Raw genomic sequence first — 63,522 nt, forward strand, 5'->3', positions numbered from 1 at the left:
AAGATACTTATTTAAATTGCATTTTCGGTACATAGGGTATTTTCACAAATCAGGAATAATGTTATAAATACAATTTATATTAAGAGTGTATTTTTACCTTTCTAATGACATAACTCTCAATGTACAAAAAACTAGTTTTCATTTACAATTTCCAGGTTTGAAAACGAGCACATACAAATTGACCCGCAGTTGGCGTCACATCATTTTGGGTCATGCCCGCCGAATGCGCTTTTAACAACTATTGCACACAAGTATAGTGCATTAACGTAATATGTACTGTTTTTCCCATAGGGCGCAAAATGTCTCTTTTCCTTGTCATTCAAAATGTGCATAAACCTTTTTAGAAAATTTATCCGAATCGCATGGAAAAATTGTACCTTTCCCATCGTAATTCTTTGCTCCTTTAATAATAACTATTTTCAAAAACGTAAAAAGACTTATTGCATTGTAATTTTTTAAAACAAACCTTGTATTTTGAAGTGTCCAGCCGGGTGAAGGATACAGTTTTGTATTTGAAATAGAACCTTCAGGATTCTTCCTGGATGAGCGTTTTCCACTTGAAGACTACTCAGATAAAAATCCTAAAAAAGAAAATCCAGTAGGGATAAGTCGGCCTTGTAGTGTAATGGCTGGCGCATCCGCTTACCATTCTTGAGGTCCCGGATTTGATTCCAGGCAAATTCGACGTCAAATATATGTTAATTGTGGTTTTACACTGCAATATAGAGAGGAGTTAAGGACTGGATTTTCCTTAGTGGGAGGGATCTGAGAGGGAAACTTATTGATGATTTTCCGAATGTTTGAGTTTACTATTTACCAAATTTATGACCCATATATTTGTTTTTTTATTGTTGTTATTATTGTTGTATTTCTCTGATCCCAACTCAAAACAGGACTTTTAGTTCTATGGAGTTGGGAATTATCTCTCAAGTAATGTGTAATAAACTGTCTTTAAGTAAATAAATAAATATTTCACTGTCCTTGGACTGGAACCTGATGTTTAGGACTGATCACCTTACCTTCTGTGTAACAAAAAAGATCTATTGAAGACTTGAATAAGTTTTCGCTGTTTTTTTCATCAAAATTAAAGCTTTTTAAAAAAAAAATAATAAAGAACATGTCATTGAAAGTATTGTCCATCGCTAGCGACTACATTCTCCCGTATTTCCGACAGCATACAAATACCATCTCGAAAGAGCAACTCATCTCTCAAAATTATCCATGAATCGTGTCATTCTTTTGCCATCTTCATAATAATGGAAGTGCTGACTAGCCAGGCCATGAGTCATTGATCGGAACAAGTTGTGATCGGAAGGAGCAATGTCCGGTGAATGCGGCGGGTGGGGTAGAACTATCCATTAAAACGTTTCCAAGTATGTTTTGACTGGCCTAGCAACATGTGGCTGAGCGTTGTCATGATGCAAAATTACTTTGTCATCTCTCCTCGTATTGTGGCAATTTTTCCTTCAATGCTCGGCTTAATCATGATAGCAATCTCCCGTGATGTTTTTTATTGGGTTTGAAGAACTCATAATACAATACATCCAGCTGATCATGGTGCAGAGCAGAGATGATGATGATGATGATGTTCGGTGATATTCCGAGCATGGTCACCGTAAGTCTCCACGATGATTCTATATGCTTCAGCTGCAGATTTTTAAAAAAAGTCATGCAGCAAAATTCCCCACAAATACTCTTTTTGACATGAAATTGGACATGTTAACGGTATGAAAAAATATGTTGCTCACACTTTGGCGGAATAACGTATAATGTCATTTCAAGTCATGGTGGAACTTCGTGGTGAAGTTGGCTGTAGTATTGCCCGGCGTAAAAAGGCTAAGATAACACCATCTCTTGGGAAACAGCTTATCTGATACGCTGCAATTGATAATTGTTTTAAAATTAATGAATTATTTACTCTGCTTCTCAATTTCATATCTGTAATAATGAGAAGGTAATATTATTACAATATGATTTTATTAATTGTTTGATTTTGAGGTTCATCACCTGTTAGAAACACAGCTATATAAACAGTGTGTGTATGTTGAATTAGGTCAGGTATACTCGTATATAATATTATGTATAGAAAATCTTGTCATATATTTTGATGGAAGAGTTTAATATGACTGCCATTCTGAATCAATCATGAAATATGGTAAAGAATTTTGTTTCGATTTTACAAAAAACTAAGCCAAGACATTTCAAGAGTTACAAAAATTTCAGAAACGCAAATTATACGGTGTTCTCTAAATGGTGTTCTCGGATTATTGACAACACTGAAATTATGGGAAGCATTAGCTTTTATGTTCTGGATAATTACCTTAGACAGCGTCAGCAGACTGTTTCACATTCCAATATACAGGACCAATCTGCCAATGGTTATGTCTGTTTGAACGGCTATCTCTATGTTAAACAATATTATTTTGGGCATTGATATTTTTCACGTCTCAGAGTTTTTCGTTACAAGATTCTATTACTTTCTGGATATTCTCTGGATATTTTTTGAACCTGTGTTTTTTTTTTATAAATACCTAATTTTACCCTTTTAATTTCATTATTTCTATATGTATGAATTAAGATATTCCATTTTGTAATGTACATATATGTATGAATAAATGGAATTAAAAAGAAAAATATTCCCTGCAAGTAAAATGGCGCCTGCATTTATTTATTACATCGCATGAAGTAGAAACAATATTTAAAATAAATTATTTATAAGTTCAAAGTATACTGTTCTTTTTATAGATGGATCTAAAATCTGTTTTTTTAATATTTTTATATTTAATTGGGCAGCGGGAAAAGTAGACATTCTTAAAAATATTATGATTATTTTTTATTCTTTTTGCAACAGTTTTATTTCAAAGGCACTACCCCAGCCGATTATATTGTACGGTATCATAGATTGAGCATTAGAGCACTGCTTGGAGGGAATGCAGAGATGAAATCCGAGATGCTTATAACAGTTGGTCTGAAGTAGGTGTGGGTGAACAATCAATAAAAGACTGACATACTTGGTGTAATGAACATTGTATTCAATAATTTAATGACGAAGCTTATTTATGGTTAGAAGCAAAACAATTTTCATACAATGGGCCTTCAATTTAGCGGACATATTACATATGTATAACCTCATAATACTCAGCGGTACTGACACATAATTTTATGAAAGGAGACTGTGATCCACATTGACGGCCAAACTATTAACAAAACCGACATCTAAAAGATGAATAGCACACTTAAAGTGAGGTTAGGAAGTGACGTCTCCGATACTAAAGTCAAGCGCTCGCAGAGTGAGCTAGTCCACTTCAGGACGGCAGTTAATCTGTTTTCGTACAAAGTGTATCTATGGACATTCATACTCTCAGATCCTATAAGAGAGATAAACATGCAAATATAATACAATGAAAATGAGAAATCAATAATCACAGATTCTAGAAGGTTCGCCGATGTATTCTAAACGTTCTCTCACACAAAATGAAAAATTACTTTTGTTAATATTTACTTAAAATAATCCTACGATCCTCTCGATATAAATGTTTGTGCTTATTCAAATGTATTTCGTATTTCCGACTTTATTACATAACCATAATCCACCTGCTTACTGCTCGCTGCGATCAAAATCATTACAAATTGGAAAACTCCCTTTTGCATGGTGGCCGATTATATCTTCCGATGTAAATAAATTTACTCTTAAACATCATCTATATTAAAACTAAAAAAACAACCATTTTTAAATCCTTCACCATGCTGATACCAATACAACGTTGAATTAATTTTATTTTCTCTCAAGCTCATTGAAGAATTTGAAATCAATTTTTAGCACCAATCTTTGGTTGAACTGCTACGCAAAATATTCACAATTCATTATTTTTTACATGTTTTGTTGCGTCTTCGAAACAATTCATAAAAACAAAATAGTACTCATATTTTGGCACCTATCCCGCGATATACATTTATATAAAACTGTTCGCGTAGGATTACTTATTTTTTTAAAAATAAAAAACATTTTATTTAAATATAATTACACACCATCAGTAAAAATGATCATTTTCTTAATTTGATTAACTTCTGAAAAATATTGATATCAGCATAGTCAAAATTTACCGAATATATATATTTATTAAAATGTTATAACAAAGCTGGTTTTCAGGAGACTAGGAAATAAAAATATATCTATACACGTCTACATAAAAAAATCATACATTTTTCTTAGCTGTAAATGAGTAATAAATTGGAATAAGACAACTAAATCAGATGTATATATTACTTATAACAAATAGGATAAAAATATTCCAGTTAACATATACTCTTTTGTCAATTTTACATATTTAAATAAGTTTAAAAGACGGCTTTAAAAAAAACTGCCACACACCGTCGAGAGTTGCCGTATATATAAAAATATTTTTGTGTACTTATTGCAACATTAGAAAAAATGATGGAATACTGTTTGAAATACAGCGTGGTCAAAATCTTAGTCAATCATAAATGGAAGATATTTGTTTATTAATTCATTTTTATTCATAAAATAAAGACTACACCAAGTTGAAATGACACAGAGCAATTTAATTACGCGTGTGTAACTTAGTCAAGAAAAACATTTGAATACATAAAATAAAAACTTGAAAATAAATACATTTTTAAAAAAATATAATATAAAATAAACAGTCCTTATTATTTTGTGCTTTCGACAAGAAGTGTTGTTTTTTGTGATGATTGCAAAATATGAACATTTATCAATAATAAAAACATTTTTGTACATAACAAATAAATTATTGGATGTAAGTAGGTACTTTTCAATTTAATTAATCCGCATACTGGCATCCCTAAAATTATACAATTCTATTAAGAAATCCTAAAACAAACAAACTGGAATAATTGATTCTATGAAGTGCAATTATGAATTAAATTTTATTTAATAAATAAAAGTAATTGGTTTTATCAATTGTATTTTTAAGGATCTAAATTGAAAAGAACTACAATCCGGGGAGGTAAATATATTATTTGTTCAATCACATTAAATAAAATGTAGCAATACTGTTCCAATAAACAATCATTAAAAGATAACGAGTGATGAATATTTATTATCAAAATGGCAGCATTAATAATAAATTGACAATGTATAAATATATTTTTTAATTGACTAAAATGTGAAAGCAGTAATCAAACTTGGCTACGACAGGTACAAAAAAACATTTTAATAGCTTTAACGATGTCTAAAATGAAAAATTTCATGGTATCATTTATGAAATGAAAATTTGTCTCGAAAAGAGCATATGCGATAAATTAGTTCAGATTTAATAATACACCGGAACCTCATTTCACACAGGGGATACGTTCCACGCAGTACCATTAAAAAAAGTATAATAAAAAAAGAACAGCGGTGAATAAAAATTTACTTGTAAAAAAATCAATTTGAAATTTCGAAAAAATTTAATTGTTTACTATTTATTGTACCTTAATTTTACTGACAGGTATTTTTGTATCTAGTGAAGCTGCTAGGAATATTTTCTTGCAATTGTCAAGCAATTTTTCTTTTTTTTTATTGTTTAATATTGTAAGTACAGTAGAACTCATTTTATCCGAACACAAGTCATCCAGAATGCCAAATCTCCGTATCATTATCGGGAAATAAAAAATAAAGAAGATGTTAAAATAACAAATAAATAAAGGATGCTGGTGGCCGGCAATTAAAGCAAATAGCTTTGCTGGGGTGCTATTCTGATCCACTCTCCCGGCACGACAAAACAGTTTTACATACAAAATACACGAGATAATACGGCCGCGACAGCGTTTGGAATATCAGCCCTGGACATGTTTAAGCGAGTTTTTAAGTGCTTCCAATTTGCCAAATCATTTCAAAGGCCATAAAAAGGGATCTTGGAATAAGTTTTGTGTTTTCTTTCAAAACGTTGCCTTATTTTAATGGTTAATATAGATTTTTGCATATCTGGATCAAGCCTGGAGTTTTACTGTACGTACTATTATTGATGTAGTGGTCAGTTTGCCTACCATACAAGAGGTCTCGGGTTCGATTACTGACATGGTTGAGATGAAATATTTATTTAAAAAGGTGTTTTTACACTAGACTATTTCATAGTCCCTGGACTGGTGCCTGAAGCGTAAGACCGATCATCTTGCATTCATGTAAGAAAAATGATCAAGATACGCTGCAATTGGTGTACCAATGCAGTGCCCTATGCACCATTAGGTGCGGAAAGGGAATAACTATTATTTTTTACCAATAAAGGCCGTATTTCGGCACCGAAACTTGGCAAATTACTTTAAAAAAAACTGTAACAAAAGTTAATCACTATCAGGCAGTAGACGTCCCTGTTTACGTACATTTGATACAATATCACTTTCATAATTTGAGATATCAAGAGCCTGTGTAATATATTTGTATTCAAACTTCCTGAGTCCTAGAATTTGAACGAAAAATTGAAAAAAATATCTAAAATTTTGTACTGCGTAAAAAAAACCTGTAAAAAAAGATTCCCGTGTGATTCAGACACAAACACAAAGATATTTTATTACCAAAATATTTTTATGTGATTTATAGCACCTTTTCTTTTTGAATGTGGTTATGTACATGTCATAAACAAGATTGAATAACGATAAAATGATTTAAGTAGATATAAATAATACTTAAATTATATATTTCATACACACATAATAAGTAAGAACAATGAAGATCTTAATACAAATTATTATACTCTGTTTATACACTAGAAAGTAAGGTTAGGAACGAGATAATCAATTAAAACTGCGCAAACTGTTTTTAAAATGCATCCATAACTGTAACATCTCTCTAATTTAGCATGGTGTCTCCAAAATGTAGATTAATTGTAATTTATTTAAATATAAAGATTAAATAGTATTCCTACAAGAAAAATAAAATTTGCTCAAAATAAAAACAAGTGACATTCTAACAAAAAGGTTCTTCTTTCAAAATTCGTGTCATGCAGACGTAAAGGACTTATGCTGATGGTGTTGTCATACAACAGAGTTTGAAATTAGAATGCATTGACCGTGAAAAAACTACTTACATTGAGATGATGAATTATTTTTTAAAAACATTCAACACACATGCCTCAATTCGTTGCAAATTATATATTTTGTGAGTTTTTCATATTGATTGCAATGAATTATCAAATAAAATATTCGTTTTGTAATTTGTTAAAAATATTTTCAAATTATTAAGGTTCTTATATGAATAAATGCATTGAAAATTCAATATTATTACCAAGGTGACATTATTTAAAAATAAAATTGGCGGAAAAATGGATTCTAATCGAAAGGTACACGGAAAAAACGGGTTAATTAACAAATAATTAATTTTACAGTAAGGCAAAAAGCAGAACTAAAATGTCATTTGTGGGACATTGGCTTCATATATTTATTGAAATATTTTTTCAAAGTAAAATATATTTTTTTGTACAATCACAAAAAAACAAAAATGTCTACTTTAAATTTTTAAAAAAACTCTTTCCTTGAAAAAACATAAATGAGCTTAATGCAGCAGCCGTCCCATTATTGACTGTTTTTTTTCGCCAGTCTTGACCCCATATTTTTTCCTATAGTTTATCTAATATCCGAAGAGCCACATTTTCATAGTGTTTAATATTTCATTGTATTGAACATGCCTGTGCGAAGCGCGGATTTCGATTTTAAAATGCGCAGTAGTTTACTCGCAGCAATGTAACTCATGGCTTTAGGTGCGAACACGCAGGTAAAAAATCATAGCGGGTAAAAATCGTAACCGGCTACATTTTTGACACAAAACAAAATAGTAATGTATATTAGCATACGCGCGCTTGCGGGTAAACTCTCGGAGCTGGAGAGCGTTATTCTCGCTCTCCAAGCTTAAACACATGTCACACAGCATGTCCGCCCCAGAATCCCCAAGTGACTAGGATTTGGTACCTTGGAGTTGGAGTTGGACACACCCAAGCTGTTTCCACAACATCCAGTGGGGGTTTTTTATCCGTGAGCATTCATTACTCCGTGGTGTAGTGGTCAAGAAGCTTGACTCACTCACGGAAGGTTCCGGGTTCGATCCCCGGTAAGAACACAAATTTAATGTGATTTTTCTCAGGCCTGGGTATTTTGTGATGTAATTTGCCTGTTGTGGTGCAAAAATTAAATAAATAAAAGCAATTTACTCTTGCGGAAGTGGGAGTTAACCTACGCGTTCATACTTCCGCGTGTGCCTAGGCAGCCCTAGGAGAAAAAATGGCATTGCTATCTCACAAAACTTCAATGAGCCCATTTTTGGCATGTACCCTTTCCATTGTAAAAAATATAGATAACTAAAAACATTCTGATTTCAAACTCTGCATAGCAACTGACACAACCAATGAATAATGTCGTATGCAGATCGAACAGTACTCGTTGGACGTGGAATCCTAAACATGTAAAGAAATATTTTTTGTACCCTATATGCACACCGAAATCTAATATATGAAATATTTATAATATATTTTAATTGTTAATATAGTTTTCAGAATGCTTTGCACGTATGAAAATAATTTAGTTGTGAAGCATTCATATTGGGATTAGGGACAAGGAGTAGAGTGGATGAATAAAAATAATATGTTTTTACTTTTCCATCCCCCGCCCAATACAAGATAGTGATAAATATATTTCTTCCTCGATTTAGAATAATTAATTTAATATTGTAAATTCTACACGAGACAGTGGCCTCTATAATTTAAAATAAATATTTAATTTGCATTTTTTTCTTATCTTTAGTGGCTTGGTAACCTTAACAATACAAAATAAAACAGACGAAATAAGATGACTTAAGAAATGCAGTCTTCGCGAATTTTTTGAAAATATTTTTGCCTTTAACCTGTGTATTTCTTGACAAATCATATCCCAACAAACAACTTTTTTAAACGAAAAGTTTTTTTTTTAAATTTCCACATTCTGGTAAATGAAAATTTAAAATAAAATAATGTTCATGTGTGAAATAGAATCAGAATTCTGCATGGTGTTTTTGACTCGATGGCTACTGTGATAGATAATGTAAAAATAAAAATCAAGTGGAGGTAAGTCGGGCTTGTAGTTTAGCATTTGGGGTGTTTGTCTACCATGGTTGTACTTTCGGGTCCAATTCCTGGCAAGGTCAATATGATATATTGGTTTTACACTGCAATATTTCACTGCCTCTGGACTACTGGGCGTGTGAAGCATAAGACTGATCACCTCATGAAACAGATGATCAAAATACGCTGCTACACTTGGTGTGCCTATATCACCAGGTGTGGAAAAATTATGGTAAAAATTTTAGGTACGTAAGATTGTTACAACAGAGTCAATGTAACAAATGTTTCATTCAATTAATGTTTAATGCTATCAATTTTTAATTCAATGATTTACATGCGTTTTTAGCACAAGTTGGTAACTACATTTTAGTTGTGACATATTGCACTTTTAAAGTTAAAGGCTCATCCCAAATCCACAATTCAAATAAAATTGCAAGTTGAATAATATAAAATACTATTTTTGTATTTATAAAATACAAAATATTTTTATTTACTTTTTAAACAAAGATTATTTTGTGCCATTTATGAAGACATTTCAATTTTCGAAAATTTGTACAAAATACAAAAATACAGGAAACGTTTCAATTTAGCCTATTTTTCTCACATGTTTACAATTAATTAGTCAATTTTCGTCCACTTTAGACCCATAGTTGATTTTTGACAAACAAACTAGTAAGACGCGTTTAGGTGTAATAGACAAATGAAAATGATGGACGCCCGCTCACGCCTTGCGACTTGTTCGTGACTTTTTGACGTAAAAACCAGACTGCATTGATGCCCAAGCCACAGTATTCACCGGACTTGGCCCCCTTTTTGCCTGTTCCCAAAGACGAAGAGACCTATGAAAGGATAACATTTCGTAACCACAGAGGAGATAAAGACCGAAGGCCTTACCAAAAAGCACATTCCAGAAATGTTTCGAGGGTTGGAAAAAACGCTAGCATTAAGGGGACAATATTAATTGATATTTAAGAATAGATGAATATATTTTTTGAATATAACAAATTCTGTGTATTTTGTTATCAAACGTTGGATACCATAACTTGCAATGAATCATCAAAATTTTTAGAAAAAAAAATTCCTACAAATAAATTATTACAAAGGAAAAACAGTGTTTTCGTTATAGGCAAATGAATTCCCATGGTAGAAACCTCACCTAACATTAAGTTATATCTGCGTATCCAATCAATGTGGTGAGTCGCAAATAAAGTCCGCCTCATAATGTAGTGATTGGCTTATTTGCCTCTAATGCACGAGCCAACCTTGCATCCAATCCGTCCCGGATTCAATTCCCGTAAGGTTCACTTGAAGTATTTATTTTTAAATTTTACACTGCAATAATTCGTAGTCCCTGGACTGGCTTCAGGAGCGTGCTGCTGACCATCTCGCCACGAAAATTATCAAGATACACTGCGATTGGAGAACAAATGCAATGCCCTATGCACCATTAGGTGTGAATAAGAAAATAATTATGATGATATACTATTCTAAGTACAAAAAATACAATACCTACCTCTTTGATATTTAATTTGTCAAGAAATACAACAGAAAAATATTTATTTAAAATAAGTTTCACTCAAACAATCATTTGCATATGAAAAATTTGTTCACCTAAATGCATCCATGCAATAAATTCAAATAATTTTCCAACTGATGAAAATGCATTTTAAAATTCTAATTGAATCAGAATTCTAATTCCTTTTATAAAAAAAGCTTTCTCGTAAATATGATTGCCTTAGTAAATTCGAGTAGGTACCTGTTTGCTAAAGCCACATTAAAAAAATTACATTAAAAAGAACTGAAAAATGGTAAAAAGGACAGATTTTTCATATATTTTTACAAAAAACAAATTGATCTTTACAAAAATCATTTTTTAAAAATGTTAATACTCTTATTTCATAAAATCGGCATTACAAATAAATATGTTTAAAAAAGAAATCTGTATTATTGTTTTTAAATTGAGATTCCAACAAAATGCACTAGTAAATTGTAGTCACAGTGGACCGATAATTAAAAATATTATTGATTAAAAATAAATAAATATAATTGTTCTAAAACACGTCTTAAATTCGTCTAATACACTGCTGGTTGGGTTTGGATAAATTGTTTTACACAATAATTTTAACGCAAGTGATTTTTCCATCGAAATCATTATGACTTGTGTATTTTTTAACACGTTCGCAATTGTGCCGGCTATAGCTGTCAAAATCGTGTCTCTGGTTTAGAAAATGACGCTACAGCCCGCAGTCCAAAAGATATTGGTAGAGACAAGACGACTATTGCCTATGTGAAACTGCAGACAGTGCAAAGGAAAAGTTACTATTCGACATGTGGCAACTTTACAGAAGAGTCAAAGTTTTTTTGTAATTTTTTTTAATCAATAAAAAAAATCTTATACACACCCATTATTTTGGCGTAATTACTACATAATTTAAATAAAAAAATCTTAATATGAGATTATTTATTAATTAAAAAAAATATATATTGGCTCTTCTGTAAAGTTGTTACATGTCGAATAGTAACTGTTTTTCCACCATCAATTTGGTAAGATATACAGTAAAACCTCAATTTTACGTTCCTCAAATTTACGTTTTCCCGTTTTTTACACAGAAAGGTTTAGGTCCTATTTCACATTCTCATTAAAATATTCCCTCAATTAACATTTTCAAAATTTTTCGTAACCCCGGTTTTACATTGAAAAATTTTCAAAACTCATTTGATCTGTCAAAAAATGCCGAGCCGTGTGCAGCCGCGTTTGCCCAAAATGGTGAATAAAATCAAGGTTAATAAAAAATGTGTAAATTGTTGTTCAAACTAAATTCAAAGTAGGTTCAGTGTAATTGACCATTTTGTTTAAGTGTCTAATTTGGACATTTTACTAAATTGCGACATGCAGTTGACGCATGTTTAGGAAGAATAAAGTCTTTACATCAATGAATTACGATGCAGAAATTTTTAAAATTTGGCAATAGAAATAATATTTGAAGTTATAAACATAATTTGGAAAGAAGATTGTTTAAACAGTTATCATAAAAGTGTGAAACAGTTTTGCCGCGATGTAAGTGACAGTTGAAATTCTGTGGTGCCATACTAAAAAAAGCGATGCCATATAAACAAAATTGCCCAATATTTAGGGAAAAAATCATTGTATGCATTTTATGCAAATGAAAATTTTTATTTTCATGTTTTTAAGGTTAAGTACCTACATAAAATTATTTAAACATGTTTTTTTTTAATTAAAAAAAAACACATTGTGGTATTGATTGAAAAAATACAAAATATTTTTAATAAAATCATAGGTAAATATGAATAATCCCCAATTATGACCGTTTTTTACAATTTTTCTGCAGTTTTCATTTCTTCAGTTTAACACTTTTTTTCGCCGCTGCCTTAAAAAATGTAAAACAGGGGTTTCACTGTATCGCATCCCTATAAAAAACAGCTTGCAACAAAGGTGTTCCATAGGCAAATAAGATTTTCTTCGAACCATCAAGTCTATCGGAAGGCAAATATTTAAAAAAATTAAATGTTTTGATATGTGTCCCTATGAATGGATCTTATGAGAAAAGTGTCCGCAAACGTGTTTAATAAAAAACGGGACCTATAAAAGTTAAATTTCAGCGTATCATCGCTGCGCCAGTTAAGTGAACTTTCCTTTTTAAAAGTGTTTTTAATTTCTCTTCAAGTTTACACAATTTTGCTTCAACAATATGAACATTGATTTTTTAATTAAATTAGGTAATTTTCCTTAATGCTATGAATAAAAAAAATGTTAAAAAAAAAACATCTAACATCAGAAGGTATATTGTTTTATTAATCTCCTGAACAATTTTTAAAATGTTACACAACACATTGCCGACGCAACGATGATATGTTTTAAAAAAAACGTGTTTGTTTTATAAGTAAAAAAGATATTGTATTCAATTTCATAAGCCATTTTTAAAATTATCTTTTTAAGAACGTGAATACATAGCTCAATTCGTAAGAGTTAAAATTAAAGTTGTAATTATTTACTCCTTCCAACAGCGTAGTAACACCAAAATACTAATGTATCATTGGACTTTTGAATAGCCACAATATGCTTGCAGAATCACTTAAAAACTCATTCAGCACTAATCACTTTTTTGGTATCTAAATATTGCAGTTTTTTCTCAAATTTATACACACCATTTTATTTACCAAGAACTAAAAAAAAACTATTTTAATAAGTAATTATGCGCAGTATTCGTCGTACTCGGGTGAATTGGTTTTGTTTTAAATATACACATGTTAAAAAGCGGATGCTATCAAAGCATAGTCTCAAACTGCACCGGGGTTATAGTAATTTTGAATTGAATGAGACGTGAAATAAGAGGCAAATGGAACTGTCCAAGGACTTAACCATAGACCAATAATTATATGCATTGGAATTATTTTCAAACTGAGAATCAATCTTGAAGACGCGTATTTTAAGAAGAGTACCCGAGTAAAATTTTGCGTAGTGCACTAGGTAGGTACTTACAGTTTGATATTACTATAACCTCTGGACAGTTTCTAGTAAGTCCGCAACTATAGCGTTGATTGAATGTTTACATTGTTGTCCCCACTTATATTGCCTAAAAGCAAACGCTTCAAAAATCAATTAATTCGTATTCTTTATTTTCCCTTCAACATAATTCGTCACAAAGATATGGTTAACTAATATTTATCATGCAAATTTTGGCAAGTACGCATATCTTTGTTAAAAATATTAACATCAAAAGAAATGGAGACAAACACATCGGGAAATACAATTTCACTAGCCACAAATGTGGTGAAATAATGCATTTTAAAAATCTTATATTTCCGTAACATTGAGAAATAAAAGGAATTCACAGAGGATAAATTAAAAATAGAATAAAGATACACTAGCCGTAACAACAATATTTAACCCACAATAAAAACTAAAAACGACAAAAATGTAACACAACTCAAATAAATTGTTAATCTTTTGACAATAATGATAAGAATAGAACATGAATGAATAAAGGGGATATTTATCAGAAAACAAACGATAAAATGGTAACATCAATCTGCGTGGCATCGCACGCAACATTTTAGTTTCTAGAAATCCTTAATCTACAATTTACATTATATAAATTCACAATATAATTGTTAATATTATGTACGCGTAATCTGTACGCATACATATAAATAATTACCAAGTCAGTATTGTGTGTATGTGTGTGCAAAACAAGTTTCCCGTAACTAAATGGTTCCCTTAAATTATGTACGGAGCGGCTTGTCATTAGTTAGTATATTATATTGCTCAAGGGTAAGACATCTTCGTAGGATATACATTGGTGTCATACTCATTATGTTTTTATCAAATATACTTATGGTGTGATGATGCGAGCACCGGAACGCGCGGACAACTAGCCCGCTGTACTCGGCACACGATGTGATGATGAGAATGATGAAACACGATGAAGACAACTGAAAACAAACACAGACAGACAATCAACATTTATTTCTTAATAAGTTTATTAAGGTATCTTTTTAGATATTAAAAACATCACTTCGCATCATTCCAACAGAAGCAATATTACTGATGATTGAACTGTTCATTCTAAACGGATCACAGTGATTGAAATAAAAAATCAACATTTTAAAAATCCTATGGGAAATAAATTCAGGAACTTGGTGTCCATGCTCTGTGCGCCTGCTATAGACATTTTGTTAAAAAATCATTTTTTTAATTCCAGATAAAATAAATTAAAAATACTCTTTATGCATTAAAACCACTTCAAAGTTCTGTTTTGAGTAAGTCCAAATTTTTGTAAACAGGCTAGATTTCCTCTCTAGGGAGTTATTAGAATCCAAATTTGTTGCAACAAAGAGGGAAAACATGTTTAAGAAGGGAATACTGACGTCTAGACATTTACAGGGCTTGTGACCTGTCATTGGCTGGTTTAAATAGCCACTTTACCATATCGCTATAAGTCTAGACTTTCGTACTCTCAAAAATATTTTCCCTCTCTGTTGCAACAAATTGAATCGGGCAAAAATTGCAAAATGAATCGGGTTGTGGTCCCATGGCTAGTGTTGTGGACTCATGGATCAAAGATACGAGAATTTCACCCCACTCTACCACATCTTGATTTTCATTTTCTAATAGTCAATTATTTACGACTTGTTGAAAATGGCCACCTAAATTGAAATATTTAGGTAAATAATAAGAACGCAAAGACTTCTTTTAAAAAAAAAAAAAATTAGTTGAATTTTCACTTTAATTTATTCAAACTTTGGGAAAGTTCATAGAAATTTATATAGCAAGTCATCGCAAGTTTTGACTCACTGCTGGCGGCAGCGTACAGTATACAATATAATTTGTCTGTTCGGAGAAATACTTTGAGCTAGACGAATGTTGATTTGAATGGATATATTTTATTTTTTTTAAATACGGGATGTGGGACTGTGTCAGTACATAAAATACTGAGCGCCAGCGGCCCGATATTTCATGTCTCGGGCCTTAAGTATTTTAAATTGCAATGAAGCATTAAGACATCTTTCATTAGTCCGAGTCCAGGGCGTCGGTAAAGTAGAAGCACTCGAGCTGACCTGTAAATAGAGTATGGTGTGGGGTTTTCTTTACCTCGGGGGCGTGGCTCCGGTTTATAGCAGCTCGTATTGGCGCAGGTGCATCCTCTGGATGATGTCCCGACAGTCGTTAAACACTCGCTTAATGTTCTCCGTGTCCACAGCACATGTGAAGTGGGGGTAGCAGTAATGCTTGCCGTCACCCGACGCCGTACTGATGCGCTGAAATCAAACACAAGATTGAAGAGATTTACTTACTAAATTGTATATACAGTGAAGCCCCAAAATTATGCCCCTAATTCAAATTATTACTATTATTAGTTTTGTATTTCTGAAATTAATCCGCATGAGATGTCTCAAGTTCTCTTCCGTTTCTTCTCGGTCAGCTCTGCCGACTGGTCCATCGATGGTAAGTAAATCGGAAATCTTCCATAACTCTTTTATCATTGGTTGATTAATATGAACTAGTGACGTCGTTCAAAGTAGTTAGCTTTGATTAAAATATTTTTTTGATACATTTTCAAGAAACTTTGCGTTATATTTAATGCTCTAATTTTCACCGCGTCTAAGAAAGCATTTTTGTATTCAATTTCCCGTAGGGCTGAAGTTCTTCATTCAGAGCACCCAGTGGTACAAAGGGAAATTATCGGGATGAAGATATATAATACACATATATATATTACCTCCAGGCGCAGAAAATCCAGCATTAACATTTTTATATTATTAATATTTAAAGCATTAACTTTGTGGTCAAACATTTTACTAAATGTTATTAAATATTTGTATATAACCACTTACCGACTTTTCTTTGTCTACCGGTTTCGAGACGTACCCGTCTCTTCGTCAGGACACCAATTAAACCAACATGCAAACATTAGGAAAGCTTTAAAAACTAATGTTCCTTTGATCAATGATCAAACTTTCAATATAGTCCTTTATACGATGTTCCACTGTAATGGTCACCCTATTAAACCTATTAAGCTTACCCCCTCCCTCCATCCCCTCTACTTTTTTCATCAATTCTCAAACAACAGAATATTTGCATAATTTAATCAGTGCATGTTTGTCCTAATCAGTGCATGTGCTCATTAAAATGCATGTTGTGTTGGTTTTATATTTTTGTGCAACAACTATGGTGAAGGTGTATAGTGGGTTTTGCATGTTGGTTTAATTGGTGTCCTGACGAAGAGACGGGTACGTCTCGAAACCGGTAGACATAGAAAAGTCGGTATGTGATTATATACAAATATTTAATAACATTTAGTAAGATTTTTATGTCCGTTTTGTAAATAAAATATTATCTAACAACACTCCATGAAGTTCTATTCTTGCATCACCCAGCACATAGTGAGCAGGGACATAGTACCATTATGCGCTTCTTAGTAAATGTTTAAATTAATATTTCTCTGGGCGGTGTTGTGATACAATGTTATATAAGGTCTGGTTAAAATTGTCCTTTTGAATATCATCTATCTGCCATAGCATTCATATTCTTGAAAGGTTTTAACAATCGTAATTCACGTTCGAGAAATCGTATACAGTCTTGTATGCACTAGAGGCTGAAGAAAACCACAGTCACACAATGAGTCCATCATACTGCAGGGTAAACAGATGTTCTTATTCTTACAAGGTAGTTTCACATTCTGTTCGCCTCATGGAAACTGCACAAAGAATTAAATTAGTGGTTGGATCTTATATGTATATCTTCAAATTCAAATTAACTTCTATCGGACCAAAATCATTACAAATGTGACGCTAAAAAACAAACGTAGCTATCTCCATTTTAAGTAAAACTGAGTAAATCCACTTTTTGACTTTGATCGATCCATATAACCATAATATGAGTTTCATTACTTTAAAACAGTTTTCTTAGCAGAAATAAAGGAAATAGCGATATATTATTTTTATTATTTTAAAGGCTATTTTCAACGAGTTGTAAATAACTCACTATTAGAAACCGGGAATCAAGTTGGGGTCGAGTGGGATTCGAAGCACGAACCTTTGAGCCATGAGTCCGAGACACCAGCCACGGGACCACAACCCGATCCAAATTATGTAAAACGTCATAAGCCGTCGCGTCATATTAACCAAAAATCTCAAAAATGGCGGTGATGGGAGAGAGCCATGTTTGATTTTTAGCGTCACAAATAAATGAAAATACAGTAAAATAACTGTTTTAGGTTTTTCAAGGGAGCAACAAAAAAAGTGTAAAACTGAGGAAAACTTTAAAGTGAGGAAATGAAAAATGTATGGAAAAAAAAACATTTCAGTAAAATATAATTATTGTACAAGACTGTACTAAATTTACTGCAGAAAAGTTCTAAGAACTGTCCTGATTGGGGATTATTTATATTTACCAATGATATAATTAAAAATATTTTGTATTTTTTCTATAAATGCCACAATGTGTTTAAATAATTTTATGTAGGTACTTAACCTTAAAAACACGAAAATAAAAATTTTAATTTGCATAAAATGCATATAAAGATTTTTCCCTAAATATTGGGATATTTCATTTATATGGTATCACTTTTTTTAGTATAGCACCACAATATTTCAACTCTCATCGCGGACTGTTTCACACATTTATAATAACTGTTTAAACTATCTCCTTTTCACATTATGTGTGTATAACATCAAATAATATTTATATTGCCATTTTTTTTAACTTTCTGCACCGTAATTTATTGATGTAAAGACTTTATTCTTCCTAAACATGCGTCAACTGCATGTCACTTGTTAGTAAAATGTCAAAATTAGACACTTAAACACTGCACCTACTTTGAATTTAGTTTGAGACAATAATTTACACTTTTTTTATTTACTTTGAATGGAGAATAAAAATTCTCCATTCACGCGGCGGCGCGCGGCTCGTCTTTTGACAGATGAATGAGTTATAAAAAAAAATTCGACGTAAAACCGGGGTTATGAAAAACGTTGATTGGGGGTAAATCGAATGATGTATGATGTATGGAAAAAAACGGGACCTAAATATTTCGGTGTAAAAAGCGGGAAAACGTAAAAACGAGGAACGTAAAAACCAGGTTTCACTGTAGTTAAGGTGTTAAAATGGGACAACATATCAGGCCAGCAACCCTTGAGCAATGGCACGATATTATAAAGGCATAATATTCTCCAATAGCAAGAGTATTCGTCTCTTAAACATACAAAATGTCAATCTCCCAAGTGATTATGTTCAGCTGCTTTTCTTATCGGCGTGACAAGAGGCAAGTTGGTTCTGACGCTGTTGGATATATTCATCCGGAACACGAAAATTGACAAAATCACAGAGTTCTCGATCGCAAGTATTCCATCAGTAGGCACTCACCAGGAACTCGTCCCTTATAAAGTACTTGGCGCGGGCGACGTCCGGGTGCTCGCGGGAGTCGGGGCAGGCGTCGGGGGGAGTGGCGTAGCGGGAGAACTCCCCGAAGTACTCCTCCAGCCGGGACTTGCCCGCCAGGATCTTCTCCGCCAGCAGGTCCTGCTTGTTCAGGAATAGGATCACAGATATTGTGCGCAGCCACCTGGGAACAGGAGAAAGGATGGCTTAGACTGTATTCTGTCTGCATAATTTATAAATGTGGAAGCACTAATAATCATTATAAGACCCAAGACTAGCAGGCAGCCGACGCACAGTGATTCAGAATATGATATTACGAGCTACTTAAGGTAAAAAACTTGAAAACTTTTACAAAATGTTTGATGATTTTTCGATGCTGAGTTTATTTTTTTTTCATTTAAATAAATAACGTTTGTCAAAAAAAAATTAAAATATCTTACCTGTAGAAGTAGAAGCTTTTGGATGAACCAAAAATAGGGATGAATATAACACAAATGCACTCAAAGGAACAGCGTAAAGAAGTGTGGCGATTAGCGCCGAAACGATGCAAATGAACTGATTTTGTTATCGCATGGGATTAGGTAGGTAAATAACGGTCAAAATTTCAATGAATCGACTTAAAATTTACTGCGAGAGCTCGATGACTAATCCATTTCTAAGTTATTGGGTTTTTTACCCTAAGTAGCTCATAATATCGTATTCTGAATCACTGTGCGACGCTAGTATTTTATGTACTTACAGCCTCACATCCCACTTTATATTTGTCAAATATTTTACATTTCAAACTGAAGTGCATCTAGCTCAAAATTTGTCTTCGAACTTACAAACAAATTAATATATTGTTAGAATTATTTTAAAACACCGCAACTCGCTGTGAGTCAAAAGTTCCAATATAAATTTATAAAATATAAGAGACAAGCGACAGGTGAAAATCTAATGACTTCAAAGCGGTTTTAATGCATTTAGGATATTATTTAACTTATTTATTTATTGCACATGACCGCATTGTTGTCGAAAATTTATTTCTAGGCAAACGTTCCTTGGGTTTTGGGAACAGCCAGTAGTCACCGGGGGCAAGAGCAGCTGAATATGGGAAGTGTTTAACCAATTCAAAACCGGCTTTGTGAATAGCAGCCATTGACAATAACGCCTTAGGCGCTGCAGACGTCTTACTTAAGTACTGGATGATCGATGTATATAATATATGAAAGAAAATTTTTATTAAATGTGTAAACCTGTTATTCCAGATACTCTTAAAGAGTTCCAGGGACTCCCTGAGGCGGTTCTGCGTGGGATCCTCCCGGAGTACCATGTTGTATGAGGAGCACGCCGTCACGAAGATGATCGCCGTCACGTCGTTGAAGCATTGAATCCACTTGCGCCTCTCGTCTCTCTGCCCTCCGACGTCAAACATGCTGAAAACGGAAAAAAAATTAACCTTCAAGAGCTGATAAAAACCGGGCCACCGGAGAACAACAAGGGTAGTTAAAAAAAAACAAAATGATAACTAAAAATTATATTTTTAACAAAATCAATAACTACTATGTTAACACACTATGCGGGAAAGGTAGTTCTACACGAGCGCCGGACTGATGTTTATCGGCGGGAAGAGTAGAAATACTCGCTTTGCAGGCTCCACTTTAAAGGAGAGAAAGGTAGATCTACTCGATTATTTTATCTGAGTATTTTATGTCAATGCTTGAAGATGATCCAAATTACACACACGCCTATATCAGACCTACTCTCAAATACGAGTTTCAGATATGGAATCCCTATTTTGTCAAGGATATCAACTTGTTGGAAAGAGTCCAAAGACGAGCTACAAAGTTGCCGCCGAGCATAAAACGGCTTTCATATGCGGAGAGACTGGAAACTCTCGGTCTCACAACGCTGCGGGAACGGCGAGAAAGGGGTGACCTGATAGACATACAAGATACTCAACAGTCACTATAGCTGCCCAAATTTGGATCACATGTTCGAGCTTAAACAAGATGCTCGTCTTCGAGGCCACAGTCTCAGGTTGGAGAAAACGAGATTCAATCTAAATCCACGGAAGCATTTCCTGAGCGATAGGGTTGTTGATGTTTGGAATGAGCTGCCACAAGAGCTTATCTCAATGTGTAGTCTCAATGGGTTCAAAAATGGAAAAGTTGAAGTGCGCCAACAGCTAAATTTTGTTTAAATAGATTTAAGCATATCAGCTTTAAGCTGCTCGCTAACAATAACTATAATAATAATAAGCTGTCGTTTCATTTACATACACACATACTCTTTCACAGCTCTTATGAGAAACATGAGAGCTTGTGCGTAAGATGATTTTAGTCAATCAGTTGAAAAATTATATCCGTCTTCTTTTCACACATTTTTATTGTATGATTGGTGACCGCAATGGTGACAATTCCAGATTGTATTTTTTATAATATGGATTATTGTCTGTTATTCATTCTCCAAATGATAATATTTATACATTTTATTGTCATGTTACAAATACATTCGACTTCTACTTTTATCTCATTAAATTATCACAAACAGTGAGTGCATTAAAAATTTCATTAAAAAATAACTGATATTTTAGGAGATAGTGTTTTTTATGAAAGTAGTAATTAATTTATTTTTTGCTGATTTTTGCCCTCTGTGTAAACCTGTTACATTGTAGCGAAGCTTTCATAAAATATGTTGATTGATTGAATAAACAACTTAATAAAGATTTAAAAGATATGTTACTAATGATATAGGTTTATCTACTAAAATACGTTCTAACAATGTTATTCCTTTTAAAAAATCTCATTATTAAATGCAAAAAAATTGCATAACTGGACGCACTCATGGATTTTTAACAGAAACAATTACCATTAAAAATCAGCCAAAAGAATGCTATGTTCTGCTTTCAGGGCTAAAGAATACACTAGAGAGTTGTTTAAAAGTATTGAGTGTGTAAAAAAAAAATGGAAATCAGAAGTCAACATAATATGTGTGCCCAGGGACGCTATAGGATAAAATTTTAGACAAAGCTATAGATAAAGTTTAGTATCACGGGTGGGTAACCACAAAAATTCTTATTGCGAGGTAAACCTCAAGAATCGTAGACGAACCCGTCAACCACCACGCAACAAGGCGAGCTTGATCATATCTCCTTATTCAGGATTTAAATCTGCTACCACGATTTACGTAGCGCAAAAGAAGTCAAAAAACATATTAAGTCATTAGCATGCAGCCATCCTTTTGAAAATACTCATACATGGTTCTGGTTATATTTCCACAGAACTGTATTCTTCATCCGCCTGGACACAGAAAATTTATTTCCTTTCATTTCTTTCGAAAAGTATACAACATTATTTAGCGAGCCGAAACATTTATATACGATTTGTCGAGTAAAATATTTTGATGAAATTAAAATATTTTTATTGTTGTAAATTGAATAGGCATTCACTTCGTAACACTTCATTATAAATTATTATGAAAATAAAACTTTGTTATTAGTGTCACACAATTTTTATTGATGATATTCTTTTACAAGAACACTACAGTTTCGGGAGAGCACTCCTCCCATCGACGGGTAATATAAAACTCTTTATACTAAAAAAATATATATCACCCGTCGATGCGAGGAGTGCTCTCCCGAAACTGTAATAGTGCTCTTGTAAAAGAATAAAAATTGTGTAACACTAATAATTAAGTTTTATTTTTATAATTATTTTTTTTTGTTATTTGCCAAAGAAAATATTTAATAAAATATAATTTTGGATAGAGCAAGAAACTTATATACATAATTATTTATTTACTTTTTCAATCACTACATAACGGAGAAAGATAAATAGGTGATACAGTAATAATATACAGGTAGAACTTACTGAAAGTTAACTTTGTCTACTACGAACTGTGTCTCAAATATGCCCGAGGTCAACACTCTGCATCTCAGAATGTCTTGCTCCGTTGGTGTGTAATTTGGCTGCTTTATTATATGAACTTGGTCCAGAAAGCTGAAAGAAGAGACACATTTGTAATCACTTTACGTTTAAAACAATTAAAAACAAAACTTCATGTTTCAGCGATGAGAGGATATTGAATAAATAAGTTACATCACAACACCTATTCTCCTCTATGGATGCGGATCGTGGCACCTTACTTGGGCCCAAAACAGCAAAATACTTAGTTTTGACAATAGGTGTCAATGAATAATTTTGGGTCCGTTAGAAATAATAGGAGTGTAGCAAATTATTATTTATTATTTATTTATTCACAAATAATTTTAGATGCCATCAATTATAAGGTGCACCCTGAATTGAGACACCAAAATAGGAAAAAAATATGGGTCTTATGAATGAGGAAATGCGTGTAAAAAGTAGTAGATACATCCAGTCAAAGTTTTCAACAAATACAAATATAATACCTAGACTACACCGGCTAGGTTACGAGTATGGTGAAGTTGATATATTTCATCTGTCTTTATATAAATATAGGTTAAGTATTCAAAAGGTTATAAATTAATTTGTATAAAATTTCTTAATATTGTTTTTTATTTACTATTTTTTTTTCTCATGTATCTCTATAATAATGTATAAACTTATATGTATGTGTGTATGTTTTCATATATAAATTTATTAAATATTTTTCTATGTACCCTATACCTATGTTGGTACATTTCCCTATTTTTACTTATTATTGTATCTTTTGGCTTTTCTTATGTTATCTTTAATTTTAACTAAATTTACATACTTATATTTCACTGCTACACTTGAATGTAATTTCTAATATATGTAAAAGCCCGTAGGGCGTGTAAATTAATAAATAAATAAATAGTAGAACATGTGCATTTGAATGATTTAATACCAAAAACACTTACGAGTTTTGCTCAGAGAAATTCCTCTTTTGTGGACCCAAGAGTGTTCAATAACCTGGATGAACATATTAAGTTCTCCAAAACGAAAGCCATTTTCAGGAGAAGTGTACAAATTTGGATTTTGTATAAGAAAGGAGACCATTGGAGGAGACTGCTGCGAGATATTGCATAAATTTATTTACTATTAAGCGTGTTGTCCAGATGTTTATTGAAATATATGTTTGTATAATCATTTTCAATTTTGCTATTGTTTAATAATGTGCATGATTCCACTTTCCATTATGTTGTATCCCTACTCAACACAGGGCTCTCGGCCTCATATAGTTAGGGATAGATTTTTTTTTAAAACACACCAGAAGTAATCTTACTACTCGGAAGAAGGCTGTACTCACTACTTGGCGCAGTCAATCAGCTGGTACTCGTTGGAGCGGTCGAAGGTGGCGCGGACACCCCGGTCCTTCCACAGCGCCTCCGTGTGGCCGTAGAACTCGGGCGGGTAGTCGAAGTCGGGGCCCGACGCCACATCCTGGATGTAGTCCACTCGCACGCGGTTCTCCGCCTTCTCTAGGGGGATGGGGGGCGTCAGCGTGCTCATCGCGCCAGTTATCGTCTAGAAGCAAACGTTACTCTTTTATTACTAGCGCAACTGTCTCGGATTGGAGAAAACCAGATACAACCCAGCTGCTGGTGGTTGGAATAAGCTGTCACAAGGCTGGTCAATGTGTCGTCTCAATAACTTAAAAAATGGGCAAGATTTGTTTTGAAAAAGTCAACAAAAGCCAGCAAAAAAACTTTTGATAAAATTGTTTAACCATATCCGCCTTTAAGCAGCTCGTTTAAAATTAAAATTAAAATAATGACCGCACACAGAACACCCAGACTTATGGAAAAGGCATTTTAATAGTTGTGGCCTCACTGGAATTGAGGACAATAAGAAAATATATAGTAAGACGTTTTGTTTGTTTCAAAGCATTTTTTGTTTATTGTAATTTGTTTACTATAACTATCATTTTTTGTTATAGGGAGGCAGCCTTAGCTGGTGCGCCTATATCTCATGCACCGCTTATTATCTGCGTTCTTCTTCCTTCAAAAAAGCATCCAAACGGTTCTTGAGCTGGAATGGACAACTAGGCTAGTCAATTTATTTCAGTCTGTAATTACCCTGCTGGAAAGGAAGTTTTTCTTGAGATCGAGGTGGAATCGAGGATGATGTATCATTCAAATGTATCCTTTCTTTTAGACTTAATTCGCGGACAATTTTATAGCTAGTTTTTAATTCAAATAAAATTGCAGTTCCACCAAGAAATGCCAGTAGGCGATCTGAATATAGCAATCAAGGCTATAAAGGCAAAGAATTAAATTAATTTCTAAAGTCATCAATTCATCACGGCAGTTAATCTGGCAAGATCAAACAATGAATGACTCATTTTTCATAATACACGTGTAGACAGAAATTGGATCCATCTGTGGGACAAATTTAATGCAAGGAAAGTAATTAAATAAATATTTAGAACAGGCAGCAGTATTTTATTAGGTCAATATCTACCGTTTCCTCCAGACGCAACACAGTGATATAACATTTTTACTGTCCTAGATTCAGGTATCAAATTGACTAGACTAGGCATAAACTCGGAGAATCTCAAGGTCTAAGATCAGTGGGCTGAAAAAAAAAAGTTATATATTTGGATATATCCATCGTCCAGTTCATAAGTCAGACATCTCCTAATGTTCAGAGATAATAAGAAAAGAACTTAAAAGATAAAAGGAATTACATATAATCGAATATTCTTGATTTGTGCATTTTTTAGACGGATGTTTCGTCGTCCATCTTTCAAAAAGGCGTACCTTGTTTTTTGTCAAAATAGAGTTTATGAATATAACACTTCCTTTGCAATATGTGAATTTCATGCATAAACATGTGAATTTCTACATTTAATAATTGCAATTTTAGTCTCTACCAGCGGTGCTATTCTGAACCGTTTTTGCGGCACGAGAAAACAGTTTTTCTCGTGTATTTTGTGGGTAAATAAAATAAACGAGAGATAATACGGCCGCGAGAGCATTTGGAATACCACCCCTGATCTCTAAATTCATTAAAATATGCTGAATAAAATACCCTTTTCTACAAATTACTAAAATTTCAATGCAATCTATCTAAACTGGCAAATAAACTCATCCTGGTTACAGATATTCTAAGTCATAAATTTAATTCTTCTAAGACAATAAATAGATAAAAACCACTACAACACATGTTTTATGTGTATATAAAATGGTTAAATATACAAGTCTTTTAATTGACATCGATCCTCTGCAAAGTGGCGTCAAAAAAAAACATGAAATTTGACATTGGCCCTTCTAGATCCAAGCCACAGGTTTAGTGATTGCATTCATTGGCAATTTGTCTACTTTATTAATAGGACATTTGGAATATTTTTGATGTGACCCAAGCAATGTTATCCTTGAATAAGGCAGTTTATACAAAAAAAATACAATATTTAAATGTTTTTTCGTGGGAATCATTTCACCATATGGGAACACACTTGAAGTTTGAGTTTAATTTTAGTTTATGATATTTTATACAATTTTGCTAGTAGTTTCGTGGCTTTTCTTTGGACATGTTACAAAATGTAGAATAAAGTGCAAAAATTATATTTTTGAATAACAGTACTTACGAGAATGGCATCCCTGATATTCTTCTTGATGTCTTCAATCTTTTCCCGTCTCTCCTTCTCCGAGAAGCCATTAACGTGAAGGATCCTCATCTGCTTCACTATGGTGGACTTGCCAGACTCTCCAGCACCCAGGAGTAGCAAGCGGTGAGTGGCGCGGTACAACTGGAAAGAAGATTATCAAAATGATCTAACATGCTGAAATATTATTTATTTGACCCTTCCCTTAACACATACAAAAATGACAGATTTAAAATCAGAAAAATGTAGTATCATTCATAGGCGACTGTTTCAATCAACTATATTTGAAGCCAAAAGTGATCATTGAAATGAAATAAAACAGCTTGGTTTTGCAACTTTGAAAGCTACACAAGCTTCTTTATCAAGGTATAATTTACTAAGAAAGTGATAATATTTGAAATATAATCCCTAAAAACACAAAAAACCATTTGCTAACGCTAACAGCCCAAGCAAACGGACCATCCTCAGCGAAGCTCCGAGAGCAATTGGCGTTTTGTGGCAGGGTACAGGCTGGCCTACGTCACGCGTGAAATTGTCTCTCTCGCTCGCAAATATATCTATGGCATCGAGGGTGAGATGTCAAGAGTATTTGAGACAAGCCGCAACAATGAGACACATTAGAAAACTTTTCATCGTATAGGTGATATATCTACAATTTCTGATAAAAATGCGTTTTCTGCGCCCAATGAGTATTTATTATTTAATAATAAATTATTTCAATAGATACGTAAATGTATAACGAAGGAATACCGAAAATCTGAACCGAGCCATATTTATTATATTTACAGAAATATAAAAGTTATTAGATGCAATCTGTACTAGCTACACATCACCAGGGATGGAGAGTTAAGACCATTAGAAACATCATACACAAAAATCGTGTGAAAAAAAAACATACTATGCATTTTGTCAATCACGTTTAGAATACAGACTGATAGGGAGTACAGGGGGTACAGACGCACATCTTAAGGGAATAATTTAAGTACAAAGAGGAATGAGGAAGTTCAGTGTCTTTTTTTATTTTTTATTTGTTAGTAGAATATTAAACTAAACCAATTTTTTTTTTTTTTATAAATCGTATTATCAGCGCTATGATTTTTTAAAGTTTTGTATTTCTGAAATAACTCCGCGTGTGACGTCAGAGGTTGTCCTCTGACAGTTCTTCCGATTGGTTCGTTTAGGGTGACCAAACCGGATATCCTTCAAAGCTCTCATATCATTGGATGGTTCATATGAACCAGTGACGTCATTCAAAGTAGTGTGTTTTTATTAAAATATTTTTTATTATTTTTTTCGTACAAGAAATTTTGCCATGAATTTAATGCTCTAATTTTTACCGCGCGCAAGAAAACATTTTTGTATCCAATTTCCCGTAGGGCTGAAGTTCCTCATTATAAAAGTTATCGCCCTGAAAGATACTGCCCAAACACTAGGTTCGGGGATCGCGCTCTCGTTGCCAGCCCCTATGCCTAGAACCGATTGCCTTCACACTTGCGTATCATCACATCACAGTCAAAGTCAATTCAGATCACAACACAAATCTCACTTCTTTCGTTTATCATACCCTCAATTTTAAAATCATCAAATACAATATGGAATGTAAGTTTACATTTAAAATTATAAAGCGCCAGACAAATATTATTATTAATGTGCTCGATTGTTCTTTCTATACAAAGCACTGCCTAACAATCACCAATACTGGCACATTTTTGAGTCATCGTTCGTTGCACGGAGTGCACGCCTTTTTTGTTACGCGCTGTCTTTCGTTTTAATGTCATGTCTGAATCTGACAAAATCATTCGTGCTCTCACCGAGAGAATTGAAGTGCTGGAAAGTGTCGTTTCCAGTAAATTAGATAGTATTTTGATGTGGATTAAATCCACAAGTGATAAATTACAACCTACCGCCGCCGCTGATATCGGACCAGCGCTATCCGCACTTAGCCGTTCGGAAATCTCCGGTAATGTTCGGCAGTTGCGTGAGGCCGGGCTCCCCGCGAGCCCCTCTCCGCCCTGCCCCGCCGTCACTACCGGATCAGAGCCGTTCGCGTCAAGTTGTTCGGAAATCTCCGGTGGTGTTCGGCAACCGCGTGCGGCCAGGCTCCCCGCGAGCCCCTGTCCGCCCTGCCCCACCAACACTAACGAACCAGTGCCGTCCGCACCTAGCTGCTCGGAAGTTTCCGACAATGTTCGGCAATTGCGTACAACTCCACGCATGCGTACCGATGACATTGCACCCACGGCGTCAACAAAAACAAAGATGATGACACGTGCGATGTCGAAGGCGGTTATACCGGTGGAGGCCAAAAATACATCTGAAAACTTTTCTTCTGAGGGAGATATGCAGCCTCCGTCGCAATCAGCTCCCCGATCACCCAGCACGCCCATCACTATCAACTATGCCGCAGCTGCCGCCAGTTCGAGGAATGTTCCCAGCGATACTTCGGTGATGGTTCCCCCGACAATGGAGTCGGCGGCTGCAGTTCTCCCCAGTGTATCAGTGTCTCCTTCCAAAGATTGGAAGACTGTTAAAAATAAAGGGCGTGTCGTCGTTCGGGGTACCTTGGGAAAGCGGAGGGAAGAGGATAAGTTTTATCACTTCTATCCGTTCCATAAGGACACTACGAGCGACGATATGTCCTCTTATTTAACCTCATTGGTGAGTACCGCCTCATTTCATGTGACAAAGATCAAATCGCGGGGTGACTACTCGTCATTTAAAATCGGAATTCCGAAAAATGCTGTAGATGCAATTTTGCAAAGCGAAAATTGGCCGCGAAAGTCGTATATTAAAGAGTGGGATGCAAAACCGCGAGATGCGCCGCGACTTCCCTCGGTAAAGTGACTAGATCGCGATAGTACAACAGATGATAAACTGAATTTTTATTACATGAATATTCGCGGGTTGAAAACGAAACGCGAAGATTTTTATAACAGTGTTTCGGCCTGTGACCTTGATGTTATAACATTAACCGAAACTTGGTTGAACGATGGCGTTTTCGACTCTGAATTATTTGATAGTAACTTTACAGTAGTAAGGCGAGATCGTGGTGGCCACAGGCAGGGTGGGGGATGTTTATTGGCTGTGAGAAATAGAAAAAACTTGCAAGTCGAGCGTTTTTCTGTTTTAGAAACGTCCAATGAAGATCTCTGGGTAAAACTGACATACGATCTCGATATTACGTTCATTTGTGTATTATATTTCCCTCCGGCGAGTGAGACGAATATATATCAACTGTTCTTTGACAGGGTATTGTCCAGTTTAGAGCTACTTCGGGACAAAAGTGTCATTATATTGGGGGACTTTAACATGCATTCAGCAAAAAACATAAAAAGTATAGAGGCTAACCTCACTTTTTTGTGCTCGGTGTTGGGTCTTTCGCAGTATAATTATATTTTGAACTCTAGGGGTAGAACGCTGGACTTAATATTCAGTAGAAGAGTTGTTGGTGTGTTTCGGTCATTATCACCTCTTACAAGAGAAGATAATTATCACCCCGCACTTGAATTTTGTTACAATCTGATTGCAGATCGCCCCCGTCGATCCAGAGTTCCCGCGGAGGGTACAGTTAGTCAAAGAGGATGGAATTTTCATAAAGGCGACTTTGACCGACTGTACTCTCTCATGGACGGTATCGACTGGGGCGAGATGTATAAAATATCAGATGTAAATGAAGCGGTACAATATTTTTATTGTATTGTTGAAGGTGTATTTGATTCCTGCTTCCCTAGAAAATCTCAGGCTACTGGTGGGAGGCGATATCCGAAGTGGTTTTCTAGGGATATTGTTAGAAACATACAGACTAAGCATTTCTATCATAAAAAGTGGAAAGCTTCTGGCTGTAGCGGTGATTATGAGATGTTTGGGTGTTACAGATCTGTCGTAAGACGTAGCATTCGATTGGCGTACCGGGAGTTCATTTCCAGCATGGAAAGCAACATTCTTCATGATCCTAATACCTTTTGGGACTATATAAGGTCACAAAAGGCGGATGGTGGGAGTGTTGACTCCATGACATGGGGTGAAAAATTGGTTCGAGGTGCAAACATAGCTGAAGCGTTTGCAGGTCATTTTAAAACAGTATATAGCAATGAACCTCCGCTTCTAGATGTTAATATTGCTAAGCAATGTTCACAGACCGGTGCACAGTTTATTGATGTTCAAAATATCAATGAGAAGGATGTGGCCGACACTATCAAAAAATTAAGTATTACTAATTCTCTCGGACCAGATTTTATTCCGACATTCTTCCTAAAAGGTTGTGTGGAACTGATCAAAAAACCCCTCTGTTTTTTGTATAATCTTTCTTTTAATACGGGGGTCTTCCCAGAAACATGGAAGACGTCAAAAGTAACACCTATACATAAAAGTGGATCTAAGTCATCAGTAGAAAATTACAGACCTGTAGCTGTTCTTTCTGCACCAGCGAAGGTATTTGAAATTATCATATGTAGAATCGTCACTTCCCGAGTAGAGCCATTTATTATTGATGAACAACATGGGTTCAGGAAAGGCCGCTCGGTTGAAACCAATCTAATGGTTTTTACAAACTACGTCACGGAAGCTCTGGATGCAGGACATCAGGTAGACTGTTCATATAATGACTTCGCCAAGGCCTTTGATACTGTCGACCATGATGTCTTATTAAATAAGCTGTATGAGATCGGTTTCTCGGATGGTATGTTAAAATTAATGGCGAGCTACCTCCAAAACAGAAACCAATACGTCTCCTACGGTCTATTCGCGTCAGAGTGTTTCCATACTTTCTCGGGTGTCCCGCAAGGCTCTAACCTGGGTCCATTGTTGTTCTCAATTTTTATTAATAATATTAAAAATGTAATTTTGAACTCGCGTTTTCTGTTGTTTGCGGATGACTTAAAACTGTTTTTAAAGGTGACAACTTCTGACGATTTTCGTCTTCTCCAAGCGGATATATCTAATATATCTGAATGGGGAAGGCGAAACAAACTTGGGTTTAATGTTTCCAAGTGTTCGGTCACGTCCTTCACTAGGGCCCAAAAAACTCTTTTTTTTCGCTACAAAATGAATGACCAGAATCTGATACGAACATCGAATGTTAAGGATCTGGGCGTTAGATTTGTAAGCACTCTGACATTTCATGAACACATAGAGACAATCAGTGGTGATGCATTGAAGATGTTAGGATTTGTTCTGCGTACTGCCAGGGTTTTCGAAAATACCCGCGTACTGAGAACTCTTTACAACTCCTTGGTGCGAAGTAGACTCGAGAGTGGCTCGATGATTTGGGGGCCACATGAACTGAAGTACTCTCTTATGATAGAGAAAATCCAAAAGAAGTTTCTGAGATATCTCTACATGAGAGAGTGCGGGTATTATCCTTGGCTCTACCCGACCGAGTTTCTCCAGGGTATGCTTGGCTACAACAGTTTAGAGACTAGAAGGAATGTGTATTTGACCACACATTTTTATCGATTGTTGCGCGGTGTGATCGATAATTCTGAAATTATGATGAGCATTGGTTTGTATGTTCCTGATAATTACCTAAGACAGCGTCAGCATAGATTGTTTCATATTCCGATATTCAGGACCAACCTGCCTATGGTTATGCCTGTTGGAAGAGCTACCGCTATGTTGAACAACATCGCTCTGGATATTGATCTGTTCCATGTATCCGAAGGGGTTTTCCGGAGCAGGATTCTTCGACTCCTTTGACATGAGTCTCTTTCGTGTATTTTTTTTCCTTTTTTATAATATGTACGTATTGAATATATTTTTGTAATGTATATGTTATATTTAAAATAAATAAATTGAAATAAATTGAATTGTCAACTGAAGTAAAATGTACACAAGCCCATGCATTGTTTTGATTTTTTTTTAAATTTAAAAATGAGTGCCATAAGAGTAAGTGCCATATGAATAAGAAAAGCGGGCATTTGAAGATTGTGCCTTTGACACCGCTGGTCAATGGCGGCGCGCTCTGGTTGATACAACGGAATAACCGAATTACGCTCAACTGTTCGCACAATTTTTTTTAATTCTTCAAATAATTGTTTGCATACTTTACATTTAATTTTTGAATATTTTTTCAATAATCTGGTGAGGTAGGCACTAATTACTTGCCTATATGGAATGCACGCCACTGAGCATAGAATATATTATTTTTAAACTTGCGAACTTTTTTAATTTAACTTTGAACACAGCAACACATAAAAAAAAAATCTTATTGTCACTAATATGTGTCTTTAATTACATTTTAATACCAAATACTTGCAATAATTATTTTTTAAAGCGTGCAGTTTTTTTAAAATTTTTTTATTAAACTTTTTGTACATAATGTTATTTGTACACGGGCTTATTGCCAAATGGCAATTTCTTCCAACCAACCAATAAAATAAAAGTTTTATTTTTATAATTCAAGTTACAGAACATATTCAATAGAAAAAAACGATTAAAAAGCTAAAAATATATAAAAATAGAAATAAACGTATTTGTTTATAAATGACCTTAAATCAAAACTATTACTCAATGGGAAAAAGGAAAAAAGAGGAAAAAGGAAAGGAGGAGAGATTAAGGAAGAGAAAGGAGATGTTTCTTCAGACGTGATTTAAACAGAGATAATGTAGTAACATCTTTGATGGTGGATGGGAGATGATTCCACAGTCGAGCCGCATGGACACTATATGAGTTAGAGAAGAAAGAGGAATTGTGGATGTGTATTAAGAGAGTGCCTTGAGAATTAGAACGAAGAGGTAAACCATGAACTGATAAGCGTTGAAATTTTTCACGCAGTTATATAGGAGCGATAGGACTATGAAGTACATTGAACATAGTGAGAGGGAGTGATAGTCTCTCCGCTGTCTAATTTTGAGCCGTTTCAGTTGCCTACGATAATCAGAAATGTGGTCATATTTCCTAAGACCAAAAATGTACCTTATGCATGTATTCTGAAATCATTCAAGTTTATCGAGTTGCTCACAGCTTAAATCAGTCATGGAAACATCAGCGTAATCTAGAATGGGTATGCTTGTACAAGGGTGCATTTAGTATTAATGGGTAAGAATTTTTGCAACCTTCTAAGTGAGTGTAGACTGAAAAATATTTTGCGGCTTAATTCATTAGTATGAGCTCGCCAGCAGAGATGTTCATCCATTTGTACTCCTAGACTTGAGAATGATTGAACAAATGAGATGTTCGGTACATTACCTGTTTGTCCTTTTGCAGCTGCCTGGTGATGGCATCGCTCCTTCTCTTCTGAGACTTGAGGTCGTCTCCCTCCGAGGTGTCCCCTCCTCCCTTCCCACCCGGCGACCCGAAGCATCCCATCGTGGACCACGCTGCCCACCTGCGAAGGTAATATAGTCAGTTAAATCACCAGCCACATAATGAGAGACATATCGCACCCACGTATAGAGTGCCACTAGCATAAATGTGTCAAACTGAGAGAAACTACTTTGAAAATTTTGACAATCACAATTGTTGATCAATATTAAACAATTTACTCAATATGATTATTTTGAAACACATTTAATAACAACAATTATTTATTAAAAAAAACACCTTTAACTATTAATTTTGACACTTAATAATAATAGTTATGACTGCTACATTTCATATTATGGCAGTCTTGATGATTGTAGACAAATATCATGTTAGAGTGCCATTATGAACTCCATATGCAGTTTTGTAGTTATGGCAGTTTAACCCAATGCACTACATTCCAAATTCTATTATATGTCATACTTGACTCAAAACACTGTTTTCTTTACTTAAAGCACCCTTAATGAGCGTGCGAAATAGTAGAGAAATATATTATAAACATAAACAACATCACAGTCGGTAAAAAAAAAAACCAGAGTATCAACAATTTTTCATCCATAGATCTAAACCGACAGTCTAAATCTTGAAATAAATTTTTAAAAAACCGTCACGCAGCTTCCCCGTTACGGTAGGCAGAGGATAGAACACCATATCGCGCTGTATTTGCATACAGAACACGCATCCTCTACATTCATACATCTTTTCATGAAATATTAAAACCGTAAACTTAAGAATGAAATATATGAACACATTTGCTTTTTACTTGTTGTTAAAGGCAATTGTAGCTATATCCTCCACTATTTCAACACAACACATATAAAAGTTTATTGAAAAACACAACAATGAAATTTAGTAGGTAAATTCCCATTATGATTGAAATGTCAACTTGCCAACAATAAGCACTGGCTGATTTCTTCTAGAAATGGATAATGCAAAAAATGGCCATGTCGAGCGCTACTTGTCCTGCCAGATGACTGCACAAAAGTACTGGTGGTCATATTTCTGCGCCTTGGATCTAAAAGGGCCAATATCAGATTCCATATTCCACATCATTTTGTAAAGGGGCAATGTCAATTAAAAAATATGTATAATTAACTATTTTTTAAACACAAAGACATTGAGTAGTGTTTTTTTATTAATATTTGTTATCAAAAAAGGCAGAGTTCATTATAACGCCACAAAATGGCGAAACAATAACTCCCTTTTACGATTTATGACATTTGGCCCTTTTTAGATTTAAGCCACAGATTTGTCTGTATAAAATAGTCCCTAGGAAACAATGTTCAAAATACTATTTTTCAAATACAGAATCATCAAATAATATTTGTAATCTCCAAACTTGTTTTAATATAAAAAACTGCAACTGGGTTCAGATGTAAAATATAGTGTTCTTTTTTTGTATGGATAATAAGCTGGGGTAATCGGCTCGTTTACTAGTTCACTAGAAACGGGCTGGGCGCGCTTAATCGATATTTATATTTATTTTTGGAGAAAGATGTAAATGGTGGCAGTGATTTATAATAACAATTTACTTCATTATTTGTACATAAATATGGTTACTATATGGACGATTCGCCTACATGGATAATCGCTTATGTGAATGATTCGCCCCTGCCTTCAGTAGACCTCATAGAGTGGACTTCTGCATATTGAATACTAAACTAATATTCTTAATTTTTAGTGGCATATACCTCTTTACCTAAATGCCTCAGAAATACTGAGACGGATCTATCATTTGAGACAGATCTATCTCTACAGGAACTAATCAATTATAAAAAAAGATAATGTTTAGATATTTAGATAATGCTTGTGGGCCTTGCGACCTTTATTGGCTAGATTAAACGATCTTTATAAACTGCACAGCTTTAATTTGAATATTATATTAATAATACTAATTAAATTAAATGGCCCACTACAACCCTATTTTAATTTAATTTAATGATGTTTGGTTTCCTCGCTAATTAATTAAAAATGCATCCAGTATTGGATCGCCCCTGACCTTGTGAGAATTCCGTGAAGGTAATCAATTTGAAAATACCACAAATCCAATGGGTAATGGGTTTGAATTAATAAAACTAGTTAGTTGAATCAACACGAAATACCACTAGAAATAAGTGTTTCCTTTATGTACTACTGAATTGGATTTTAATATTTCAAAAGCGACATATCAAAATTGTGGAATTCTCAAATCTATTTTTCTAAAACAGTTATTTAAAATTAAAATAAAACAGCTAGCCCCAAAATTAAAATATTTTAGTAAATCATAAGAAACATTTTTTTATGTTACAAATTCATGTATTCATTATACGAATTTATTACGCAAGTTAAACTAGACCATAGTAAATTTACAAAATATACTTAAAAGTTTTTCATAATTGAATCAAATAAACTCGTATATTATAGGTACATTGTATCAAATTTATGGAATTTAACTTTTCCTTTCCATAATTCTTGGTAGAGAATTAAGTTTTATAAACAAGTTATGTTTTCCTGTATCTTAATAACACATTTATCTTTGAATTAAGAAGTCAGAGATGAGCGAACTTTTTTTTAGGAGCGGACCAAAAATATGAAAAATATTTTAGGTGGGTCAAAATATACTTAATTTATTGAAAAACTCGACGGTTGGTTAGGTACTGGAGGTGTTTTTTGTTAATATAAACTCTTAAGTGGTAAATTCAAATAATCCTTCACAAAATGTTGTTTTTTTTTTAAATCAAAATATAGGAGAAAATAACAACAAACCATCACTGTTTTTTTAAATGATTTATTTGAAATTTATTTATTAACCCTTATGGATTATTACATTCATTTTACAAAAATAATATCTAATTTTTTATTCATACTCTGTTGTTAATAATAATATTTTTTACGCCTTTTGAAAAGTTTGTCTGTGTCTTTTGTTTAGTTAATTTTATTTTATTTCTTATTTTATTTTATTTATTTGTACATTTAATCATACATAAAATTTTATGTTCACTTTGCCCAGCTAACAATACATACCCCGTTTCAAGCTAGGACATAATATGAGAGAATTTATTTTGTTTCGTTCTTTAGTTTCATTTTTAAGGAAGTTTTCATCTTTTAATTTTTTTATTTCAGATATTATGTAAGCTATCTCTACATTGTTATGTTAAAATGAAAAATGTTTTTGTTTTATATTGTAGAATTGGCTCCGCGCTACTTAGCCATTTTACTGAAATAAAAATGATTATTATTATAGACTATATACATCGCCAAGAGAGGGGTTAAATATATAACATGACAACAAAATGCATTAAAAAAATCAGAAAGATTATTCAGTATCAGATAACTAACGCACCCGTTTAAGAAATAAAAGAGCGATGTACGGAATTCCCAAAATGACTAATATGATTTATTATCTAGTAAAACTTAAATTATCGGGATTAACGAGACCCAGACCATATCCGGATAGGCAGAAGTCTAGATAATTGGATTAACCATTAAATTAAGACAATGTTTTGTAAAAAAACGCAAAATTTACTCTAAAATCACTTTTTATTGCTTTTGAAATAATACAGTGAATGAGGAACTTCGGTCCTACAGGAAATTGGATACAAAAAATGTTTTCTTGCGCGCGGTAAAAATTAGAGCATTAAATTGCACAGCAAAGTTTCATGAAAATGTACAAAATAATAAAAAAGATTTTTATAAAAACGCACTACTTTGATTGACGTCACTGGTTCAAATGAACTAACCAATGGTATGAAAGCTGTGAAGGATACCCGGTTGTCTTACCGTAAATGAACCAATCAGAAGAACTAATATAGAACAACCTCTGACGTCATACGCGGAGTTATTTCAGAAATACAAAACTTAAAAAAATCATAACGCTAATAACGATAATACGAAATATAAAAATAAAATTGAAAAGAAATTGGCTTGGTTTAAGAGTTTATTAACAAATTATTTTTTTTAAAAAGACACTGAACTTCCTCATTGGAATCACATTAAAAACTTACTTAAACATGTCCAGCAAAGTTAATTGCTTTGACAAAGAAACCAGCTATCTTAATGTCTTCTTTATTTTTTTTTCCTGATAACGATCCGGATATTTTGTCAATCTTGATGACTGGAGTTCGGATAAACGGAGTTTTACTGTACATTTATTATTACTCATTGTTCATTGTTAAATGAAAAAACGTGTAAAATGAGGTTCCGGTGCAGTGTCTAATAAAATAATAGAAATATTTCAAAAATACCCAGATGTTGTTGTGCAATTTTTAAATAGCGTCTTAGATTATAAGAGAATCATCTCGATACAATGGTTAGTAGTAATAATAGCTATGTGGATTTATTACATTATTAAATATTTGCACAAAATATTACAAGTCTATTTATAGATATGCGTAGTTACTATTTCTTGGAACATTATGACTAAATGTGTTGCCGTATGTAAACTCTAGAACATATTACAAATAATACTTTGAAACAACTTCTTATTCAAACAAAATAAAGCATCACGCTGTTTCCCCATAGGAGTAGGAAGAGGGAATGGAGAGCCACTTTCATTTTTCTTTGTATCCTCCGTGCTTCCTCTGCACGAATTATTTTTATGGAGCGTGTTTAGATTTGGTAATCCTCTGTATTAAATTCATATTTTAGTCAGTATTTGGAACTAAATTTGTTGCAACAGATAGTAACTAACTGGTACAAGATGAAGTATTGATTGAGCCGATAATTTCTTTCGATGTATTTTAACTAAAAAAATCATATGTAAGTACAACAACAACAACAACAACAAACCATCACGCCGTTTCCCCGTAAGGTTGGCAGAGAGGATAGAACGCCACATCACTATATCTTTACATTCATACGTCTTCTCATGTACGCGCGCCGATTATTCCGACTTTTGACATGTCCATCTTCAAGTATTTGTTGAATTTGGTCGTGCCATGTCTTCCTCGGTCTTCCTCTATTTCTGCATCCATCAACATTCGCATTGTAAATACTCTTAGCCGTTCTTTCGCTGTCCATTTGTTCTACATGTCCAAACTAGTGCAGAGCTCCTTTCTTGATTTTGTCAGTAATGCTAGTCTCAGCCTTACATAATGTACGGATCTCAACATTTGCGCATCTATCGTACATAGTTTTACCACACATTCGCCTGAGAGATCGCATTTCGACAGCATTCAGCCTACTTTCATCCCTGTTTTTCCAAGTCCATATTTCGCTCCCATACATCAGGGTCGGGACCAGGACTCCGTTTTGAGCTACTAATTTTGCTTCTTGTGACAAACATTTATTTGCCAAGGTTGATTTAAGTGCACCGTTCACTCTGTTCCCAGCACTCACCCTCCTTTCAATATCTTTCTCAGTCATTCCATCCCTAGTAAACATACTTTACAGATACACAAATTCCTCTACTTGTTTTAGTATAACTCCATTCACAGTGATTTCACATTTAGTCATACTTTCATTTCTTTCAAAAACCATTGATTTATCGACATTCATCAGCAAATCGCTTCCCTCGCATACATCGGAGACCTTTGTTGCCAAGAATTGCAGTTCCTCTCAGTTGTTGGCAAGAAGTAATGTAAGTAGATACTGGCTAAATTTAAGGTATACCTTGACAAAGAAGCTTGTATAGCTTAGAAACCGGTCAGTTGAAAAAATAAGTGGTTAAAAACAAAGCTGTTTGTATTTATTTTATTTTAATGAATAACCACAAAATTAGTGCTTTAAATATAAAAGTAGGTATATATTATAATATTTTAACTATAAAAAAAAACATTGATGTTTTTTTTTAGAAACAGGAATTGACTAAATATCTACATTATACTATGAAGAGAGAGGAGGAGAAAGGAAAAACTAAAATATTCAGATAGCAACATTTTAATCGTGATTTAAATGTGAATAAAGAATGCGTCTCTGACATTAGTGGGTAGGTTATTCCACAATCGAGCAGCCACTACTGCGAAAGAGGAGGCAAAAAAATAGAGAGGTGAATGGGTATTGAAAGGGTTCTTTTGTTACTAGAACAAGGAGATAGCCCATGCTGTGATAGAGGTTGGAAGAGCTCTCTCAGATAAATAGGCAAAGTGGTATTTGTTGAATTTAGCCATGCCATGTTTTTCTTAGTCTTCCGACATAAAATCCTAGTCCGCACTTGATGTATCTTGACTATTCATTAAAGGAAGGTAAGGTGATCAGTCTTACGCTTCAGGTGCCAATCCAAAGACAGTGAAACATTGAGTGAAACCACCTTATAAACAAATATTTTCTATTGACCCTTTCAGGAATCAAACCCAGGACCTCGAGCATGGCAGGCGACCGCGCCAACTATTATTCCATGAGACTGACTTTTCTCCACTCGATTTACTTTTTCATTTTTTCCCATCAGAGTAGCAATCGAAATCAGAAAACACTCGTCCAGGACTCTGGCTCTATTTCACACACAACTGTATTCTTCATCCGCCCAGACACAGACAAAACTAATGTATTTTTTTCTGAACAGATGAGATTTTTAAGATCAATTATAGAGGGGTCAAGTGAATTTTAATTCAGAAATTGTGTGAATTAAAAGAACATCTGAATGGATAATTGATAATTAGTTTTTTTTCAAGAGTGTCTATAAATATCTTTTATTGACAATTCTTGGTGGAATTCCATTGTGTCATTTTAGCTTATGTACATCTTGGTGATATTTTTAAAATAATTCCATAAATTCCCTCAGCCGGAATGCGCGAAGAAAACCTATCTATCTACTATATTAAGTAAGATTCGTGATTTATCGTTTTTAAGAACTAGCAACCTACTCAGATAACAGAAGCTACAATGCAGTTCTAACTACATATATACCTTTCAAATATAATATTTATAATATTTAAATTTAAGTAGATACTAAATCATTTTATTCAACTAACTCAGGCTCTCTCGGGGTATGGATGCATGAGGGAATATCTGCATCGCTTTGGGCTGCGAGACGATAGTTGCTGCCCATGTGATGGCATCACTGATCAGACTGTACAACATCTTCTAATATACTGGCCAATGTTCGATAGGCCGAGATGGGAGCTTGAATGCAAAGTAAACACTCGGATTTCTGCGACAAATAACCTGGCTGAGCTTCTGAACTGTAATGATACACGAAGAGAGACTGTTCGATTCATTACAAGGACGATCAAGCAGGCTAAGTTATTTAATAGTGGTATTTAGCTCCTTTTGTTTTTTTTGTGTCCAACGTTCATGGCTATTTTTAATTATTTGTTAATTTGATATTTCAAGTGTTATTTTGTTTATTCTGATTCTGCTTTTATTTTTATTATTGTTATCTACGGTGAAAAAAGTTAAAGTCAACTGAATATAACTTCAAGATAAATATATTAGATAAAACCTTACATATAACAAAAGCAAGGTACAAATAATTTGCAACTAAAAAAAATATATTCTTAAAATTACTATGATTTGAATAACAAACCAATTATTTGCTTTAAACATCTATTCTCTTTGCGCAAGAAAGGTCACTTTGTAAGCTTGCAAAAGGAAAATAAACTCAGTTTAATTAAACCTGTCTAGAGGGATTAATCTCAAACATTAGTGGGTTAAGAATTGGTCACTGTAGCCCAAATAGCCATAAATTCCAAATTAATGTGATGGGAAGTCCACAGTGTGGACTTCCGAGGCTCCAGACCCCATATTCTTTGATTGCCTGATAAGAGATAAATAGTATGCACCCCTCCCTGAAAAAATATCCCTATCCTGTCGAAGTATCATCCACCACATAGGAAACTTCTGCCTGAAAATAGAGTGATTTATATATTTTAGTTTTTTATGATTTCTACCCTATCAATTTCTTTTATAGTATGTTCATTATATTTTTCCCATGTTGGCGAAAATCATGCCTTTTAGGGTGGATTGAGTATTAAAAAAAAAGTGTATAGAATAATCATATTTCGCACCTTGATTTAATGTGTCGGTACATAATTTGTAAGTTATTTTTTACTAGAGTCATTACAGAGAAAACTATTAAATTAAATACATGGGTATAAACTAAAATGATGTGGGCTTACAACATCTATTTAATATGGGTGAAATCGTTAAATGCATACTGAGAACATATCATTCATTTGACTCTTATGCTATGAAAAGTAATTTTATGCAGTACTTTGAATTATAATCTAATACGGTTGATTTTAGTTATTTTTTATTTCTATTATATTAGGATGAAGTACACTCACAAAGGTTTATTTTCGACCGAATGAAACTTAGCAGAAACCAAGTGAGAGTTATCACTAAAGCCCTTACAGGGCACTGCAGATTGAGCTTGATAGAATAAACCTTTCTAAAACTTTTAGATGTACGTTCTGCAGTCCAAATGATGAAACACTTATACATATACAACCGGTTAAACCTGGAGAATGGAGATCGCTTGCCTTCTACGTAATACTTTTAAGACCTGGGCTTGGAGAATGAGATTTAGTGATAGATATGAGAGCGCCTCGCTCTTTAAAGACCTAAACTCGGAGGGCGTGCATAAACCTTACGAGGACCCGTCATAATAAATCTACACAGGTCGCAGTGACGTCAGGAGCTTATTTAGCACTGATCTCAATCTTCGAGAATAATAATAGATTAGGAATCAAATTGTGGAACTTCACTAAGTATTAAATTTTGAGAATAGACGCCTCGGAAGAATTGTGGATGTGGAAATAAATAACTGCCAAAATAAATCAAGCTGGAACTGTCCTACTCTACTACTGTTCCAAAATTATTCAATATCTTGGTCTTAAATTAGATGAGAAGATGAGACACTCATTGATAACACGGCTAACACACTCATAAAGCTAATGTATTTATTTTAGAAACATTAAAAGAAGATATGAAAAAATATACTTAGCACTTTGCCAACCTCATTTAGAATATGGACTAATAGGATGGGTATCTGCTGCAGCTACACATCTCAAATGAATTATTAAAGTACAAGAAGGCATCATAAAAGTTATTCTCGAGGAACCAATGAGAACCCTATCTACAGACTTGTTTTGTCTTTGACGTGCCTGAGATATGCCTAATATACGCTAAAATTATTCTGCTAGACAGATTTGGAGATAGACATTGTCATCTCATGCTCATGAACATGAATACGAGGTGTGTTCATAAAATAACGGGAATTTTTTAATTTTACGGGTTTGGAGAGCCCGATTGTCTTTTTTTTTTCATTAAGTTGGTATACATGCCCCTAAAGTATGCTAAACTCTTCAGCTGTATTTATTGTTTACTTTGTCTGTGGCAGCCGCTAAGATTAGACGTGTTTTATGAGCTCGGCGATTTTCGCTTGTTAAAAAAATGGATCAAAGAATCTGTATCAAATTTTGTGTAAAAAATTAAATAGTGTTGAAAATTCAAAAAAAAAATACAGGACTCTCCAATCCTGCGAAATTTAAAAATTCCCATTATTTTCTGAACGCACCTCGTATATAAAAGGGCAAGACATAATATTTTTGTCAATATTCCTCCCTTTTAACACAACATTTGGACAAAGGTCCGAGGATTATTTTTCTGCCGAATCGTTTAATATGCTACCACATAAAATTAATTTAACCGATAACAAACAATATTTCAAAAGAGAAAGCTAAATCTGGCTGAAGAAAATTAGGATAGAAGAGATAAAAAAAATATTTGAATGACATATGAAATACAAAAAAATTACGCTACAGTCCTTAGATCAGGTTCACCTAATAAGGAGGACTCTTAAACTAATGTTGTATAGTATATTAGTAAAAAAAAAAATTTTTCAATGCAGGCGAATTAATTTATGCTTAAAGTATAAAATGTATTATAAATATTCTGGTGAATCGATAATTCTAAAAACGGTTAAAAATCTCAGAGAATTTTCATGAGTATGAACTATAATTATTATTGAATTCCAGAAGTGCTGTATTGATAAAAACAAAATAAATATAAGTAAATTAAAAATAGGTTCATGTTTAATTCAGTAACGTTGAAATTTGTCATTTGTGTCAATGAAGATTTAATATATTTATAGATTCTTTGTCAGCGTATTTGCAAATACACACTAATTAGAATATTATTAATACTTTACTTAATGCAGAATAAATATGCAAACGAACGAGCTTAAGATTTGTCATGAAATTTGGTGAAGATGGTGATTATTGATAAATAAGTGTATTGGAAAATGAGACACCATATTTCCAGAGTCCCGTTTGATTATAATAAAGACATATTTAATGAGTTCTTGGATATACCATACTTAAAATAATATTCTTAGAGTATTTCACAATAGAAGACGCTGTAGTACGTAAGTATTTTATTATATTCATGTTAAAATGACTTCTTGGAACTTCTAAATTCTTAACAGTGTACGTACAACACAGTCATAGTATTTTCATTGGATCTAAAGAGTTAAACTACCTGCCACAAAATTGTACAATGAGTTACCTGAAGAAATAAAAGAAACGGAAACTCTCAAAATATTAAAAATCAATTTGGAAAAATGGGTTCTTGAGAAATGGTTTCTTCTTTTTTGATATTATCGTTACTGAAAGTTTATATAAGTTCATAAGATGTTATGAACTAACTTAATAAAGCATAAATAAATTTCAAAAACTCAGGGAGAGAAAATAAAAAAAATAGAATAAGTAAAGAAATAGACAGCCTACCCGACCATTTAAAAAAAAATTACATAATTGCATTACAGGTAACCCGTTGAGTACGGGGGATACCTTCCTGATGAAATTATATTTAATAAATTTCATACTTAACGGGAGACACCGATATGTGAACAGTTATAGCAACATTTTTAACAATGAAAACAACCTTTATTTACTAACTCAAAGACAATGATTGTGGAAAGAAATGGCTTTTTCAAGTACTTTTATGGCCAATTGTTTTTGAGCGGGAACCGATTCCATGTAAATTCCTTGGCAAATACTAGTGTTATTATTGCAATTTATTTCTTCCAGCTCTTCGTTGGCCATTGACTCATCGTGAGCTTTCAACGGGATTAAAATATCCTCAACCTCAGTTCTGTTCCGTTTGACTAATATCTTAAATTATGCTTCCGATATTATTTTCCACATTGACGTCTTCTTCCACAATATTTTTATATATATTTTTCTCCAGCCGAAGGAAGAAGAGTCAGACGGTCTTTGCTGGTTTCAAATCCTGAAGCAGTCGCTTCTTCTCTGGAAATGAATGTTTGTTTTTTTTCTTTCTAAAATGAGGCCGTTTCGTCCATGTTAAATAGAAAATTGTTGAAAATGGCGGATTAAAAAAATTGTACTATCACAGATTCATAGTGGGGATTACCTGTATATAACATAAGAAATATTTAAAATAATGTGTCCTCACTGGGGTAACCCTTGCCGAGGAGCAATATACGATTGAGAATACACAGAAAATAAATTTCAAAAGTTCAAGTCTTTTGTTTAATGTTCTTGTCGTTAATTGTTTTAATGGACAGTGGAAGTAGATTATAGATTTTGATTGCATAATACTAAGTCCTTTTGCCCGAAAGTGGTGTAAGTCTGTATTTGTTTAGGTTTAAATTAGCAGAAAATGTGATCTCTCAAGCGGATACACCAATTTGATAAAATTTCTGCCAAGATACAAGCTTGCCTAGTGAGGCAGGTAATGACAAAACACAGAAATAAAAATTTAATTAAGAACTTACATTATGCACTTATTGAATCTGAATTAATTACATTCACGCTTTTTCTTGTTTCTTTCTTTAACAGGGCTTCCGATCTATTGACATATTTAGTAATTTATATAACATTTCGTTGGTGATCTAAGCTCCGATTATAATGGTAAATTAACAGATCTTCAAATGTCAATTAAGTTAAGTCGAATTTTCTGTATGAATAATTGAATATTTATGTTTAAAAAAAATAAATAAACATGTTGAATAGGTTACTGACGAAGTTACTTAAAATTTTCATATTTAAAATTCAATTTTATTTTATAGACAAAGAGGAACTTCAGCCCTACAGGAAATTGGATACAAAAAATGTTTTTTTATGGGAGGTAAAAATTAGAGCATAGTTATACGGCAAAGTTTCTTGAAAATGTATGAAAAAATATTTAAAAATATTTTAATAAAAGCAAACAACTTTAAACGACATCACTAGTTCATATGAATCAACCAATAATGAGAGAGGTGTGAAAGATTTCCAATTTACTTACTGTCAACGGATCAATCGGCGGAACGAACCGAGAATAAGCGGAAGAGAACTTGAGACGTCACAAGCAGATTAATTTCAGAAATACAAAACTTAAAAAAATCATAGCGCTGATAATGATACATGAATTAAAAAAAAAAATTGGCTTTATTTAATAGTCTATTAACAAATAATAAAACCCACTGAACTTCCTCATTGAAGATAACTCTGCTAACTTTAAAAAAAAACAAAATTTTATATGTATTTTATTAGTTGATAAATACTCGTAACTTTAGTTAAACAAAACATTTATATTTAACAAATTACAACAGGGATGGAGAATACCTTAAATAAGGGAATATAGAAGTCTAGGCATTTACAGGGCTTATGACCTGTCATTGGCTGGTTTAATTGTCCACTTTACACACTGTGTAAAATTCACCATTTTGCCTTTGTTTGAACATCCATATTTCTTCAATTCTTCCATTTGTTGATTTTAGTGAAGTTAAAGAGCTGAAACCTTTATTGTTGTGAAGAGATTCTTCTGACTGAATTATTTCACATACTAGGCAATGCCAGAATTTGTTTTTTCAATTTTTAAACTTCTTCTTGGACCAGTTGGTTTCATTACAATATTTGGCTCCCGAGGGGGTGAAATCCAGTCTTTTGTCTGCGAACATTTGGACAAACTCAAATATTGTAATAAAACATTTATACTTTTACATGCATGAGTAATGGTAATTTTTACTTTTAAAATATTAAAATATGTCGTAATTTCTAATTTTTAAATTCATCACACCCTTATTTTTATTTATTTATTTATTTTATTTTATTTAGAAAACATACAGTCATACAAAATAAGTACTAAAAACAACAATTTTTTAACATAAAAAGACCAATTAAGTTTTCATAAATTAAAAAGATATAAACATTAAATGTGACAAAAAATAAAAAATAAATAAGAATTTTAAGTGAAAAAAGGATAATTGTTGACATTTGCGTTTTCCATGGAGGTAATAAATTAAAATAAATAAAAATACCGAATGCACACTCCGAGCCATCCACGCACACACATGAACGCCCATATAAAACATACACAAACATATACATTATATGCGGCACATATACATAGCATAAACCACTCAAGATGTACATTCAGCAACTATCCCAAATAATCGACCCCATGAAGAAATTTTCTGTACAAATGCAACGTGCAGTTAAAAATTTCTACATCAATACTGAGTCCGTTATATAACTTAAGCTTAAATCTACTTAACACATTTGCGATTTAGGAAAAAACGGCTATGGCCTTCGGGAAACTTAAGTAATTATACGGTAGAAGATATTGTGTCCCTGTAGCAAACAGTCAGCAAAAAAAGTGTCCCAGTATGAGGGTCAAATAAGATTTACTGTAAACCATCAACTACGATCCAATGGGAAGTGAAATATTTCAAAAGTTATGATACATGTCCTTATAAGATGATCCTATGAGAAAATATGCAAACGAATGTGTTAATTGTTTTATTTGCGAGAATACTTAGTCATAATCTATTGAAGTATCTTATGCACCATTCTAGAGACAAGAAAAATAAAAAGATACGAGGATGATGACTAAACAAACACAAAAAAATGATCATAACATAAACAAATCATTCTTATTCTTAGTGGTGGGGGTCAGTGCTATGCAAGCTCCTGACGTCACTGCGACCTGTGAAGATCTATTGTGACTGGTGAATAGTTCTCGCCCCCCAAGTCCAGGTCTATAAAGAGCCTGGCTACGGTGTGGAAGGCGAGCGTTTACATTTTGCTAGATCTCCCCCTCTAAGGCCAGATCATAAATTTTAGTGTAAAAAAAAAAACTGTCAAAGATTTAGCTTTGGTGATAAAAATAGATATTAATTTTTAATAATTGTAAATGAACAAAAAATATGATAACATAAATAAACCATAAATTTTAGTGTAAAAAACTGTCAAAGGATTAGCTTTAGCGATAAAAATAGATATTAATATGTAATGATTGTATGCAAACACACTTTCGGGCGTAAGTAGAGTTTTACTTTTTCAAACTGATAACATTTAGCATAATTCCATAAATTATAGATGACTGGATCCAACGAATATACACTGAACATGTCATATGGGTAATACTTACTTATTAACATTGCCAATGCAATTGGTTTAATTTTCTTTCATGTAAGTATTTCAACATTTTATAACTAACAATATAATATTGATTTGATTTGATTTAAATTATTTATTGACAATTCTTGGTGGAATTCCATTGTAATGATGTAATAACTTATATTTACATATAAGTTATTAATTTTAAAATACTTGGTACACTTCCACTTATTTGTTTGACCAATTAGCGCTTTCACCCTTTAATGGGCATCTTCAGACTGGTGAATATTATACAGTGTAAGGATAATTTATATAAAACTAAATATTATCTTAAGCGTAGGTACATTTAAAAAATACGTTGAAAGAGATACAATATGCAATATTTCAATGGAACAGGGTGGGACAAATTATTGAAACATGTGTTGGCGGTGTACTTTAAGAGAGGATTCTATCTATGAAAAACTTTTATTGTTTTATTACAATCTACAGGGTCCAACTAAGGGGGCTAATAAGGGTGAGTTTTTGATTTCTATCTGCAGATTTATTAAAATTCTATCACTATTATTTTTTATCCTATTTATTTCTAAAATTTCTAATCTATCTAACTTTTGACCTTTATGTCCTACGTTTATTTTTGAAAGTATTTTTATATTAATAACTTATATGTAAATATAAGTAATTGCATCATACAATATTGATATTATAATAGAGAGGGGAAAGGGGACAAGACCACAAGAAAAGGTTTTGTCAGTTGAAAAAGCCTGAAAAATAACATATTACTGCATTTTTAACATAATAACATTCTCACATTTTGTCATTTAGAGGGTTTTATCACTATACCGATGATATGTGTCCGTACAGTGTGGAACATACCTCCATAGAATAATGGAGTGGAATTTAGAAAGATTGTTACCACAAAATCTGATCCTACATTAAGCCAATAGACAGATTTACATATGAATACAGCGCACAAAAGGCCAACAGAATATACAAGTGTTTGTAAATTTTATTTTTTAAATGCTTAGAATATTCAATGTACCAAATTAGATTCGATTTTCAAAGGAAAAATGTTGCCACCGGGTAGAAATAATTATATATGTTTAATGTGGATTAAATTGTAGATAGCACAAAATAATCTCATTGCATAAATAATTATTATGATAATAACACATTACATCAGAAATGGGAAATATTTTAGAGAAGGATTACGAAACCCTAGGCATTAACAGGGCTTACCGAATTCAATATCTCTTTATAATTTTCATATTATTTTTTTTAAATCGCCAGTGCGTTTTGAAGAGCGTACAGATTCCTAAACACAAGCTCACTAATATAATACTAATGCTACACGTTTGAGTATTGACGCGCTTATTCATATTCTGAAAAATGGGGGTCAGCGATATACATAAATGATATATATAAATGGAGTCAATGTTAAAAATCTTAAGTCTACAAAAACAAAAAAATAACATTGATTCCATATTTATGTTTAATTTGCTGAATGGCTTAATTGATAGACCGTCGTTACTGGAACAAGTGGCATTCAATGTTCCGATCCGCCGGTTGCGAAATAATAATGTGCTGTTCCTCGATCAACACAGCACAAACTATGGCTTGCATGCACCAATGTCGTATTGTAAACTCGAGACAAGATGGCTCAAAATTTGACAGCGGAGAGACTATCACTCCCTCTCACTTCTGTTCAATGTACTTCATAGTCCTAATGCACCTATATATACCTGCGTGAAAAATTTCAATCCGTATTAGTACGTCAAGATTTAGACTGTGTGTATTTAGACTGTGTATTTATCTATGGATAAAAAATCGTTGATACTCTAGTTTTTCTGACTGATTTACAAACATTTTTAAATGTTACATGGTCGTATCGTTCATCACTTTGGCAAATACATTTGTTTAAAATAACTCACTCTGCTGAGCATGACTTTTTCATTAATACTTCTCATCAAGGGGTTAATATGGTTTAATAATGGTTTACCTCTTCGTTCTAATTCTCAAGGCACTCTCTTAATACCCATCCACAATTTCTCTTTCTTCTCTAACTCATATAGTGTCCATGCGGCTCGACTGAGGAATCATCTCCCATCCACCATCAAAGATGTTACTACATTATCTCTGTTTAAATAACGTCTGAAGAAACATCTCCTTTCCCTTCCTTAATCTCTCCTCCTTTCCTCTTTTTTCCTTTTTCCCATTGAGTAATAGTTTTGATTGAAGGTCATTTATTAACAAATACGTTTATTTCTATTTTAATACATATTTAGCTTTTTAATCTTTATTTTCTATTGAATATGTTCCGTAACTTGAATTATAAAAATAAAACTATTATTTTATTGGTTGGTTGGAAGAAATTGCCGTTTGGCAATAAGCGGGCCAATGTACAAATAACATTATGTACAAAAAGTTAAATTAAAATTAAATACCTGTTCTGAGGTAAACAGTATTTTCTTCTTTTTTTTAATATAAAATAAAGCCAATTTTTTATTAGAGATGTCTAAAGAAAATTAATACAAAATGGAATAAAGTATATAAAAATACAATAATCTTAAAAAACTTATGCATCAAAATCAACTTTTGTAGGTGGTGAACTGTGGTTTTAATACCAACTATAGTGGAGTAATGATCAGTAATAGGGGTGCAGCAGATACAGTAGGGTTAATTGTTTTAGCAAAAATGTGGTCGATACAAGTTTCTGCCTCATGTGTCACTCTTGTTGGTACATTAATTAATTATATAAATCCATAGTGCATAAGAATATTGGTGTATTCAATTACAATAGATTTTCCGCTTAGAATATTTATGTTGATATCTCCGGCTAAGACAATTTGTTTTGAATGTTTGTTTTCTTCTAGGATCTGCTCGAGAGATTGTAAAAATGGTGCATTGTTTGCATGGCTGTGGCTCCATAGTAAAATATTTAATAATAACTAATGCTTGCAGGATGTTCTAGATATTTAAAACATACTGGCTCTGGAGGCCTCCAGAAACGCTGCAGACAGAAGTGCTTCCCTCCTCCTTATGTGACCACGTCTGCTCTGCCAAAAGCAAACGACTAAGAAGAAGATCAGTCTGAAGATGCTCGTCTAGTCTAAGTGGAAACTACTAACTGATTAATAAACCAAATTAAAAATGAAATTGTTACGCAGCATTTTAATGCTTTAATTTAATTTAATTAAGACAGGTGTCGTGGCGCAGCTGGTTGGACGGTTTAACTGTGAAACTGGCGTCGCGGGTTTAATTCCCGCCAGTCACAAGAAAGATTTTTTTCTAAATTGGTCCGGGTACTGTGGTGTATTTTTCATAACTTCCACATCCTCGCTTTCCCACCTGTTGACAAACCTCTAAAACAGAGGATTAGAGGGTTGCTAATTTTATTTATTTTAAATTAATTTTTGAAAATCGGAAAAATTAAACTATTTACGGTACCAATACATTTTGTTTTTATTTTATGATTTTAATAGTTCAGTACTAATTTGTTTGTAAATATATATATTTACCACTTTAATTTTCACTTATATGTGGACTGGTTTCAAAGTTACTAATCATCAGAACGTATACTCTCCAGAACTGCTTGGAAGTGTTCCCATATTCCTAATTCTGAGATATAAAGCATCACATTCACATAGAATGTGTATAGGTGTTTTCTCATCTGCACTGCAGAACCTACATCTAGAAGTTCCGTAAATAAACACCAGCTCACAAATATAATAGGTGTGCTTGTTTTTTTAAAAAAAATATATATTTTCATTTTTGTGACATTCCCAAGTACTTACCCAAATATTTACATTTTGGGGCCATTTTCAATGAGTTGTAAATAACGCAGCGTTAGAAAATCAAGTTGGGGTAGAGTGGGTTTCAAACTAGCCACGGGATCACAACTTGGTAAACCCAATATGTAAGTATGTAGTAAGTAATCTTTATCGCTTGAGTACTGAGGCGCTTATCAAACTAGGTAGCGATCTTGCGAGCCTTTAATTCGAGACGAAGACAATTTCTTCATTGTTATTCTTGTATATTGTATTTCTAAATATTAACGAGTGTACAATTTTTAAATAGATACTTTCATAGGCAGTTCAGCGCATGAGCGCACAGGTAAGCCCACCGCCGCTGCCTTAGATAAGTCATCGAATTTAATGCACTTATCCACGGGGGTTAAGGTTCCATTTGTATACTTAATCTGCACGGACCGGACACAGAAAGAAAGCACTTTCACCGGCCTTACGGCGATGACTTTCAGCCAATTCACAAATAATTTAAGGACTTTAGATTTGATTTCCCTATTTCACAAACTCTCGGCGAAATAAATTAGGTGAGCGATTGGATTGGACACGAAAGGTAGCCTCGATAGTTAATGAGGGAATCTGAGATATATGTATTTACCTCAGTAATTTTGGCAAGTCTCTGATCGTTCACAATCTTGCGAATCCCAATTAAGCGTATAGGTACATTTCCTTCGTAAATAGTGATTTATTGCGATTATCATTAACATAACAGCTAATGCCAATTATTTCAGTCTGCATGAAATAGAAAATAATATTTTGATGTATAAATAAATCGGTGGCTACTCAAGTGCAATGGAAAAGATACGAAATTCTTACACACGGATTCAGAGTTTGATTCTCTGTGAGATAGCATAACATAACATGGTATAATTCTTCTTAAATTTTGTTCTTAAAGGTTGTTCCGGGGATTTTTTTTCCTGTTGCGATGCAAAATAATAATATGCAATGCTTAACATAGGCATTTCCTGGAGAGAGCATATCACTGATGACTAGGTTCTCAGTAGAATCGAAGAAGGGAGGCACCTAATTAAAATCATCTCAGAGAGTTGAACCCAATGGATCGGCCACTGTCTCGATTTCGGTCAAATATTGGTCGAAACTTAGGTTCAGCCAAAACCTGCCTTTGTGATTTTTTAAATACTTTTGGCTAGTTCAATGGACACCTCATAAATGTAACAGACTTATATTTGAATATCAATTAAAATTTAGCCGAAAATGACGATGCAAGGTCCTCGCATCTCACTCCCTTAATATTTGTTAGCTGCAAGAAACTCGTAAATCGCTACCGGGTTTTCACACTTATGTTTAAATATAAGGGAAGTTTTTCATTACCCATCGTCCGAGATGTGAGGTTGCTTGCAAGAGATGTTTAATGCTATCTCACTTTAAAAACATGTTTAATGCTATCTCACTTTAAAAGGAAAACTTAAAAAGTGATAACACTTAAACCGGTCGGCATATAAATAATAATAATTTATTTTTGGGATTTTACTCAAACTAAATACAGTAGACGCTCTCTTAACCGGCCTCTTCTAGGAATGCCTCTTTTGGAGTGATGGGTGGCTTTTTCCTGTTCATATTTTTTACAGTTTGTGAAATGTTAATTTTTAATCTGTGAGTTTCTAATACAGAATAAAAGTTCTGTATTCTTAGTGTTTTGAAAAAAAAAATATTTTTTCTTTCTTGCGAAAGTCTTATTTTTATGTGTTTTTCACTACCTTCTCTTTAACCGGCTTTTTCGCTATCCGGCCCGGGTCGGTCCCGTCAAGGCCGGTTACGAGAGCGTCTACTATAGGTAGTTTAATTAGTTACATGACAAATCACAAAGTTAGTGCTATTAATATTTATTTTATGAAATTTATACGCTGAGGAAAGCTTCTACAGTAAAAAAATTACAACCAATTGATGTAATCAAAACCCGACATATTTTTTCAGAATGCAGTACCTATAATACCATTCCACTATTGCTGAAAAAGTTAATAAAACGTAGAAGGAAATTATGCAACTTAGACGGAATTGCTCAAAACATTGGAGATCTACTTGAAAATCCCAGGTGAAGAAGAAACTAATGAGGGAGATCAATTTATTTATTTGATAATTGTAGTTTGCATTACTTAACGTGTTGTTTAACTAATTACGTAAGGTAGACTGTGATCTGGGTCTATATAGCCTATAGTGATCCAAAATGAAATGCCCATTATTGAACTCTTGGATAATGCTGGTTATTAGTTATTTTAATTAGTTTAATTCAATAACCGCATATCTCACATTTAAAATATCCAAATCCTTAATACTGTAACCTCATATCTGAAAATTTCTCATTTACAAAAGCGAAATTAAATAATTGGTTATTACGTGTGAAAAAAATGTGTTTTCTATGTATTTATGAAATGGCATATTCACACATTTTTCATTTTGAAAATAGGTTGTTTATTCCTCCTACTGTAAACCTGATAAAAAAAAACAGATACGAGGTTAAGAAAGAAACGCGACGATATGTGCAATGTAAGGATACAAAATAAATAGATAGAAATATAACGTATGGATCATACTGCTTGTAGAAACATAAATTGCACCGTCCAATCAAATAATATTTGGCATGCGTTAATATTAGCGTGATTGAACAGTGAGGCAAAAATAGACGCAGATCTTAAACAATTAATTAAGTACTGTGATATATTCTATTATTGAACGATGCCGCTGGAGAGAGCGTAAATACAATGTTGCATTCTGTTGACAATTTATATTAACAGTTTACCATTGATTCAAGGACTGGAATAAATGGCAAACATTTGAATGTAAAATTACGTACACAATATACAGTACTTAGTACTGAAAAATATTATTTATATTTTTATGTATCGTATTATCATCGCTTTGATTTTCGTAATTTTGTAATTACTCCTCCTGTGACATCACGAGTTGTCGTCGGTGAGTTGTGCTGCCATTTAAAAGTAGGACCCCGTAGTTGTCAAAATACACTAAACATTGAAAAAAAAATGGCTACCCGGAGACTGAAAAACTTTTTTTTTTATCATTACCTAGTGGAATACTGGTTCATATTATTATTTATTTTAATTTTAAATCATTCTCCACTTTACTCTGTTACATTTATATTTTAGAACATACAATTTTCTCATCTTAACTGTTATTTACTGATAATTGATTTGTTTTTTACTTAAAATTGTTTGGCTTTAATTTTTCTATAAAATAAGATATTTCTAATCAATAAGTCGGTAACTATAAAATTTCATAAAATGAGATTGATTCATAACTGGCATCCAATAAGCCTTTGTTTATTTATTTATTTGACAAACTTATGCAGTCCATTCTAACGATGGTAAATACAATTTCTTATAATAAATACAGGCACTAATAAAATAAAATACAACTAAACAAAATTAAAGATAGGACAAAAAAAATAAATTACTATCTCAAGACAAGAACCGGTCTATCTTGGTGAATTTTTAAATCTATAAAGACTCACACCAAAAAAGTCCAGATCTTGTCTCGAGTTTACAATACAACACAATCGGGACATTGGTGCATGCAAGCCTTGTTCGAATAGTAAATAAAAATATTTAATATTCAAAAATGAATATTCTATAATATTCAACTAGCAGTTTTGGATTTTTGATTTGGGGTGAGATTTTAACTTCGAGGGTGCAATATCTCACTACTAGTAAAATGCCAACTTGCTCCAGAAACCCGACGATATTATGTGTTACATTGTAATTTCTTCACTGCTGTGATTATTTTTGTAACACAATTTTTTCTAAACGTTTCATTGAACCGTTGATGAATGAATAAATAAATAAAAAAAATTGATTGGTTAGCTAACAAGAAATTGTGGCGTTTCAAAGTAGCTCATTTTTATTTAAATTATTTTTATTACTTTTTCATACATTTTTGAGAATCTTCGCTGTGCTCTAATTCTTACCACATATAAGAAAACATTTTTTGTATCCAATTTCCCGTAGCACTGAACTTCCTCATTGTATGTATATCCTATGAGAAAAAAGTCTTCGCAAACGTGTTAATTTTGATAGTGTATTTTTTTATCACATAATATTTTGTTCATACCTCACAAGGTATGTACGTATGAGTTGATATTTATTTTTATATTCCGCCCAGCGACTCGTAGGAAAAATGGTTAGAGGGTTGTATTTTAAGTTTTTAAAAATGACTAATAGATGGCACTATTAGTTGTTTTTATTATATTATGTGTAGTACTGTATAAAGAAATACATTATGATGCATTGCCTCTGTCATTCCAAAACTTATTATTTTTATCATATTTTATTTTGTCTTGAATGGTAAAGTTATGTTTTTTTTTTCTGTTTGCCACTGAAATTCTTTTTTTAAAAATTTTTGTACACAAGAGTTTTGTATTTCATTTTATGATTATATTTTTCACACTCCGTTAAAGGCCGACGAAAAAAGAAATAAATAAAACGATTTGTAACAACAACAAAAAATCTTTGTTTTTGTACAAACTCAAAAGACAGCCCTCTTAATCCGGCCCCAGACTAGAAAAAGGTTACTCGTGCCTCTTGTAAATAAAAACATGTTTTTTAATAACTGAAGGTTTTGATTCCACACCACTTACTTAAAATTTAAATGTACCTATCTAGTTTAAAATGGATATTACTCAGCCTGGTAAATGAGATTTTTACGGCTTTCTTCCATTGGTCTCTGGAATTATAACCAAAATATTTATACTGTTGAAACATCCTGTAACATATAAGTAATATTGTTTTAATGATAGATTTCAAACTCATAAACAATGTTGCATGTAGTAATACATGCACTAAAATAATTTTCCATGCTGATTTTTCATTCTCAAAACTCAATAAACTATACCTATTGACATCTAAATTGCTCACAGATTCAAATAACTAGATAAACCTTATTGAAGAAAGTTGAGAAAATTTTGTGTTCCTTTTACGGTCCGCGGTCGATAACTCGGTCTCCCTTTTTTATATTTATTTATAATTTTTAAAAACTCGTAAAGGTTATACAAACATATTATTAGGTGAAGTCATACTGTCTCGTCTGGTTGTATAGTCATCATGTGCTTTTTAATGTTGATTTTAAATTTGTCTCCAGTATCATTTTTAGAGTAGTAAGATAAGTCATTGTGGTGTTTAAGTCCATTGTACAGTATTTTTTTACTGTCCTGCATTTGTCCTTGCTTTTTGAATGTGGTATTACTGTTGTTGTTTGCTATTGTATTTGTGTATGTCAGCACTTATGTAATCGTCTTGTATTTTCATTTTAATAATACAACTTTTTTTAATACTTAAAGACTGATGCCCGTATTCAGAGACAAAACTCAAGGTAAGGAAAGTACATTCTACGGTTCTAACCTTTAAGTAATTCACTGCCTATGACATTAAAATGTACATCCCTCACTTTGAGTTTTGTCTGTAAATAAGGGCATAAATGAGATGTCTAGATTTGTTAAGTTCTTTATGTTAAACACACTGAGGACATGTAACCTCAACTTTGTTTATAAATTACGGATAAACGCTGCACTTCTTAAATTCATACATATTATTTTCATTCTTCATACTTTCAGACATCTCTTCATATATTTTCATTCCTTTATCTCTTCATATATTTTCATTCCAAATGAAACTATTTTTTTTTGTACTCCCAGGAGTTACAACAAACTCATTTTGGGACAGAAAAATATTTACATAAAGGTATGGTAATGATATAGTAATAAGGAAAAATATGTACAAAAAACTGAAATAATGGCAAGTTAAGTAATGCAATGAAATTAAAACAAAACACAATAATAAACATTTACATATAGTAAGAAATATCTGAGGGAAAACAAAAACTAAAAACTAAATTTCATCTTCCACGTACCTCCTCAGGCGGTAATATTTTAAAATTCATATCGTCATTTTTTGATATTCAATAGGACTTTGGTAGCCTGTTGTACTCGCTACAAGCAAGGTACAGCAGAGACTTAAGACCATACCTTGTCGTGCGTGATCCAGGTACGTGAATATTTTGCCTCCGTTGAGATGATTATACCATGCCTGAACATCGCACTTTATGCAAGACCGACAAAAGAGGGTGCTGTCAAAACGCTATAAAAGGAGAATACAGGAGAGATCGCTCCCCTTTTCACGCCGACAGCCTCAGATCTAATACGTGACGTTTAATCTCTTAATTGCAAATTATTTGTACCATTGTGTAAATTCAGTGAAAAACAAATCTCAAGAAAGTAATTATAGTCGCTTATCATCTAATAATCATAACCTACATAATTCTAAACAACTGTAACTAAATAATTTTAAATCAGAATAATCTAATGCCGAATCATATTCCGACATGATAATGTATTGTACCAATGCTGCAGGGATAAAGAAATGACAATGGCAGGCATTTATTACAAAAACAATACATAACGGTTTCTTACCAGGAAGCAGGCGTGGTGGAGTTGTCGGGCGCTTGCTCCCGCGCGGCCGCCACGGCGGGCTGAGACTCGGAGGGCTGCTCGCCCCCCGCCCCAACCGCGGCGCGTGCCACCGCCGCCTCTGCCCCCGCTGCGCCCTGCCCTCCTTGGCCCACTACCGCTCGGACACACGGGAAACCCGGCTATTCCATAGATCACACAGCGCAGGACACAAGATAACACAGCTCTATTCCATAGATCGAATAACACGAGTAGACACTTCGGGTTTTATTTATATTCAAAGTAAGCAAAGGCGCAGCTTTATTCCATAAATCGAATTACACAAAATGCGCTGGTTACTTTTTATATTCCATAGATCAAACAGCAAAAACACACAGACACACTTAAAATGCAATAAAATCACTCGCGGGCTAATCCAACACAAGTTTTTTTTTAAATATACAGATTGGTTGATTACACGCGACAATTATGACTATTTTTGGGAATTTAGCGAATAAACGGAAGATTATTTATCTGACGACGCAAAATTATACTGAATTCACTTTACCGTTAAAATAATATATGCAGTTGGATATAATAATTTAATGCGGAGTTTGTATATTCCCAGTTATTTTACAGGAGTTTATAGTTTTTGTAAATCACTCAGATTCCTCCATTTTGATGGTTTTCACTTTTGTGTATTTAATTATTATAAAATTATAATATAAGTTTAATTGCTGGGTAAGGTGATACTATAAAAAAGACAATTTAATTAGAAACAATGCACTTAACAACTGAAAAGAAACAATCATTTAGTATGTAGCATTCATTTGTTTTGTGAAAATTGAAAAGAAAAACAAATGAACTACAAATACTTGAAAAACATAAAACCATTTCAGTTGCTGGTACATAAAAGAAGACATTTAAATTGGTATAAAATTTAATTTTCACTGTCACGATTTATATTATTTTTAATGTTAACAGTTTATTCACTCAGATTTGGGATTGCATCTACCATCTATAATAGCCAACCTACAATGTGCCATTTTAAGATAATATAATTAAAAAGTATTATTCATTCAAATTACAAATCAACGTAATAAATATTGTTTTCGAAATGTTAAAATGAAATGGGGTTTGTTTATCTATACTTTAAAATAATATATAATAATAATTACGGTCATTGATGAATTTATTTGAATAATTCACTTGAGGTAAAATGCTACTTTTTTATTGGTCTGTCATGTTAACACTATTTTGAAGTTGGAATGTCCTGAGATTTAATTTAATTGTAAGATCAACACCATGCAATCGAAGTATATCGATTTTATTATCAAAAATTGATTGGTTTATACGAGTCTTCAGTCTCGCAGAAAAACCTTGGATTAATACATTCTACACGGAAATTTGTGTTCATCGTTCAATATGAAATTTAATTTATAAATAGTGAGTAGAAGCGAGTATATAGATGTATTAAAAGTGCAGACGGACCAATCGAAAAAACGTCAAAAGGAATGGTTCTAAAAATGGCATCCGCTCGAGAGAAAAATATTTACAGCTTATAAGCGAGTGAGCATTGGGGAAGTCGCAATATTTATAAACTTACATGTTTAATAATAGCACAAAAATTACTATTCAAGTCCAAGCATGAGTGAAAGCTAGCAAATAATATTTATAAATAGCATGAGAATATTTTGACACAAATATCTGTGCTCTGTCGGTCTCGACCGAAACTACACACACACCCCTGCATCCGATTAACGAGTTTTTAGAAATATTGAGAGGCTAGATGCAACCCTCAAACCGGCGGTAGATAAACATTAACAACAGCATATATTTTTATCAATATACAATAAAAAATAATGATTTGTCAGCCGAATGACAGAAATTTAGAATCGGCTTCGATCACACTCACAGCGAAAAATCAACATGTCGCCCGATAATGGTGGTGCACTGCCTTCTAGATAACTTTCCTGTTCATATGACAACATTATTATCGGATGTGAAAATCTTACAACAGTAAGTACTGGAATGAAAATGTAAGAAAATTGATTTATCTATTTTATTTTAGTCTTAAACATTTTGGTTTGGTTAGAAACTAGTCAAATAAAAATATTTCTGTCCACTAAACGATGTTTTTTCTAAATATAAATTGTTTTGATTGTATTAAACGGTATTCAAAAATTATACTAGTTAAGTACTGCTGATAGAAATAATATTTATTGAGTTTTTTTTTTCATACTGCAATATTATTTTGACAGTTCGTCAGCTGTGCACGGCTTTTCCGATATTTTCCACTGTTGGCTGTGGCGCCCCTTTGCGACTCTTCGGTCTCCTTTTCATTCATATTTATATTATATTGAACCTTCCGAGGCGTTATTTATAATATAGATAAATGTTGTTTGTTATCAGCCATTGCATTGACATTTTGTTTTTATGTTAATATTTTAAATGTGATTGTGGATGAGTAGATTTGGACTTTCAACTGCTCAGATAATGGAAAAGTCTAATGCGCCTGATACTCTATTTATTTAACTATCACAATTTTTTTTTGTTAAATAAAAAACCAAATCAATTAATATTGTACCTGTATCATATTTATGTTAATTAAGTCTTCATAATAATTAATTATTTCACATATTTAAATTTTTTTATTTGTTTTTTTATTCCATTTTAAGTTAGGTTGTGAAATTTCAATATACTAATTGAGTCATTCAATTTTCCTGATATAGAATTTCAACAATACATTATTTGGCATTAAAATCTTTATTAAAGTTTAAAAAAAACATTGTTTTACTCTCGAAACATAATTTTGACTAAAATGTATATCATGTTTTTTTTTCTTTATAAAGGAATAACCCCCTAAGCCTCTATTTTGAAGCTAGTCAGCAGGTGGGATAGAGGGGATATGGAAGGAGACCAATTGAGAAAAAATATTTCTTGGATTTTTTCTTGCAGCCGGCGGAAATCGAACCTGCGACGCCAGTTTCACAGTTGGTCGTCTAACCAACTGCGCCACGATGCCTGTCCATATCTACTTATAAATTACTAAAATACTAATATCAGTACAAAATAATTAGAATCAGACATTTGAAGACCAAAAAGGACATGAAGCATTGTGCATCTACATTAATTTAACAGAAAGTAACCAGCGCACTATGAGCGAGAGGGATGATATACCTACGACATCAGTCTAAGCTGTCAGCCAGATGTTTGCAAATGAATAGCGGATACCAGACTCACTTGAAATGTACAACAGTCACTTTTATTGATCATTGCTTTTTTTATCTTTTTAACCATAAATGATGTTAAGGAATGCTCTTTTTGTTTAGTTTCTTTTACTGTTTTCTTTTTGTGCCAATGTATATTAACAATTCCCAAACTTATTAATTTCTATAGGTACAAAGGTTTTCACGGTCACTGTTATCAATTTGTTTCTTTTTTGGGTGATACCGTGTGTGTTGGATTTGTTCCGACGTTTCAGCTACCATTGCCATCTTCAGGGTAAACTGAGTGTTTTGTAGAAAAAAAGTATGCGTTTAAGTACTAGTAATTTGTACAGTGTCGCAGTCGGCAGTAGGCACATTTCTATTCATTTTTGTAGTATGTAGTGCTGGGAACCATGTTGAGTTTAATTTCAGCCCGAATAATAAAAGAGGCAATTGAAATACACAGACACCCGAATAACATAAACAAAGACAACGGTCTGAAATTAAACTCAACATGGTTCCCAGCACTACATACTACAAAAATTAATAGAAATGTGCCTACTACCGACTGCGACACGGTAAAAATTACTGGTAAATCTTAGTTTTGTAAGTTTGAAGTAAATATTATTTGATTAAGATACTAGGACACTGTTGCTGACTGTTTATTATGGAGACACAACACCTTACAATATAATTACTTCAGTTTCACGTAAGCTCTTGGTAGTAAGCAGTTCGACATAAGTCTTTTCCTAAATTGATTTTTACAGCTATGGCCAACATAACCGCAAACATCTTGAGTAAGTATGTGTATATTTAATTTTGGTTGCATATTGTGTTATTTACATATACGAGATGTATAAGAAGTTTTCTTTTACACAAAGCAACCAAGTACCTTTTTTTGTTACATGAAGGCACAATGATAAGACTTAAACTTTAGGGATCAGTCCTGGGACTGAAATATTGCAGTGTAGAAACTAATTAGAACAATATACAAGTACTAATTTTGTAAGGTTTTTTTTTCAATTAAAAACGTCCAGCACTAAAACTTGGTGAAACAATCTCAAAATTTAAAAAAATTACTTGGCCAGCTTTCCTTATTTGCTCATGATATATCACTATTTTGTATTCTGAACGCGAACGTAGAGAATGCATTCTCTGTGCTTACGAAAGCATTTAGAATACCAGATCTTATCTAAATATATCAATGATGTTTATAATTTAGTGGGAATAGTAGATGTCTTTGTCTTTGGGAGATATTCCCGCGTTTCCGGGCACTATAAAGTCGTGTTTGTTGCGTGTTGTGGACTGGAATGGTGATTCACCCAGAGCATAGCAATAATATACAGCAACAGCAGCTCTAGAGTAATGCTTTTCACCCTTTGGTTCGGTTCAGTCCAAACATAGGGTGGGCAACACCCTGAAGTTAGACATACTGTTTGAATCGGGTTTGGGAGGCATTGGTCACAGATGCTAATGAATATTCCTTGTCGTCTGATGATATTCCAATGATTAACTTGATGCTAAATGTTTTTTTTCGTAGGACTTTTTCAGTGAACAATACAAAATTTAAAGATATAGATTACACAAAAATCACTCTCATCAGATTTAAAATTTATACTAAAAATGCATTATGTAACTTAGTAGACATTATAATAATAAATATGTACATCTCCCTTCCCCTCCCTATCCTCTCTTCAAGCATCCTTGTCCTAATCCCGCCCAATTTACAATAACTTACTGTTCTTAAAAAAATAAATTCTTTGACTATTGAAAAATATTTACGGGCACATGAAAATAACATTTTTATATGTATAAACTTATTTGTATTTACTTAATATGTAATATTTTTTCTTTACTAACTTTGTATAATTTTTTCTTTACTAACTTTGTATAATTTTTTCTTTACTAATTGTGGAAATCTGTTATTAGTTCTATGTTTATACACTATATCTGTTACCATAAATGTAGAACTGTTGATTTCCCAAATAAAATAAACTAAGAGATTGATTTCTGTTTTACACTTTGCAATATTACATACAAATTATTATTCTAACCTAATT

The 63,522-nt window shown here is 33.1% G+C and overlaps 1 protein-coding gene across 2 annotated transcripts; it reads right to left on the reverse strand.

The window, feature by feature from the left end:
• Positions 1 to 3,008: 3,008 nt before the first annotated feature.
• Galphas (G protein alpha s subunit) lies at positions 3,009 to 58,411 on the reverse strand. 2 transcript variants are annotated; one of them, XM_088229572.1, is made up of 9 exons: positions 58,278 to 58,411; positions 33,664 to 33,802; positions 26,461 to 26,622; positions 24,181 to 24,398; positions 22,800 to 22,928; positions 20,184 to 20,363; positions 18,934 to 19,132; positions 15,661 to 15,827; positions 3,009 to 14,501 (listed from the first exon to the last, which is right to left on the reverse strand). In XM_088229572.1, exons 2-8 carry the CDS (start codon positions 33,781 to 33,783, stop codon positions 15,681 to 15,683), a joined length of 1,155 nt encoding a protein of 384 aa, XP_088085698.1. In that variant the 5' UTR covers positions 33,784 to 33,802; positions 58,278 to 58,411; the 3' UTR covers positions 3,009 to 14,501; positions 15,661 to 15,680. The 2 variants fall into 2 exon arrangements, with proteins under 2 accessions (XP_088085698.1, XP_088085699.1); XM_088229573.1 differs by lacking the exon at positions 3,009 to 14,501 and having other exon boundaries at positions 15,698 to 15,827; positions 18,934 to 19,089.
• Positions 58,412 to 63,522: the final 5,111 nt, after the last annotated feature.

Source organism: Micrasema longulum, unplaced genomic scaffold, assembly GCF_059751315.1.
Source record: "Micrasema longulum isolate JH-2025_06_02 unplaced genomic scaffold, ASM5975131v1 h1tg000680l, whole genome shotgun sequence".
NCBI lineage: Eukaryota > Metazoa > Arthropoda > Insecta > Trichoptera > Brachycentridae > Micrasema > Micrasema longulum.

What these genes read in the sequence shown, in the direction of transcription:
- Galphas (XM_088229572.1), bottom strand. Translation starts at nt 33,783, where the DNA reads ATGGGATGCTTCGGGTCGCCGGGTGGGAAGGGAGGAGGGGACACCTCG. An exon ending in GTAGACAAAGTTAACTTTCA is followed by an intron (nt 20,364 to 22,799) that starts GTAAGTTCTACC and finishes TTCCGTTTTCAG; the next exon opens with CATGTTTGACGTCGGAGGGC. An exon ending in TTATAAGGGACGAGTTCCTG is followed by an intron (nt 15,828 to 18,933) that starts GTGAGTGCCTAC and finishes GTTTGATTTCAG; the next exon opens with CGCATCAGTACGGCGTCGGG.